The following is a 71,690-nucleotide window of genomic DNA, read 5'->3' on the forward strand; positions in this document are numbered from 1 at the left end:
CAAACAAATGAGCTGTATTCGAGGATGGGTCTGGCAAAAGTTTTGTAAGCTCTGGTAAGTAGTGTGAGATTGCCAGAGCAGAAGCTACGTAGGTTCTTGAAGCCTTCTTGGCTATGTTGTTGCAGTGGGCTTTGGCACTTAAATCTTTTGTTATTAGTACACCAAGGTCTTTAACCGAGTGGGGATTATCTGTGATAATTTGATTATTCAGTTCGTATTTGGAGTTCAGATTCTTCTTCCCAATGTGTAGGACAGAGCATTTGCTAGTTGAGATTTGGAGTTGCCATGTGTTAGACCACTCAGAAACAGCATCAAGGTCTTTTTGGAGAGTAGTTGTGTTATCGGTGGTGTTGAAGAGTTTTACATCGTTGGCGAAGAGGACACAGTTGCTTGTGATGTAATCGCAAAGGTCATTGATGTAGAGAATGAAGAGCGTTGGTCCCAGTACACTACTTTGGGGAACACCGCTTTTAACTGGGACGGGGGTGGATATGGTGCTTCCTATTTTGACCACTTGTTGTCTGTTTGACAGGAATGCTGTAATCCAGTTGTGGAGGGATCCTGAGATGCCATAGGATTTGAGTTTAAGGAGTAGTTTGTCATGGACCACTGAATCAAAGGCTTTGCAGAAGTCAATATAAATTGCATCTGCAGATTTCCCTTGATCTAGATGAGTTGTCCATATATTTTTGCAGTGGAAGAGCTGCAGGTTGCAGGATAGTTTTTTTCTGAAACCAAATTTTTTGTTAGAGAGCAAATTATTAGTTTCTAAATGGAGAGTACAGTGGTCCCCCGATCATTGCGAGGGTTCCGTTCCAGGACCCCTCGCAATGACCGGTTTTTCACAAAGTAGCGCAGCGGAAGTAAAAACACCATCTGCGCATGCGCAGATGGTGTTTTTACTTCCGCCACAGCAGCGAGGAGCCGAAGATTGGGGTTTCCCCACCGCCCACGCAAACTCCTCGCTGCCGCTCGCCCGCCCTTCGCCCGCCCACGCCGTTCGCTTGCGCCGCTTCCCAGCTGAGTCCTGAAGCCAATTCGCTTCAGGACTCAGCTGGGAAGCGGCGCGAGCGAACGGCGTGGGTGGGCGAAGGGCGGGTGGGCGCGCGGGCAGGCAGGCGGCGGACAAGCCGTTCGCCCACGCCGTTCGCTTGCGCCGCTTCCCAGCTGAGTCCTGAAGCCAATTCGCTTCAGGACTCAGCTGGGAAGCGGCACGAGCGAACGGCGTGGGCGGGCAAAGGGCGGGCGAGGAGTTTGCGTGGGCGGTGGGGAAACTCCTCACTGATGCCCGCCGCCAGCAAGAGGGGGAAGACCCAGGGAAGCCGCCCAGCAGCTGATCTGCCCGGCGCCATCTACGCATGCGTGCCCATAGAAAAAAGGGCGCGCATGCGCAGATGGTGTTTTTACTTCCGGGTTCAAAAATCGCCATGTAGCCGTTTCGCAATGATCGGGATCGCAATACCCGGGGGATCACTGTAATTGATTTGTTTATGATTGATTCCATGACTTTGCATGGGACGCAGCATAGTGAAATTGGCCTGTAGTTATCTACAAGAGAGGGGTCTCCTTTTTTGAAGATGGGGATGACCATTGCTTTCGACCATAGCTTAGGAAGTGTGCTGGTTCTGAACCATTTTTCAAAAATTATGCTTAGTGGTTCAGCTATGGCAGAAGAGAGCTTTTTTATGAAGTAAGCACATAGACCATCTGGTCCAACTATCAATAGTAGAGACCTTCAAATTTCTAGGTTCTATCATATCTCAAGACCAAAAATGGTCACCTAACATCAAAATAGTCATCAAAAAAGCACAACAAAGAATCTTCTTTCTGTGCCAATTCAGGAAGCTCAAACTGCCCAAGGAGCTGCTGATACAGTTCTACAGGGGAATGTGTCAGTCTTGTTGGGTTGCAGAACCAAACCAGACAGTTATAGAGGTGCAACCCAACAAGACTGACACAGACTAAACCAGCTCATTACCATATTTTTATAACTGCTTGTTGATATTCAATGCCTGATCCCTACAGGAATAGAGGATGACTTGACTTTAGAACAGCTTTAGGGGGACAGTTTTGAAATATCCTATTTTTTTGTGATGGCTGTACTTTAAAAACTTTTTTTTTTTTGCAGACTGGGTACTGTGCTGATGAAAATTAATTCTGCTATAATTAATAGACTATTTGTAATTCTTATCTGCTTTCCATTTTCTCAACATTTACAAATATTAAATGTTGATGGATGACTGTCATATTTATTGGTTTCAGCCTCAATAATCATGTGTTGATAAAGAGGATGGAATTGGAGAAACGGTATTTCATTACTGCTGTTGATGATGCTTTTATTAACCACAGTATTATTTTTTTTTACACTAGTGAAGCTTATACTTTCAAAGGAATAGAACGCTTTATTTTCACCATTCAAGAGATCAACAAAAATATTCAGTTCCAGAGCAATCTGACACTTGGCTACAATATCCATGACAACTATTTGAGAACACTTGGCACTTCAGAAGTCTTGTTGGACATGCTCTCTACTGGGAAAGCCAATGTTCCTAACTACAGCTGTGGAAGAAAAGATAATATTTTGGCTCTTCTTGATGCAGCTGACAGTGAGATTTCCATCCAGATGTCAACATTAGTAGGAACCTACAAAGTCCCACAGGTTTGTAGAAATAGCAAAAGCACTTAGACTTATATACCACTACAGAGTGCTTTAGAGCACTCTCTAAGCAGTTTACAGAATCAGCATATCGCCTCCAACAATCTGGGTCCACATTTTACCCACCTTGGAAGGATGGAAGGCTGAGTCATCCTTGAGCCTGGTGAGATTCGAACTGTTGAACTACAGCCAGCAGTCAGCAGAAGCAGCTTGCAGTACTGCACTCTAACCACTGTGCCACTCATAAGGTTGCTGTGTGTGTTTCTCTGCTGTATATATTATTATTATTTATTATTATTTATTGGATTTGTATGCCACCCCTCTCTGCAGACTCGGGGCGGCTAACAACAATGATAAAAAACAACATGTAACAATCCAATTTAATAAAACAACTAAAAACCCTTATTATAAAAACCAAACATACACACAAACATACCATGCATAACTTGTAATGGCCTAGGGGAAGGAATATCCTAACTCCCCCATGCCTGGCGACAAAGGTGGGTCTTGAGTAATTTGCGAAAGAAAAGGAGGGTGGGGGCCGTTCTAATCTCTGGGGGGAGTTGGTTCCAGAGGGCCGGGGCCGCCACAGAGAAGGCTCTTCCCCTGGGGCCCGCCAAATGACATTGTTTAGTTGACGGGACCCGGAGAAGGCGAACTCTGTGGGACCTTATCGGCCGCTGGGATTCGTGCGGTAGAAGGTGGTTCCGGATGTATTCTGGCCCAATGCCATGTAGGGCTTTAAAGGTCATTACCAACACTTTGAATTGTGACCGGAAACCGATCGGCAGCCAGTGCAGGCTGCGGAGTGTGGCCGCATTCTGCACGATCTGAAGTTTCCGAACACTTTTCAAAGGTAGCCCCATGTAGAGAGCGTTGCAGTAATCGAACCTCGAGGTGATGTGGTATTGGGTACAGGATTGTTCCATCTATATCTTATCTATGGAATTCAAGAGCAGCTTTTCACTATGTCCATTGTATGGGTCATGGCTGGGAATAGGGATATACTATACATTAGGATGGGAGCATGTATCAAAATAGCCATATTCTCTCATGATAGCAACTCTATTGCTTTGGGGACTTCTGTTGCATACTTGTGAAGGTGAGGAAACACTCAGTGTCCAATCAGTCTTCTGTACAATAGAAAAGTGCAGCACTGATGGAAAGCTTATATTTGGCACATGATCTTAGAAAAATGATGATTTTGCGGAACAAATGCCATATTTAAGAATATAATTTTGAAAGAGAAGATTCTCAACCATCAATAATAATAATAATAATAATAATAATAATAATAATAATAATAATAATAATAATAATAATAATTGTTCTGTTGGGCTCTCTGGTAGAATCCTCCCAAAAATTCACAGGTACAAATTTCAGACACACACACGTTTGAAAATTCAAAACAATGTTCTTTATAATGAAAATTCACTTAAACCAAGCCCTCTTTTGGGATAGCCAAGAGCACTCGTCTCCAAACAGACTGGTAATTTGTACAAGTCCCTTATCAGTTCTGTGATACTTAGATTGCAGCTGTGAGGCAATTCACAGTCCTTCTTCTTTCACAAAGTGAAACACACTTTGCTCTGGTTTAGTTTCAAAGCGGGGAAAAATCAGCACACAAAAGGTCAAACGCAGCAAAATAGTCACAAAACACAACGATCAGATAATCCTCCACAATGGCCAAACCCACAGGCTGCTATTTATAGCAGCCTCACTAATTACCACAGCCCCACCCAACCACAGGTGGCCTCATTTTCTTTGATAATAATCTCTCAGTTGCTGTTGCCTATGCATCGCACTCCGCATGTGTGGCTGTATCATTAACTCTTGTTCTGAATCCAAGGAGGAGCTAGATAATTGATCTCCTTCTGAGCTAATCATAATCATAATCGTAATCGTAATCGTAATCGTAATCGTAATCATAATCATTTATTAGATTTGTATGCCGCTCCTCTCCGAGGACTCGGAGCGGCTCACAACAAAGAAGTGAACTGCCGCACGAATCCCAGAGACCAGTTAGGTCCCACAGAGTGGGCCTTCTTTGAGTCCCATCAACTAAACAACAGGGCCGCCGATAGACCGGTACTACTGGGAGTGCCGTACCAGGCCCGGGCAAATTGGGGCCCGCAGTCAGCGGCTCCTTGCACATGCCCAGTCTGTACCCTCCCTCTTTTGCCGGCTGCCTGCCTTTACCCCACTCACCGGCTTCCATCGCTCCCACTGAAATCCCTGCCGCCGCCAGTGGCAACTTCGCCTAGCAGAACCGCTCTCCGAAGTTGACACATTTGGGGCAGGGCCCCCTAATTGGCTGGCGCTTCCGTCGCTCCGACTTGCCAAGCTCCGCCTTCCTCCGCCTTGATAGACAACCCCACCCCCTCTTCTCGGCTTTCTCCCGCCCCGCCCCCTCCCACCCCCTCCACCGCCGCCGCTTGGAGTACACGTGGGCGCTATTGCGGCTGGGCGCCTTTTTTGGGGCCATGTGCGCTACGCCCGGACGTTCGACCCACGGCCGGCCGGGAAGGGAGAACTTCTGGCAACAGGTGGGTTGAGGTAATGCCGTCAATCAGAGCTTCCCTTCGGTAAAAGAAAAATAACCCGGATGAATGGACGTGAGGGAAACTCGAGGCGCCTTCCCAAAGCAAAAGAAGGGAGGCTTGTTGTCGTGTGGGGCTGGTCTTCAGAACCCGGTTGTAACTTATACAACGATAGAATCCCTGTATTATCAGAGGGTCTCCAACCTTGGCGACTTTAAGACTTGTGGACTTCAACTCCCAGAGTTCCCCAGGCAGCTTCGCTGGCTGAGGAACTCTAGGAGTTGAAGTCCGCAAGTCTTAAAGTCGCCAAGATTGGAGACCTCCTGCTCTATCTACGGTGTAATCTGCCCAACGAGGTCTTTTAACCAGCCCGCCGCAGCTCACGAGATTTGAGGGACCGCTTATCCAGGTGGGCGTGGACCGGCAAGCCGCCCTCCGCTCTCTCTCTTTCTCTCTCTATTGCTGGCGTGGTGTATGAGAGAGAAAGAGAGAGAGCGGAGGGCGGCTTGCCGGTCCACGCCCGCCTGGATAAGCGGTCCCGCATGGCCCCAGCGCCGGACTCCGCCGTTGATCTCCGCCCCCGTTCGGCTCTGCAGCTGAGAAGCAGCAGCCACGTCCACCCCTTCGCCCTCCCCCCGCGTCTCTGGCACCCAGCGTCTGGCCCCACACCGCCTCCACCACCCGGTAACGTGCCCGATCTCTACCTCTCTCTTTCTCTCTTTGCTGCTGGTGTGGTGCATGAGAGAGAAAGAGAGAGAGAGAAAAAATAAGGGAGAGAGAAAGAGAGAGAAAGAAAGAGAGAGAAAGGAAGAGGAGAGATAGAGAAGGAGAGAGAGAAAGAGAGAGAAAGGAAGAGGAGAGATAGAGAAGGAGAGAGAGAAAGAGAGAGATACAAAGAGAGTGAGAGAAGGAGAGATAAGAGAGAGAAAGAAAGAGAGGGGCAGAGAGAAAGAAAGAGGGACAGAGAGAAAGAAATAGAGGGGCAGAGAGAAAGAAAGAGGGACAGAGAGAAAGAAAGAGGGACAGAGAGAAAGAAAGAGATGGACAGAGAGAAAGAAAGAGGGACAGAGAGAAAGAGAGGGACAGAGAGAAAGAAAGAGAGGGACAGAGAGAAAGAGAGAGGGACAGAGAGAAAGAAAGAGAGGGACAGAGAGAAAGAAAGAGAGGGACAGAGAGAAAGAAAGAGGGACAGAGAGAAAGAAAGAGGGACAGAGAGAAAGAAAGAGAGGGACAGAGAGAAAGAAAGAGAGGGACAGAGAGAAAGAAAGAGGGACAGAGAGAAAGAAAGAGAGGGACAGAGAGAAAGAAAGAGAGGGACAGAGAGAAAGAAAGAGGGACAGAGAGAAAGAAAGAGAAGAACAGAGAGAAAGAAAGAGAGGGACAGAGAAAGGGAGAGAGAGAAAGAGAAAGAAAGGTAGAGAGAAAGAGGGAGAGATAGAAAGAGAGTGAGTGAGAGAAAGAGAAGAGAGAGAAAGAAAGAGGGAGGGGGGAGAGAAAGAGGGAAAGACAGAGAGGGAGAGAGAAAGGAAGAAGAGAGATAGAAAGGGAGAGAGAGAGAAAGGAGGAGACAGAGAGGGAGAGAGAAAGAGGGAGAGATACAAAGAGAGTGAGTGAAAGAGAGAAGAGAGAGAAAGAAAGAAAGAGAGAAAGAAAGAGAAAGAGAGGACAGAGAGAAAGAGAGAGAGAGAATTAGAAAGACAGAAGGACAGAGAGAAAGGGAGAGAGAGAGAAAGAGGAAGAATAAATATTAAATATTGTATTTGTTCCCATTTTGTTTTTTACTTTAAATAAGGTATGTGCAGTGTGCATAGGGATTTGTTCACACGTTTTTTTAATAGTCCGGCCCTCCAACAGTCTGAGGGACAGTGAACTGGCCCCCTGTGTAAAAAGTTTGGGGACCCCTATCTACACTGTTCAAAAAAATAAAGGAAACACTTAAACAACACAATATAACTCCAAGTAAATCAAACTTCTGTGAAATCAAACTGTCCACTTAGGAAGCAACGCTGATTGACAACTTGGAGTTTATATTGTGTTGTTTAAGTGTTCCCTTCACTTTTTTTTGAGCAGTGTACTTTGAAATTAACTTGGATACCACGGGCTCGTTCAGACCTGCGTTCACCGATGGGCATAAAAACTAGATCGAAAAGGATATTAAGATGTGAAGCAATATGAAATTGTGTTTGGGTTTTTTTTTAACAGCTCCTATTTTAATACCACTGATAACTACACAACCCCCTGGATAATTAGAATAGAATAACAGTGGGAAAGCACCTTGGAGGTCTTCTAGTCCAACCCCCTGCTTAGACAGGAATCCTACACTACTTCAGACAGATGATTTTTTTTTAAAAAAAGTAGTTATTATGTAAACATTTAAAAAATAAGATAGTACATAATCTATCATTTTACAATATACTTATTTGTTTGTTTAAATTTTGTATTTGCATTTTATAAGACAAGCAACAAAACAACACAACATAACAAACACCACCCCCGTCCCTTTTGAACTGTTATCCTCACAGTTCCTTCTTTATATAGTTATACGGCCTGTAACATCAGCGGTTATTATATGATTATTCTATAGTTCCAGTAAAACTAAGGTCAAGTTGTTGCTATCATAATCTTATGAATAAAGTTAATTCTGTGAGCATTGGGTTTTATTTACAGCTATTTTCAGATGATTATCTAACATCTTCTTAAAAACTTTAAAAAAGTAGTTTTAAAATGGCGGGGGGGGCAGACACTTAGGCTGTATGGGGCCCCAAAATTCCTGATGGCGGCCCTGCTAAACAATGTCATTGGGCGGGACCCAGGGAAAGAGCCTTCTCTGTGGTGGCCCCGGGCCTCTGGAACCAGCTCTCCCGAGAGATTAGAATTGCCCCCACCCTCCTCGCCTTTTGTAAGCTCCTTAAAACCCACCTCTGCCATCAGGCATGGGGGAACTGAGATATTCCTTCCCCCTAGGCCTTTACAATTTATGCATGGTATGTTTGTGTGTATGTTTGGTTTTATAATAAGGGTTTTTAGTTGTTTTAGTATTAGATTGTTACATGCTGTTTTTATCATTGTTGTTAGCTGTCCCGAGTCTACGGAGAGGGGCGGCATACAAATCCAATAAATAATAATAATAAATAATAATAATAAAAATACTTGACATTAAATTCATGGATTTTATGGAGAGGTGTTTAAATTAAATAACGGGGATAGAGAGTTTATTGATTCAGAACACTTTGGTCCATAGCAATCAAAAACTAATAGGGTAATCAGTGTTTGCAACATAGATTTTTGTGTAGGTAAGAATATCAATCTTGCTGCCAAGGAAAATGAAGCTTTTGATAATGTGTGCTACACCATATGCATCAATAAAAAAGATAGTAAGGAAGTAGGGGAACTCAGACCCAAAACAGCTTATGTAGAAAGTAAATGCAGAGACCATTAAAAAAGACTCCAATGTCCATACACTAATACAGAGTATGAGACAATGGGGTGAATTAGAAATTCAAGTAAATGAGGGCAGATATGATATTGCTGCCATTATGGAAATTTAGTGGGATGAAACCCACCAATGGAATACACAACTAGAGGGTTTTAAATTACAGTATTTAAAAGAAACAGACCAAATAAAAGAGGAGGCAGAGTTGCAATATTTATTTATTTATTTCTTAGATTTGTATGCACCCCCTCTCCGTAGACTCAGGGCGGCTAACAACAGTAATAAACAGCATGTAACAAATCGAATGTTTAAAATAATTTAAAAACCCTTATTAAAACCAAACATACACACAAACATACCATGCATAAATTATATAGGCCTAGGGGGAAAAGGGTAGTTCAGTTTCCCCAAGCCTGATGACAGAGGTGAGTTTTGAAGAGCTTACGAAAGGCAAGGAGGGTGGGGGCAATTCTGATCTCCGGGGGGAGCTGGTGCCAGAGTGTCGGGGCCGCCACAGAGAAGGCTTTTCCCCTGGGTCCCACCAGACAACATTGTTTAGTTGACGGGACCCGAAGAAGACCGACTCTGTGGGACCTAACCGGTCGCTGGGATTCGTGTGGCAGAAGGTGGACCCGGATGTATTCTGGTCCGTTGCCACGAAGGGCTTTATAGGTCATAACCAACAGTTTGAATTGTGACCGGAAACTGATAGGCAACCAATGCAGACTGCAGAGTGTTGGTGTAACATGGGCATACCCTAGGGAAGCCCATGATTGCTCTCACAGCTGCAATATATAAAGAAATAACTATATCTTTACCAAAATAGAGCTCAATATAAAAGTGGGTTGGGAGGGAATGATATTGCAATAGATGAATACTATTTTTAAATTTATTTTCATTTCATTTTTTTTATTTGTCAAGCGTATATATGATTATAGACAAAGTATAAACTTTGATTGTGAATAAATAAGATGTATAAACATGTTATGAGTACAAGAGATGGTTATGGATACATGTACATGTCAAACGCTCCAAACTAGACGGCAAAAAATATGACTTCAGCAACAGAGTATAATCAATGCCTGGAATGCACTACTCTGTGGTTTCTACTCCTAACCCCAAAACCTTTTGTTGTATCCTGTTAATGGCTACCTTGTAACTCTGTAAATAGTTTGTTCCTCTTTCAGCGCTGTCTGAGCCCAAGCAGGAAGTCGCTCCTGATTGGCTCAGACGCGGCCGGCTCTGGCTTTGGCGGGAACCGCAAATATATAAAAGGAGCGGTTTCTCCAGCCAGAGTCAGTCGGTACTCGCTGAATTGTCACTTTACCTTGCTGAGCTGTCACTTGTTCTCTGAGCTGAATAAAAGTACCGATTGCTCAAAACCCTGTCTCTGGGTCTACTTCACTGGCGACGAACGGACGGAAGAAACTTCGCGTGCAACATGGACAAAATCCAGATCGGCCAGGCTCCGGAACTCTTCGATCCCGAGAAATCGACATGGGACGAGTACATGGCCACCTTCGAGATCTTCCTCGAGGCGGCGGGAATGCAGGACGCCGAAGCCGATCGCAGACGGGCTATTTTCCTTAACTACTGCGGCGCAGAAATCCGCAGACTAGCCCAAACTCTCACCGAACCAGAACAAGCAAGAGCCACAGCGTGGGACGTCCTACAACAAAAACTGGCGAGCCATTTCAAGCCGACCAAACCAGCCATGGTTTTTCGGCATCAATTCCACATGATGGTTCAGAGGGAAACCGAGTCGATCAGCCAGTTTACAACGCGGCTGCGAACGGTACTTGCTCAATGCAAGTTTAAAGACCCGGAAGCTCGCCTCACCGACGCCCTGGTTTTCGGCATGAAAAGCAACACGGTGAGAAATAAACTCCTCATCGAAGAAGAGCCGACTCTACAAACCGTAATTAAACTGGCGCAAACCGCAGAAGCAGCCGACGCAGCGGCGAGAGAATTGAAAGAGCACGGAAGGCGAGAACTCATTGCAAAAATCGACTCCGCGTCTCCCAGCGCCGTGGAAACAGACAACAGCCAACAAATTCCCAGCGGAGACAACTGCCTCCTGGTGCAAGACCAGCCGAGACACCTGAGAGCTACTCACCCAGCCCCCTGCGCGGGCTGCCGGGGAAATCACCAGCGCCATCGATGCCCCTTCCGAGACGCTACATGCCGCCGTTGCAACCGGAGAGGCCACATCGCCATCGCATGCAGAGCAACAGCGCCAGAGGAAACATTTGCCACACCGCAATACCAGCGACCTCAAAACCAGACCCCCCAAGCGCGAGAAAGGAGACCATTCCGCAACGCGGGTCAAAGGAACTACTCAACCGCTAACCGCGACTACTATAGAGGTAACTCTCAATTTTCCGTGAATAACACGGCAACCAAAAAAGGGGCTAAAATTGTTATATCACTGTTACTCAATAACCAACCTTGCTCAATGGAGCTGGATACGGGCTCTAGATATACCATCATGCCCTGGGAAAAATTTAAACTGTATATGCCTAATGTATCTAAGGCTGACCTAAATCAAACCTCTTTGGTGATTAGAGACTTTCAGGAGGGAGTAATCTCGGTCTTGGGAGCAGCAAACGTACCTATCGCATTCAAGAATGTTAAATGTACCCTTCCCATGCTTATTGTAACAGGGGCCAAGCACTCTCTTCTGGGTCTAGCATGGATGGAACCACTGGGGATCGAGATTTCGGGTGTGTGTAATGTAAACTGTTATGATATGCCTAACTTTGTGAAAGAGTTCCCTGAAGTGTTCAGCCCCACACTGGGATTGTATAAGGGGCCCCCTATATCTTTCTCTATTGACCCCAAGGTCCCACCGATCAGACTAAAACCTCGCAGGGTCCCCCTGCCGCTCCTCCCCAAACTAGACATACAGCTGGACAAACTCATTAGCCAAGGTATTTTGGTCCCTGTGGAGCAGGGGCCATGGGAAACTCCCATAGTTACCCCTCTGAAGCCAGATGGCTCTTTAAGAGTTTGCGCTGATTACAAATCGACCCTAAACAAGGCACTCCAACACCACCCCTACCCCATCCCGGTTGTGCAACAACTGCTACACTCCCTGGGGGAGGGGAAAAGGTTCGCAAAGATCGACCTGGCGCAGGCTTACCAGCAACTTCCGGTCGATGAACAAACAGCAAACGCTCAAACAATTGTAACGCACAGGGGGGCTTTCAAATGCACGAGGTTACAGTTTGGGGTAAGCATAGCCCCAGGAATATTCCAGAGCATTATGGAACGCCTATTGTCAGGGGTAAATGGGGCCATTCCATACTTTGATGACATCTTAATTGCAGGGGAAAACCAGGAACAAGTAAACAAAAGAATAAGGGAAGTACTTAAGAGGTTACAGGACAAAGGTTTAAGAATCAAGCCTGATAAATGTGTCTGGGGAACCAACAGTATAGAATTCCTAGGATATAAAATAGATAAGGAAGGTATCCACCCCACAACAGAGAAGCTGAGAGCAATTAGAGAAGCCCCAGAGCCACGAGATAAGAATGAGTTGCAGGCATTTTTGGGCCTCCTTAATTTTTATTCCGTTTTTTTAAAGCAGAAGGCAACAGTAGCAGAGCCTCTCCATCGTTTACTCCAGAAGGAAGCCCGCTGGACATGGGGGAAAACTGAACGTGAAGCTTTTTCTCAAATAAAAAATTTATTAACTTCTAAAAGTGTAGTAGTCCAATATAGTGCTTCACTACCCATTAGGCTCACGTGCGACGCTTCGCCGTACGGCATAGGAGGAGTCCTAGCTCACGTTCTACCTAATAAGACAGAGGCCCCAATAGCATTTTTTTCAAGAACCATGACCAGCACAGAAAGGAATTATAGCCAGTTAGACAAGGAGGCTCTAGCATTAGTGGCAGGGGTGAAGAAGTTTCACAATTACATTTTTGGAAGAAGCTTTGAGCTAGTCACTGACCACAAACCCCTACTAGGCCTGCTAGCCCCCAACAAGCCCACTCCACCTTTTATGTCTCCAAGACTAATCAGATGGGCTCTTTTCCTCTCAGGGTATCAGTATGAGCTCACCCACAAGGGGGGGAAGGAAATCAATCATGCAGACGGTCTCAGCAGATGCCCCATAACAGACTTAGTGGAAGACCCTGCTCCTTCCACAGATGTGTTAATGATAGAACTCGAGGAAAACCCACTAACCACAGCAAAAGAGGTAGCTGCACACACGCAGCAAGATCAAATCCTTAAACAAGTGGTGAACTGTGTTCTAAAGGGATGGCAAAATGATGTTGTGAAACCTGAATTGTGTGATTTTAAAAACAAGAGACTTGAGTTATCGTATGTAAAAGGTTGTTTGCTGTGGGGGGATAGAGTGATCATCCCCAAAAGCCTAAGGGGAAAGGTACTCAAAATGTTACATGTGGGTCATCCTGGGATTGTCAGGATGAAGAGCCTGGCAAGGGGGCATTTATGGTGGCCAGGGCTGGATGCTGATATTGAGAGTTGGGTTTCAAAGTGTGATCCGTGCCAAGAGTCACGGCCCAGTCCCCCCAAAACAACTCCGGCTGAGTGGGAACAGCCTGCTGGTCCTTGGTCTAGAATCCACATTGATTTTGCTGGCCCAGTGGGGTCTCAGTATTTTTTAATAGTGGTTGATGCTTTCTCCAAATGGTTGGAAATAATAGCAATGAACAACATAACCACAAGTGCCACTATCAAGGTATTGAGCAGACTGTTTGCATCCCATGGTTGCCCAGATCTCTTAGTGTCTGACAATGGGCCACAGCTAACAGCCAGGCAATTCGAATTGTTCCTAGATGGCCTAGGGGTCAGGCATGCCCTCATCTCGCCTTATTCGCCCTGGGCTAACGGATTGGCAGAACGTTACGTACGGGTGGCAAAGGAGGCATTGCGCAGGTCAGGCCCTGGGGATGTGCAACAGAACTTGGACCAATTCTTACTCACCCAACACATTACCCCTAACTCGCACACACATGTAAGCCCTGCAGAGTTATTGATGGGAAGGAAGTTGAGGTCACCACTAGACAGGTTAAACCCAAGGTTCTGTGTTAATAATAACCAAATGTGTACAAAACCTGAAAGAGAAATGTATTTGGGACAAAATGTATATGTAAAAAGTTTTGATGGAAATGTAAACTGGATGAAGGGAATTATTGTTAAGCAAAATGCACCTAAGACCTATGTTGTTAAACTAGAGGATGGTCGTTTGTGGAAACGACACATAGACCACATTCGGAAGCGAACAGAAAATCAATTGCCACAAACCGCTGACATGGACTCTCCCCCTTCAACAGACTTTAGTACATTGCCCGAAATAAGAGACACGCAAAGAGACTTATCGGGCCAGGGGGAACCATCCAGCGACGACGAACCATCCTCGTCCTCCGAAGCCTTCGTTGGGCCCGCCAGGCCAAGTCCGCAACACCGGGAGAACAGCGGCGAGCCATCCTCCACAGTCGGTGGCGAAGGAGAAATTGAACTGCGCAGGTCAGCGCGAGCTCCTCAGAGGCCCCACCGATTGGACGACTTTGTCACATGGCTTTCTTGATGGATGTGTCCAACTATGAGGGGAGGGGTGTTGTATCCTGTTAATGGCTACCTTGTAACTCTGTAAATAGTTTGTTCCTCTTTCAGCGCTGTCTGAGCCCAAGCAGGAAGTCGCTCCTGATTGGCTCAGACGCGGCCGGCTCTGGCTTTGGCGGGAACCGCAAATATATAAAAGGAGCGGTTTCTCCAGCCAGAGTCAGTCGGTACTCGCTGAATTGTCACTTTACCTTGCTGAGCTGTCACTTGTTCTCTGAGCTGAATAAAAGTACCGATTGCTCAAAACCCTGTCTCTGGGTCTACTTCACCTTTAACCTCCAATTATGTACAATTTACTCTCCCTCTTTCTAAGATGTCTGTAAGGGCCATGCATAAGAGCACCATTGTGCTACCATCCCTGTCCTACTATCTTCTACCATTACTTTTTATCATTACTTACCCAATGTTTTACTGTGGTACCTCTAGATTCTATCAGTTCCTAGATAGAAGGGTTCTTTGGTACTGAGATGATAGTAGAGCATTTGCAGCAGGAAGGAACATAGCACAACTCTAGTGATTTGTTGAAGATTTGGGTGAAGATGGGGGCCAATTGGTCAGCACAGACTTTTAAGCAAGAAGGAGTTATCTTGTGTGGGCCTGGTGCTTCTGTCTGTGAAATAGATCTTTCCCTTCCTTTTCTGTGATCACTAAGAGTTGTAAATCCAATGGGATGGGTTCAGTTGTAGAAGATGTGGCTGTTGTTAGTGTGTCAGGGATGGAGGTTGTGCAGATAGGTGGTTGCGGTTTCTTTTCAAACCTGAAGTAGAACACATTCAGGTCATCTGCCAGTCTTCTTAATATTCTTTGTTTAATATTTTAAATAATGGCCAATGGACAAACTATTCTAAGATGTTTATCAAAATGAAGTTGAATTTATTAAAGACTCATATTTTGGAGTTTCCTTCTTCTTTGCTTTTCCAGATCAGTCATACAGTTGTTTCAGAAACTCTGAGTGATAAAAGTAAATTCCCTTTTTTCCACCGGATGCTCCTCAAAGAAGGGTTTCGGTATTCAGCAATTGTCCGAGTGCTTCTACACTTCAGATGGACCTTGATTGGTCTCCTTGCTCCAGACACAGAGGAAGGAGAGAATTTCCTCAGGACTTTTCCTCATTTGCTTGTCAGGAATGGAATTTGTGTTGTTATATCAAAAGAATTCTCACTAACTCTAGCACCCTTGAAGGGTTCCAGCTTTTCTCAGTGGAAACAAGTCAACGTCTTTGTTCACTTCACGGAACACATTATCGCTTTAGTCACATTTAATATTTTTCAACTAACATTTGACACTTTGTCAGGACCCATCAGACAGAAAATCTGGATCACCACAACTTTGGGACACTGTATAATATCTCATCATGGATTTCACAAATACATCCATAGTATTTGGAGCTTTGAATTTATGCAAAAAACAAACCCAAAATATGGTGCTTTTGAACCCTTTTCCTTTGTAGACTCCCAATATAAAGACAAGAATTTTCAGTGCTCTTTTTCAAAGCTTGTTTTTTCTATCAAAGGCCGGAAAAGATGCACCCAAAAAACTCCAGTGGAGACAGAAGATGAACTGAACGGGATGTGGGTTGAAAACAGTGACTCTATTTATGTTATCTTTATGACTCTGGCCCATGTCTTGAAGGCTGCATATTCTTCCAGATCCTGGATGAAAAGGAAGGAGGACCAAGAGACACTGGAGTCTGCAAGGCTGCAGCCATGGCAGGTATGGGATCCCAACAATGATCCAACAAACTAAATCCCTCCAGAGAAGGAATCCATTAGAGAAAGAGGGGAATCATATCAATTTCCTTAAGCTACAAAAAAGCCAACAGATTTGGCAGATCTAGTTGCTGGGAAGCATGATTTACAAGATATAGTTTGATATTAAACACTTCAAATTTAAAAAGAGTGGTTGATTGATTGATTGATTGATTGATTGATTGATTGGTTGGTTGGTTGGTTGGTTGGTTGGTTGGTTGGTTGGTTGGTTGGATTCTATGCCGCCCCTCTCGGAGGACTCGGGGTGGGCTCACAACATATAATACACAGTATACAAAATCTTGAATCCAATTAATGAATAGAATAGAATAGAATAGAATTTTATTGGCCAAGTGTGATTGGACACACAAGGAATTTGTCTTGGTGCATATGCTCTCAGCGTACATAAAAGAAAAAGATACATTTGTCAAGAATCATGTGGTACAACACTTAATGATTGTTATAGGGGTCAAATAAGCAAGGAAGAAACAATCAATATTAATAAAAATCTTAGGATACAAACAACAAGTTACAGTCATACAAGGAAAAGGATGATAGGAATGATGAGAAAAGCTAGTAGAAATAGAAGTGCAGATTTAGTAAAAAGTCTGACAGTGTTGAGGGAATTATTTGTTTAGTAGAGTGATGGCATTCTGGGGGAAAACTATTCTTGTGTCTAGTTGTCTTGGTGTGCAGTGCTCTGCAGCGATGTTTTGAAGGTAGGAGTTGAAACAGTTTATGTCCAGGAAGCGAGGGGTCAGTAAATATTTTCCCCAAATTTAACACACTGTCAGTGAACCAGCTAGCAGCTGAGAAATAAATTCCAATCCACTGCTGTGTAAACACAGAACGTTCCATTTATTATCAGAGCCATGTCTGGATTCTAGCCGTGATATTACCAGAACTGAATTTCACTTCTGTGATTTATTCAGGTTAAAGTTCATTTCCACAACCCCACACCCACAAGTGCAATGCATGTACCAATCTGTGGAAGGGAATGCTTAGCTTCTCCTTGTACAGTCGATCTATGGCTCTGCACAAAGAATGTGCTGTAGTTCCAACGTCTCTCTCTCTCTCTCTCTTACTACTCCCATTTCCCTATCACTGTTATTCTGTCAGGAGGCCTGACACACACACACACCAAAAAAGTATAAAAACAATCATTCCACTCAACATTCTCTCAACACATTCATTGGCCAGGGAGCAAGGATCTAATGGCCCCAGGCCTGGCGGCATAAATGAGTCTTCAGACTCTTACTGAAGGTGAGGAGGGGGGGCAATATCCAGGGGGAGCTGATTCCAGAGGGCCGGGGCCCTCACAGAGAAGGCTCTCCCCCTAGGCCCCACCAAACAACATTGTCTAGTTGACGGAACCTGGAGAAGGCAGACTCTATGGGACCTTACCAGTCACTGGGATTCATGCGGCAGAAGGCGGTCTCGGAGGTATTCTGGTCCCATGCCATGTAGGGCTTTATGGGTCATAACCAACATTTTGGATTGAGTCCAGAAACCAATTGGTAGCCAATGCAGACCGCAGAGTGTTGGAGAGATATGCACATGTCTGGCCAAGCCCTTGACTGCTTTCGTGGCTGCATGTTGCAAATTTGTAGTTTCTGAACACTTTTCAAAGGTATCCCCACTTAGAGAGCATTGTAGCAGTCGAACCTCAAGATGATAAGGGCATGAGTGACCGTGAGCATAGACTCCCTATCTAGGTAGGGCCATACCCAGGGGTGGACTGCTGCCCAGATAGGGGGGAATGCAGTGGGGTAGCAAAAATGGAGCTCCACCCCAGAGCACCGAATTTGCAGTGAAAGATGTTGAAAGAAAATGCAGGGCGTCCTGCATAAGCCACGCCCACAGTGTGGTAATAAAAATTTTGGTAGCCCTTCACTGGCTGCAATTGGTGCACCAGGCAAACCTGGGCAAACGCCCCACTCGCCACAGCCAAAAGATGATGTTCGAAAGTCAGCTGTGGATTGAGAACGCCCAAGTTGTAGACCCTTTCTGATGAGGTCAAAAGTTTTCCCCACCCCAGTTTGATGGATGGACAGATGGAATTGTCCTTGGGAGGCAGTACCCACAACTTTCCTAGAATGGAAAGTGCCTGGAGGCTGTTAGGGTCTGGATGGGTGTCAACAGACTCAAACTCAACCCTGATAAGACAGAGTGGCTGTGGGTCTTGCCTCCCATGGACAATTCCATTTGTCCATCCATCACCCTGGGGAGGGAATTACTGACCCCCTCAGAGAAGGTCCACAACTTGGGCGTCCTCCTCGATCCACAGCTTACATTAGAGAAACATCTTTCAGCTGTGGTGAGGGGAGGCATTTGCCCAGGTTCGCCTGGTGCACCAGTTGCGGCCCTACCTGGACCGGGAGTCACTGCTCACAGTCACTCATGCCCTCATCACCTCAAGGTTCAACTACTGTAATGCTCTCTACATGGGGCTACCTTTGAAGAGTGTTCAGAAACTTCAGATCGTGCAAAACGCAGCTGCGAGAGCAATCATGGGCTTCCCCAGGTATGCCCATGTCACACCAGCACTCCACAGTCTGCATTGGTTGCCGATCAGTTTCCGGTCACAATACAAAGTGTTGGTTATGACCTATAAAGCCTTTCATGGCAGCAGACCAGAATATCTCTGAGACCACCTTCTGCCACACGAATCCCAGCGACCTGTTAGGTCCCAAAGAGTTGGCCTTCTCCGGGTCCCGTCGACGAAACAATGTCATCTGGCGGGACCCAGGGGAAGAGCCTTCTCTGTGGTGGCCCCGACTCTCTGGAACCAACTCCCCCCAGAGATTAGGATTGCCCCCACCCTCCTTGCCTTTCGCAAACTCCTTAAAACCCACCTCTGCCGTCAGGCATGGGGAAATTGATTCCCCTGGGCCCTCCCCGCTTCGTGTATGGTTTGTATGAGATGTATGATTGTTTTTTATATTAAGGGTTTTTAAATTGTCTTTTTTAACTATAGGATTTGTATTGTTTTGTTGTTGTAAGCCACTCCAAGTCTCTGGAGAGGGGCGGCATACAAATCTAATAAATAATAATAATAGTAATAGTAATAATAATAATAATAATAATAACAACAACAACAATAATAATAAATAAATAAATAAATAAATAAATAATAACTGGTCACCGCCATCGTCTGTCCAAAAAGATAGGTGGGATACCAGGTGGGATAGCAAACCAAGGTTTCTGCTTTTAATAGTCCTGGATATTTCTATTGCAGTTCCATCCCTTTCTGGAGAAGAATGAGTTCTACAATCTTTCCCATTGGAATCTTTACATGGACCATAATGGAGAAATAGCTGCAGATATGGACATTGAGTTCTTGGTGATTTCATCCGAAGGGGATTTGATGAAAAGGAAACTGGGGAGTATTGAAAGACAGAGAATTAATATTAACGAAATTGCTCTTTCATGGCTAAATCTGCTCAACAAGGTGGGTCAGTAGACCAGCGTAACACAATATACCTAATATACTTGGACTTCAGTAAAGAGACTATGACCAATTGGGCAACACAATAAAAATATCGGTGTACAGGTTGGGCAACACAATCAAAAATACAAATCTAATATGTTATTGTTATTGTTATTGTTATTGTTTTATTGTTATTGTTATTGGTATGTCAGTACAACACAGCAAACGAGATCACTATGCTGGATTTCGTATTTCATCACCAGTCGGACACTTCCCAAGCACCTAGGACTGCGTGATGTAGCGGCAAATTATGTTTGCCGATCCCAGTAAAGCGGCCTTTTGCAATTGACAGATGGAGATTTTGTCAATTCCGATGGTTCTCAAATGTCCCCTGAGATCCTTTGGCACTGTGCCCAGCGTGCCAAGTAGAAACATAGAAACATAGAAACATAGAAGTCTGACGGCAGAAAAAGACCCCATGGTCCATCTAGTCTGCCCTTATACTATTTTCTGTATTTTATCTTAGGATGGATATATGTTTATCCCAGGCATGTTTAAATTCAGTTACTGTGGATTTATCTACTACGTCTGCTGGAAGTTTGTTCCAAGGATCTAAAATAATATTTTCTCATGTTGCTTTTGATCTTACCCCCAACTAACTTCAGATTGTGTCCCCTTGTTCTTGTGTTCACTTTCCTATTAAAAACACTTCCCTCCTGAACCTTATTTAACCCTTTAACATATTTAAATGTTTCGATCATGACCCCCTTTTCCTTCTGTCCTCCAGACTATACAGATTGAGTTCATTAAGTCTTTCCTGATACGTTTTATACTTAAGACCTTCCACCATTCTTGTAGCCCGTCTTTGGACCCGTTCAATTTTGTCAATATCTTTTTGTAGGTGAGGTCTCCAGAACTGAACACAGTATTACAAATGTGGTCTCACCAGCATTCTATATAGCGGGATCATAATCTCCCTCTTCCTGCTTGAAGTACCACTGGGACCACTTTCACTGGCTTATGCCAGAGTCATTATTATTATTATTATTATTATTATTATTATTATTATTATATTATTTTTCTTCCATTCTACCCACAAGAGAATGACACCCAGCTAGAGTACACAAAATCGCATAAATAAAGACCAAAAGCAACATGAGAAAATATTATTTTACTGAAAGAGTAGTAGATCCTTGGAACAAACTTCCAGCAGACGTGGTCGGTAAATCCACAGTAACTGCATTTAAACATGCCTGGGATAAATATATATCCATCCTAAGATAAAATACAGAAAATAGTATAAGGGCAAACTAGATGGACCATGAGGTCTTTTTCTGCCGTCAGACTTCTATGTTTCTATGGATGCTTCTCTCCCAATATATTTTCTTTAGCATTTCTTTTTTTTCTGCTTAGTCTCTTCCTCAATCCCAATGTGTGGAAAGTTGTCGTGCTGGATTTGTTAAGCAGAAGCGAGAAGGAGAGCCTGCTTGCTGCTATGACTGCATTCCTTGTCCTGAGGGGACTATCTCCATCCATGAAGGTAGGGGAACGCAATGAAAAGGGTCTCAATTCCCCCATGCCTGATGGCAGAGGTGGGTTTTAAGGAGCTTACGAAAGGCCAGGAGGGTGGGGGAAGTTCTAATCTCAGGGGGGAGCTGGTTCCAGAGGGTCGGGGCCGCCACAGAGAAGACTCTTCCCCTGAGCCCTGCCAAATGACATTGTTTAGTCGACGGGACCCGGAGAAGGCCAACTCTGTGGGACATAATCAGTCGCTGGGATTCATGCAGCAGAAGGCGGTCCCGGAGATATTTTGGTCCGATGCCATGAAGGGCTTTATAGGTCATAACCAACACTTTGAATTATGACCGGAAATTGATCGGCAACCAATGCAGACTGCGGAGTGTTGGTGTAACATGGGCATACCTAGGGAAGCCCATGATTGCTCTCGCAGCTGCATTCTGCACGATCTGAAGTTTCCGAACACTTTTCAAAGGTAGCCCCATGTAGAGAGAATTACAGTAGTCGAACCTCGAGGTGATGAGGGCATGAGTGACTGTGAGCAGTGAGTCCCGATCCAGATAGGGCCGCAACTGGTGCACCAGGCGAACCTGGGCAAACGTCCCCCTCGCCAGAGCTGAAAGATGGTTCTCTAATGTGAGCTGTGGATCGAGGAGGACGCCCAGGTTGCGCACCCTCTCCGAGGGTGACTTTAATCTCCTTAGAGAAGACTATAAAGCACATGAAGTAGTAAAGTAAAGTAAAAAAGACTGTAAAGGACAATTACTTATCTAGAAGGAAGAATAGCAGAAAAATCTTGAGGAAAGGCACAGGAAGAGATAGGGCATGATCAGATTGGACAAACTTCTCTACTGCCAGAAAAAATATTTTGCTTTCTAGGTTGGATTGCAAATTATTTGCAGAACTAGCTGCCCCCTCACCTAATTAGATTTCAAAAGACAGGCATTCAGGGTCAAATATATTAAGAAATGCCGTCTGACAGGATCCAAGAAATATATATAGAAAGATTAACTGATACATTATCTATCTCTAATAATGTAGGTTCTGCAAGTTACACAAAATATTCCTGTGCCAGGGCTTCTTGTGATTTCTTAAATTATAAAATAAAGCTGTTTTTTTTAAAGAAAATGATAATATTCTTACAATTTTTTGTAGAGATTTTAAGCAATGCTTCTCGGAAAATGCTGCTAGTAATAAATGTTGTCCCAGGAAAGTATTTTTTAAAAGGTGAAATACAGAATATTTTTTTAAAATATTGCTTTTATGGTTTACTATTCAGATACAGAAAAATGCATCAAGTGTCCAGATGAAAAATATCCAAATGAGGATAGAATCCAATGTATCCACAAAGTTATATCCTTCCTTTCTTACGAAGAATATCTGGGAATCATTCTGGTCTCCTTTGCCCTATTCTTGTTCTTAGACACAGGCCTTGTTTTAATCATATTCATTAAACATCAGGAAACTCCCATTGTCAAAGCCAACAACCGAGACCTCTCTTACATCCTGCTGGTATCTCTCCTGCTTTGCTTCTTGTCTCCTTTTCTCTTCATTGGTCAACCAAGAGAAATCACTTGCCTTCTCCGACAGACAGTTTTCAGCATCATCTTCTCAGTTGCCGTTTCTTCTCTCTTGGCCAAAACAATCACAGTGGTGCTGGCTTTCCTGGCCACAAAACCAGGAAATCGAGTGAAGAGATGGTTGGGGAAGAGCTTGGCCAACTCCATCATCCTTTCTTGTTCTAGTGTCCAAATTATGATCTGCTCCATCTGGTTGGGAGTTTCTCCCCCATTCCGTGACTCAGACTTTCATTCCCAACCTAGGGTGATCATCCTGCAATGCAATGAAGGCTCTGTTTTCATGTTCTACGTTACCCTCAGCTACATGGGCTTCCTGGCTGCCATCTGCTTCACAGTGGCTTTCCTGGCCAGGAATCTCCCTGGAGCCTTCAACGAAGCCAAGCTGATCACCTTCAGCATGCTGGTCTTCTGCAATGTCTGGATCTCCTTCCTGCCCTCTTATCTGAGCACCAAGGGGAAGTACATGGTGGCTGTGCAGGTCTTCTCAATCTTGGCTTCCAGTGTTGGTCTGTTGGTCTGTGTCTTCATCCCAAAGTGCTACATTATCATTCTGAGGCCAGACTTGAATACAAAGGAGCATCTTACGACCAGAAGAAATGAATAAATGTAAATTATAGGAATTTCCAAACTCAACACCTTCCAACAGGCCAAGCATAGAAATTATTATTATTATTATTATTATTATTATTATTATTATTATTATTATTATTATTATTATTATTAATAATAATTATTATTATTATTATTTATTATTTATTTATTATTTATTTATTATTTATTTATTATTTATTTATTATTTATTTATTATTTATTTATTATTTATTTATTATTTATTACTTATTACTTATTACTTATTACTTATTACTTATTACTTATTACTTATTACTTATTACTTATTACTTATTACTTATTACTTATTATTTATTTATTTATTTATTTATTTATTTATTTATTTATTTATTTATTTATTTATTTATTTATTTATTTATTTATTTATTTATTTATTTATTTATTTATTTATTGGATTTGTATGCCGCCCCTCTCCGTAGACTCGGGGCAGCTAACAACAATGATAAAAACAGCATGTGGCAATCCAATTAATAAAACAACTAAAAACCATTATTATAAAACCAAACATACCATGCATAACTTGTAATGGCCTAGGGGGAAGGAATATCTCAACTCCCCCATGCCTGGTGGCATAAGGGAGTCTTGAGTAGTTTACGAAAGACAGGGAGGGTGGGGGCAGTTCTAATCTCTGGGGGGAGTTGGTTCCAGAGGGTCGGGGCTGCCACGGAGAAGGCTCTTCCCCTGGTGTCTGCCAAACGACATTGTTTAGTCGACAGGTCCCGGAGAAGGCCAACTCTGTGGGACCTTATCGGTCGCTGGGATTTGTGCGGTAGCAGGCGGTTCCGGAGATAATCTGGTCCAATGCCATGTAGGGCTTTAAAGGTCATGGCCAACACTTTGAATTGTGACCAGAAACTGATCTATAGCCAATGCAAGCCACGGAGTGTTGAAGAAACATGGACGAATCTTGGAAGCCCCACGACGGCTCTCGCGGCTGGGTTCTGCACGATCTGAAGTTTCCGAACACTTTTCAAAGGTAGCCCCATGTAGAGAGCTTGTTAAAGAGAAATTGTTGCAAACTATCCCCAATACAGATTTTGAGCTGAAATAATCAAAGGGCAATTGGAAGATAGTGTCTTCCATCCTTATACAGTATAATTTCAAATGTGGATAATCTGGATTACCCACCTGGTCAAATTATGTAGAAATAAAATAAGAGGGTGGATGAAATGCATCAGTGTAAATTGTTTTACGAAACTATTCCTAAAGAATTGAGAGTATCCATATTTAAGTATCTCATAAATGTGGTGTAAGAAAGGGAGGTGGGATTGGCATAAATACTCCTTACTAAATTGCAACAATTCATCTATCTCATCATTTTGATTGTTGACACTCAGGAGTTATTTAGAAACATAGAAACATAGAAGACTGACGGCAGAAAAAGACCTCATGGTCCATCTAGTCTTCCCTTATACTATTTCCTGTATTTTATCTTACAATGGATATATGTTTATCCAAGGCATGTTTAAATTCAGTTACTGTGGATTTACCAACCACGTCTGCTGGAAGTTTGTTCCAAGGATCTACTACTCTTTCAGTGAAATAATATTTTCTCACGTTGCTTTTGATCTTTCCCCCAACTAACCTCAGATTGTGCCCCCTTGTTCTTCTGTTCACTTTCCTATTAAAAACACTTCCCTCCTGAACCTTATTTAACCCTTAACATATTTAAATGTTTCGATCATGTCCCCCCTTTTCCTTCTGTCCTCCAGACTATACAGATTGAGTTCATTCAGTCTTTCCTGATACGTTTTATGCTTCAGACTTTCCACCATTCTTGTATCCCCCCCCCCTGTCTTTGGACCTGTTCAATTTTGTCAATATCTTTTTGTAGGTGAGATCTCCAGAACTGAACACAGTATTCCAAATGTGGTCTCACCAGTGCTCTATATAGCGAGACACAATCTCCCTCTTCCTGCTTGTTATACTTGTAATTAGTACTCCGAGGTCCTTAACCGAATGGGGGTTATCTGTGATAATTTGATTATTCGGTTTGTATTTGGAGTTCTGATTCTTTTTGCCGATGTGTAGGACAGAGCATTTGCTGGTTGAGATTTGGAGTTGCCATGTGTCAAACCAATCAGAAACAGAGTCTAGGTCATTTTGGAGAGTAGTTGTGTTATCGGTGGTGTTGAAGAGGTTTTACATCATCTGCGAAGAGAACGCAGTTGCTTGTAATGATGTAGAGAATGAAGAGAGTTCATCCCAGTACACCTTGGGGGACACCACTTTTAACAGGGACAGGGGTAGATATGGTGCTTCCTATTTTAACCACTTGTTGTCTGTTTGACAGGAATGCTATAATCCAGCTGTAGAGGGCTCCTGAGATGCCATAGGATTTGAGTTTTAGGAGTAGTTTGTCATGGACCACTGAGTCAAAGGCTTTGGAGAAGTTAATGACTTAATGAACTCAATCTGTATAGTCTGGAGGACAGAAGGAAAAGGGGGGACAGGATCAAAACATTTAAATATGTTAAAGAGTTAAATAAGGTTCAGGAGGGAAGTGTTTTTAATAGGAAAGTGAACACAAGAACAAGGGGACACGATCTGAGTTTAGTTGGGGGAAAGATCAAAAGCAACATGAGAAAATATTATTTCACTGAAAGAGTAGTAGATCCTTGGAACAAACTTCCAGCAGACGTGGTTGGTAAATCCACAGTAACTGAATTTAAACATGCCTGGGATAAACATATATCCATTGTAAGATAAAATACAGGAAATAGTATAAGGGCAGACTAGATGGACCTTGAGGTCTTTTTCTGCCATCAGTCTTCTATGTTTCTATGTTAATATAAATAGCATCTATAGATTTTCCTTGGTCAAGCGACGCCAGTGAAGCTTCAGCTGGGCGGGGCGCTGCCGGTACTTCCCTCCTGGGGCTCCCGCTCGCAGCTGTCCCCCGGCTTCTGCTCGATGCCACGGTTTTCGGCGCTGTCCTGCTGTGCCCCAAAGACGGAAGGCGGGAAAAAGGCGAGAAGAATGGAGCTCTCCTTCTTCCTGCCTTCCGTCTTTGGGGCCCAGCAGGACAGCGCCGAAAACCGTGGCATCGAGCAGGAGCCAGGGGACAGCTGCGAGCGGGAGCTCAGTGCAAGGAGCCACTGACTGCGGGCCCCAATTTGCCCGGGGCCCGGTAGCGCGCTCCCTGTAGTACCCGTCTATCGGCAGCCCTGAAGATGAGTAGTCCATATGTTTTTGCAGTGGAGGAGCTCAACACAAGCCTGACTCTTACTCGCTGGCAGAACAGATGCAGATTTGGCCATGGGTCTCCTTTCTTGCAAGGATTCATCTCACCTTCTTTGTGTGCTGGCAGTTTATGGATTAATGGAAGAAAGTGCTTTTTCCTAGCCAAACTGCAAGTGGAGACTGTGGCTTGTTCCCTTCTTTTCAAAATCCTGTTGGAATCCTCTCAGAGCAAAAAGTCCAGATCTCTGGGTACTATAATGCAATGATCCACTAGATGGCGACATCTGCAAACACCTTGATTCACATCTCATCTAAAGGCGCCATCAAGCTTTTTTTAAAAAATCGAGATTTTTAATTAGAACAGAATAACAGAGTTGGAAGGAAATTTGTTGTAGGTCATCTAGTCCAACTCTCTGCTCAAGCAGGAGACCCTAAAAAACATCTGGCAGATGGCTATCCAATCTCTTGAAAGCTTCCAGTGATGAAGCACCCACAACTTCTGAAGTCAAACTATTCCTATTGGTTTATTCCTATCACTGTCAGAAATTTTTTCTTTGGTTTCTAGGTTTAATCTCTCCTTATTTAATTTCCACCCATTGCTTCTTGTTCTACCCTCAAGTGAAACATACAAACATAGAAGATTGGTGGCAGAAAAAGACCTTGTGGTCCATCTAGTCTGCCCTTATACTATTTCCTGTATTTTTATCTTAGGATGGATATGTTTATCCCAGACATGTTTAAATTCAGTTACTGTGGATTTACCAACCACGTCTGCTGGAAGTTTGTTCCAAGCATCTACTACTCTTTCAGTCAAATCATATTTTCTCATGTTGCTTTTGATCTTTCCCCCAGCTAACCTCAGATTGTGTCCCCTTGTTCTTGTGTTCAATTTCCTATTAGTGCTTTGGGGAATAGCTTAACTCCCTCTTCTTTGTGGCGTGCATAAGTGCACTAGCGTGCCGTCCGTCCCCTGTCCTATTGTCTCTCCTATATTTCCTATATCTTCTCTTCTATCCCTACATCTTTTCTTCTATTCTCTCATTGATATATTTTATCCCTATATTTTCTCTTCTATTATTTCTTTGATATATTTTACTTCGAGTGTATCCTCTATAACCTTCATTGTGTATTGTATAATAATAATAATAATAATAATAATAATAATAATAATAATAATAATAATGCAAAACTACTGTGAGACTTCCAACTTCAGACTGCCCGACCACACTGCTCACCCATTTTGAGACTGTCAGAAATCACTACCCCTAAACCCTACATCACTTCAGACAAATGGTTATCCAATCTCCTCTTAAAAATTTCCAGTGTTGGAGCATTCACAACTTCTGGAGGCAAGCTGTTCCACTGATTGTTCTAAATGTTAGGAAATTTCTCCTTAGTTCTAAGTTGTTTCTCTTGTTTAGTTTCCACCCATTGCTTCTTGTTCTACCCTCAGGTACTTTGGAAAATAGTTTGACTCCCTCTTCTTTGTGGCAGCCCCCGAGAGATTGGAACCTTGCTATCATGTCTCCCCAGTCCTTGTTCAAACCAGACATACCCAGTTCCTGCAGTCGTTCATATTTTAGCCTCCAGTCCCCTAATCATCTTTGTTGCTCTTCTGTGCACTCTTTCTAGAGTCTCAGGAGGGAAGTGTTTTTAATAGAAAAGTGAACACAAGAACAAGGGGACACAATCTGAAGTTATCTGAGTCTACAGAGAGGGGCGGCATACAAATCTAATAAATAAATATAAATAAATAAATAGTTGAGGGAAAGATCAAAAGCAACATGAGAAAATATTATTTTACTGAAAGAGTAGTAGATGCTTGGAACAAACTTCCAGCAGACGTGGTTGGTAAATTCACAGTAATTGAATTTAAACATGCCTGGGATAAACATATATCCATCCTAAGTTAAAATACAGGAAATAGTATAAGGGCAGACTGGATGGCTCATGAGGTCTTTTTCTGCAGTCAGTCTATTATGTTTCTATGTTTCTCCTCATCTTTTTTACATTGTGGCGACCAAAACTGAATGCAGTATTCCAGGTGTGGCATTACCAAGGCATTATAAAGTGGTATTAACATTTCACGTGATCTTGCTTTTACCTGTGTGCAGCCTAGAACCGTTTTGGGTTTTTTGGAAGCTGCTGCACAATGTTGGCTCATATTTAAATGCTTGTCTCAGACTTCAAGGTCCCTCTCACAGTTACTACTGTTGAGTAAGGAACCACATAAACTATACCTGTGCATTTTGTTTTTCTTGCCTAAATGTAGAACCTTACTTTTCTCATCATGCATTTCATTTTGTGGGATTGCATTCGTATAATTTCTCCCCCATATGGATCTTTATGGGCATCAAGGCTTTGTGCAAAACTGAAGTTCTTTCCACATTCCTTACATTTGTATGCTTTTTCTCCCGTGTGGATCTTTTGGTCCAGTGTTGTGCCTATCCACAAGAAGGGCAGTAGAGAAGAAGCTGGTAACTACAGGCCAGTTAGCTTGACATCAGTTGTAGTTAAAATGATGGAGACTCTACTCAAAAAGAGGATAAATCAGCACCTAAAAACCAATAACTTATTGGACCCAAATCAGCATGGCTTTACTGGAGGCAAATCATGTCAGACTAATTCCATTGATTTCTTTGACTATGTCACAAAGGTGTTGGATCAAGGTGGTGCCGTGGATATTGCCTAACTGGACTTCAGCAAAGCCTTTGATACGGTTCCACATAAAGAGCTGATAGATAAATTAGTGAAGATTGGACTTAATCCCTGGATAGTTCAATGGATTTGCGGCTGGCTGAAGCGTAGACATCAGAGAGTTATTGTTAATGGCGAGTATTCTGAGCAGAGACAGGTTACAAGCGGAGTGCCACAAGGGTCTGTTCTGGGTCCTATTCTTTTTAATATGTTTGTGAGTGACATACGGGAAGGTTTGGTAGGAAGGTTTGCCTATTTGCTGATGTCCCTAAAGTGTGCAATAGGGTTGATATTCCTGGAGGCATCTGTAATATGGTAAATGATTTGGCTTTATTAGATAAATGGTCAAAGCAATGGAAGCCGCAGTTTAATGTTTCCAAAGGTAAAATAATGCACTTGGGGAAAAGAAATCCTCAATCTGAGTATTGTATTGGCAGTTCTGTGTTAGCAAAAACTTCATAAGAAAAGGATTTAGGGGTAGTGATTTCTGACAGTCTCAAAATGGGTGAACAGTGCAGTCAGGCAGTAGGGAAAGTAAGTAGGATGCTTGGCTGCATAGCTAGAGGTATAACAAGCAGGAAGAGGGAGATTATGATCCTGCTATATAGAGTGCTAGTTAGACCACATTTGGAATACTGTGTTCAGTTCTGGAGACCTCACCTAAAAAAAGATATTGACAAAATTGAACAGGTCCAACGATGGGCTACAAGAATGTTAAAAGGTCTTAAGCATAAAACGTATCAGGAAAGACTTAATGAACTCAATCTGTATAGTCTGGAGGACAGAAGGAAAAGGGGGGACATGATCGAAACATTTAAATATGTTAAAGGGTTAAATAAGGTCCAAAAGGGAAGTGTTTTTAATAGGAAAGTGAGCACAAGAACAAGGGGACACAATCTGAAGTTAGTTGGGGGAAAGATCAAAAGCAACATGAGAAAATATTATTTGACTGAAAGAGTAGTAGATGCTTGGAACAAACTTCCAGCAGACGTGGTAGATAAATCCACAGTAACTGAATTTAAACATGCCTGGGATAAACATATATCCATCCTAAGATAAAATACAGAAAATAGTATAAGGGCAGACTAGATGGACCATGAGGTCTTTTTCTGCCGTCAGACTTCTATGTTTCTATGTTTGGTGGGAAATAAGGTAATTCAAATCCCTGAAGCTTTTTCCACATTTTCTTTATTTTTCGCACTATAAAACGCACCTGACCATAAGACACACCTAGGTTTAGAGGAGGAAAACAAGAAAAAAAATATATTCTGAACCAAATGGTGTACTAATATATTTAATAAAATATAGCAGAATAATATTTCAACCATGTAAAGTCAACAGCGATATTCAGAACCATCATCACTGTCATTAATAAATGAGGACAGACTTTAAAAACTCTTCTACTTTTCTGGAAATCCCAAGAACTTATCATCGCTAGTGTCAGAATTTATGATAGTCAGTTGCTAACAATCATCGATATCACTTCCTTCGCTGCCTTCATATGTGATACTATCTTCAGTTCCACCTAAGGCAGAGGTCTTCAAACATGGCCCCTTTAAGACTTGTGGACTTCAACTCCCAGAATTCTCCAGCCAGCTATGCTCCATTCCATTCTCCACCTGATCCATTCAGGTTCCCTGCTGGAGAATTCTGGGAGTCGAAGTCCACAAGTCTTAAAGGGGCCAAGTTTGAAGACCTCTGACCTAAGGTATTGCTAATGCCACATTTTTTGAATGACTGTGCAACGATTTTGTCCTTCACTGAGTGTCATGATATTTTAGCCCATTCACAAACTTAAGTGGGCCTCTTCATTCATTCAGTAGGTGTCAGATAATGATTATAATCCATTTGTTCCATTCTTCTCCTATAAATACTTTAAATGGTTTGTTGATAGAAACATCAAGATGTTACAATTGGCTGGTAAGGCCTCCAGGAATCAGTTAGATAAGTCTTCACCTCTTTAAAACTTGTTTTTGTAGTTTCGCTAGTATGTGCTCTATATTGATCGAGCACTAACAAAGCAGGGTTTTTTCAGAAGCCCTCCAGAGTGTTTGAACCACACTTTTTCCAACCCATACGCTCATTCCATTTTCATCCATCCATCCTTTCTCATGAACATGCACAACTCTTTGTGGAATAACTTCTTTTGGAAAGTTTTTCCTCTTGAAAATTAATGCCAGTGGCAATTTAGTGTCATCTGCACAGCAGGACAAGCACAACCATTTTGTGTGTTTTCGGCATGTCCTGAGGTTTTCACGGTTATGATTTTGGCAGGTTTCAGTTCAACAGTCTTATTAGGTGGCACATCAAAGGTTAGCTGGACTTTATCCATTATCTGGACCAATTTCAAAATCGTTTTTTCTTCCCAGCATCAATTACAAATTTATGAGAAGAAGACAGGATCTTAGATTCATATGAATTTGGCATTTTTAAGCAATGCTAGTTCTGGGGTGCAAAATAAGGCCACATCGTTTCATAAATCTGTAGCACCACGATGGCGATCCGGTAAAATCCTGAATGCCTCTCTCTACGGCAATGCGTTTGGCTTTAGATATGATCATTTTTGTAGAAACGGAGAAGCCATTATCCCGGAAACATGCGATCCATTCTTTCATGTCCATCTCTAACTGTGGCCACTTTGCAGGGAGCCCACGAAAATTGTGCTTATTTTTATCTTTCACTTTTTCCAACTGATCCACCTGTTTCCTCCATTCTCTTATCATTTTTTCAGTTGGAGGTGGCCCATAATGTCTTGCCGCTGCTCTGTTTCCATGTTCCTCAGCATATCTTACTACTTCCAGTTTAAAAGGAATTTTATAGGCTATTCTTCTTCTGCAAGAAAATACAATAGTAAAAAAATTGTCAGTAATGTGTCCATTCATTCATTCATTCATTAGATTTGTATGCCGCCCCTCTCCGTAGACTCGGGACGGCTCACAACAGCAATAGAACAATTCATAACAAATCTAATAAATTAAAAACATTTTAAAAACCCCATTATTAATCAGACATGCATACAAACATACCATACATAAATTGTATAGGCCAGGGGGAGATATCTCAATTCCCCCATGCCTGGCGGCAAAGGTGGGTTTTAAGGAGTTTACGGAAGGCGAGAAGGGTGGGGACAGTTCTAATCTCCGGGGGGAGCTGGTTCCAAAGAGTCGGCACCGCCACAGAGAAGGCTCTTCCCCTGGGACTCGCCAAACGACATTGTTTAGTCGACGGGACCCAGAGAAGACCAACTCTGTGGGACCTAATCGGTCGCTGGGATTCATGCGGCAGAAAGCGGTCCTGGAGATATTCTGGTCCGATGCCATGAAGGGCTTTATAGGTTATAACCAACACTTTGAATTGTGACTGGAAATTGATCGGCAATCAATGCAGACTGCGGAGTGTTGGTGTAACATGGGCGTACTTAGGGAAGCCCATGATTGCTCTCGCAGCTGCATTCTGCACAATCTGAAGTTTTCGAACACTTTTCAAAGGTAGCCCCATGTAGAGAGCATTACAGTAGTCAAATCTTGAGGTGATGAGGGCATGAGTGACTGTGAGCAGTGAGTCCCGGTCCAGATAGGGCCGCAACTGGTGCACCAGGCGAACCTGGGCAAACGCCCCCCTCGCCACAGCTGAAAGATGGTTCTCTAATGTAAGCTATGGATCGAGGAGGACGCCAAAGTTGCGGACCCTCTCTGAGGGGGTCAATAATTCCCTCCCCAGGGTTATGGATGGACAGATGGGATTGTCCTTGGGAGGCAGAACCCACAGCCACTCCATCTTATCCGGGTTGAGTTTGAGTCTGTTGACACCCATCCAGACCCCAACAGCCTCCAGGCACCGGCACATCACTTCCACTGCTTCGTTGACTGAGAGCACTATAGCTGGGAACAACAAAGAATGATACACTGTTATAGGGGATCTGCTGCGGACATACTGTTATGCGGGTGGAACTGCTGCTGATGCACTGTTATGGGGGACATGTTTAATGCTTTACCTTTAAAGGGGTCAATTTATAAAGAGGATATTTTATTAGAAGATAGCTTCTTAGGTACTATTGATATGACCGTATTTTGTTTCCACAGTACACCTTTACAGCCCCATCCCCATCAAAATGCCCCCTTATATTAGTTGTCCCCATCAGCGCAGAATATGGAGCAGCAATATAATGAGGGCAGGAGGCAGAGACTGGGAGGACCACAGATAGCCATCCGCTCAAGTGCCAGCTCTGCCTATTGACTTCCACACTGTGGAAAAGAGAGAGAGGGCAATGACAAATTATGCAATGACAAGAATGCAGCTGTGAGAGCAATCATGGGCTTCTCTAGGTATGCCCATGTTACACCAACACTCCGCAGTCTGCCTTGGTTGCCGATCAGTTTCCGGTCACAATTCAAAGAGTTGGTTATGACCTATAAAGCCCTTCATGGCACCGGACCAGAATATCTCCGGGACCGCCTTCTGCCGCACGAATCCCAGCGACCAGTTAGGTCCCATCGACTAAACAATGTTGTTTGGCAGGACCCAGGGGAAGAGCCTTCTCTGTGGCGGCCCCGACCCTCTGGAACCAGCTCCCCCCAGAGATCAGAATTGCCCCCACCCTCCTTGCCTTTCGTAAACTTCTTAAAACCCACCTCTGTCATCAGGCATGGGGGAATTGAGATATCCCCTCCCCCCAGGTCTATACAATTTATGCATGGTATGTTTGTGTGTATGTTTTGCTTTTTAATAATGGGTTTTTAGTTACTTAAATATTAGATTTGTCATACATTGTTTTATTATTGTTGTGAGCCGCCCCGAGTCTGCGGAGAAAGAAAGAAAGAAAATAAATAAATAAATAAATAAATAAATATTGTTGTTATTATTATTGATTAAACTATCATATAGGAATATTATTATTATTATTATTATTATTATTATTATTATTATTATTATTATTATTATTATTTAGATTTGTATGTCACCCCTCTCTGGAGACTCGGAGCGGCTCACAGCAACAAACTAAGTACAAATCTAATGATTAAAAAACAGTTTAAAACCCATTAATATAAAAACAACAACAATCATATGTCCCAAAAAAACCATATATAAAATGGAACAGCCCAGGGAAATCAATTTCCCCATGCCTGATGGCAGAAGTGGGTTTTAAGGAGTTTGCGAAAGGTGAGGAGGGTGGGGGCAGTCCTGATCTCTGGGGGAAGTTGATTCCAGAGGGTCGGGGCCACCACAGAGAAGGCTCTTCCCCTGGGGCCCGCCAGACGAACCTCGTCCCGGAACCAATTGAGTTTGTAAGACAAGATATCACTGTATTTGCTCCATAAAACTCACAGACATTCCCACCCACATTTGTTGGGGTGGGGAGCATGAAATGAAAAAATACGGTATATAGTTTTCCTTCAACTTGTACTGTCTTATTTAAGGTGAGAGAAAAGGGCCTTCCAGAGTGTTACCTGATCTCCCTTTGTTTCTCTAAAGGGTTGTTTTTGCAGCAGTCACATAATCCCAAGTTATCTCGTAATTTTCCGCACCATGTACAGATTTCTTTTACTTGGGTATCATCTCTGGTCAAGAAGATATTGGTATCTGCATACTGAAAAGGAGAACAATTCGCCAGCCCCCATCCTAACTGGTTTTCCTGAAGGCTTTGCTTTCCAAACATCCTTCCTGCATCTTCGTTTCCAGCTGTTGACAAAGATGCTTCTTCTTGCCTAGAATTTCCTGTTTCCCATTCATCAGCTGCTTAGAAGAGAAACAAAGAAAAGTTGATAGAAATGATTTAGCATTGTATCCCTTATTTTAATATGACCAAAACTCTGGCCACCTCCCTCCAGCTCTTTTTTTTTAAAAAAAAACCTTTTTGTGGATCTTCTTTCTTCTTCTGTCAGGATGTGTTCAAAACATTTGGTATAAAGTTGATGTTAAGATTTATTTATTCATTCATTCATTCATTCATTCATTCAATTTTTATGCCGCCCTTCTCCTTACACTCAGGGCGGCTTACAACATGTTAGCAATAGCACTTTTTTTAACAGAGCCACAGCTTATTGCCCCCACAATCTGGGTCCCCGTTTTACCTATCTTGGAAGGATGGAAGTCTGAGTCAACCTTGAGCCGGTGATGAGATTTGAATTGCTGACCTTCAGATCTACATTCAGCTTCAGTGGCCTGAAGTATAGCACTCTACCTGCTGCACCACCCCGGCTCTATCTATCTATCCATCTATCCATCTATCTATCTATCTATCATCTATCCATCTATCATCTATCTATCTATCATCTATCTATCTATCTATCTATCTATCTATCATCTATCTATCTATCTATCATCTATCTATCTATCTATCATCTATCTATCTATCTATCTATCAATCATCTATCTATCTATCATCTATCTATCTATCTCTATCTAACTATCTATCTATCTCTCTATCTACTCTATCTATCTATCTCTATCTATCTATCTATCTATCATCTATCTATCTCTCTAGCTACTCTATCTCTCTTTATATATATATATATATATATGACGGTCTTGGTATATTCGGGTTTCTTCCCGTGTAGGATTTGGAAATTTCTGGCGACGTTTCGATGAGGTCTCACTCATCATCTTCAGGCTGGTGTTTCTGTCCTTTTTCTCAGGCGAAGACTGCGAGACCTGAGCTGCATTCCTTCTATAGATACTGGTGGCTGGGTGTGGTTTGATGGCTCAGTAATTGCCTGCTGTGTAGAAACTTCCTGGTGAGTCAGAGGGGTAACAATTGGGGTCGTTGATGTAGCTGAGGTATGCTGGTTAGTTAATGGTTGTAGATTAGGCGTGATGTCCTGTGTAGTTAGAACTTGTAGGCTGCTTGATTGCTTTACAATGTGTGTCCTGAGTGCTGCTTGATTGCTTTACAATGTGTGTCCTGAGTCTGGTTTCTGTGGCTGGGATATGTTTGAGGGCTGGTTTCCAGATGTCTGGTAAGCGAGAGGTATCATCCCGCTTGTTCATATTTTGGGGATGTTTTTCTATCTCGATCGCTTCCATGATTATTCTTTTGCTGTAGTGTTCTGTTTTGGAAATTAATTTGGTACTGTCAAAATCAATTTCATGTCCTGTGGTTTTGAAGTGTTGGAAAAGGGAGGAGGTTTTTTCTTTTTTCTTTAATGCATTCTTATGTTCTGCAACACGTGCATTAACTCTCCTGTTTGTTTGTCCAATATATGTGGCTGGGCAGATTTTACATGGTATTTGATAAACTCCCTGGTTTTCAAGTTGGATATTGTCTTTTGGGTTTCTTAGGATGTTGGCTATTTTTTTATCTGTACCAAAGGCTGTCTTTATGTTGTGTCTGCGGAGAATTTTACTGATTTTATCTGTGGTGCCCTTGATGTAAGGGAGGAGGGCGATGCCATTGTCCTGTTCTGTGTCTTGGTTCTTGGGGGGTGTCTCTTTTTGGATTAAGTTGTTGATTGCCTCTCTTTGGAATCCATTGGAAATTAATACATTTGTGAGACTGTGTAATTCAGGTTCCAGGTGGTCTTTGTCGGCTAGGCGTTGGGTTCTGGAAATGAGGGTCTTGGCTACGGAATTGATCTGTGCGGGGTGGTGGTGGGATTTTGCGTTCAAGTAGCGGTTGGTGTGTGTCTTCTTCTGGTAGACGGTGTGTCCTAGGGAGCCATCGGGTTTTTTGTAGATTAGGACATCCAGGAAGGGAAGTTTGTTGTTGGTTTCTATTTCCATGGTGAATTGTATTTTGGGGTGTAGGCTGTTGAGATGTGTGAGAAAGCTGTCCAGTTTTTCTTTCCCATGTGGCCAAATTACGAAGGTGTCATCTACATATCTAAGCCAGAGTTTGGGTTTGTATTCAGATTTGTCCAAGGCATTGGTTTCAAAATATTCCATGTATAAGTTTGCGATGACGGGGGACAGGGGTGATCCCATGGGGGCTCCTTCTATCTGTTTGTATCTTTGTCCATTGTGGATGAAGTATGTATTCATCAGGCAATGGTTGGTCAGATCTAAGATGTGCTTCGGGGGGTTGTATTTGTTTTGGATGGCTGTCAGGGCTTCTTTGATAGGCACTTGGGTGAAGAGAGATATGACATCAAAGCTTACGAGAAGGTCACTGGGTTGTAGGTTTTGTTCCTTTATGATTTCTATGAAGTGGAATGAGTTTTGTACATGAGACATGATGGATTCTGCATAGGGCTGGAGTTGTTTGGCGAGAAATTTGGCAAGATTCTGTAGGGGTGAGCCTATGGAGCTGACTATGGGTCTGAGTGGTGTTCCTTCTTTGTGTATCTTGGGGAGGCCATAGAGCTTGGGGCATCTGGATGATTTTTCTCTGGGGATGATTCTTTGCTGGATTTCTTGACTGATGGGAGAAGCTTTTATTTTGGATTTGGTGGTTTTTTCCAGGTAGGTGGTAGGATCTGTGCTTAGAGGTTTGTAGGCGGGGTCTTGGAGTAGGTTGGATAGCTTGTCTTGGTAGTCAGATGTGTTCATCACCACAGTGGCATTGCCTTTGTCTGCTGGGAGGATGATTATGTTATTGTCTTTCCTCAAGTTGGTGAGTGCTTTTTGTTCATCTTTATGTAAGTTGCTTCTGGGTGGAATGCTGGAGCAGAGGACATTGGTGACTTCGAGTCTGATTTTGTTGGCTTCATCTTGGTTGATTTTGGTTAGGCTGGCTTCAACTCCGCATATGATGTTTTCAGTGGGGATGCGTTTGGGGGCGACTGCAAAGTTGAATCCTTTGGAGAGGACGTTGGTTTCTGCTGTGGTGAGGGTCCTGTCCGATATATTGTGTACTGTATTCTTCATGAGTTGCTGTGGAAAAGGTTTTGGCTTCTGGTGTTTTTCCAAATTATGGAGTTTCCTGGTGTGTATATCTGTATTGAGGGAGGTTTCTGTTTCAGCTCTCCAGAGGGCTAGTTGTTTGGATTTGTCCCAGAGTATTGGGTGGATTCTGTTGCTGAGTTTGAGGTGAAGACTGAGTAGGTCTTTGTTGGTTTGGTCTAGTAGGAATCTTTTTCTGTGGAGTTCCAAAACAGAACACTACAGCAAAAGAATAATCATGGAAGCGATCGAGATAGAAAAACATCCCCAAAATATGAACAAGCGGGATGATACCTCTCGCTTACCAGACATCTGGAAACCAGCCCTCAAACATATCCCAGCCACAGAAACCAGACTCAGGACACACATTGTAAAGCAATCAAGCAGCCTACAAGTTCTAACTACACAGGACATCACGCCTAATCTACAACCATTAACTAACCAGCATACCTCAGCTACATCAACGACCCCAATTGTTACCCCTCTGACTCACCAGGAAGTTTCTACACAGCAGGCAATTACTGAGCCATCAAACCACACCCAGCCACCAGTATCTATAGAAGGAATGCAGCTCAGGTCTCGCAGTCTTCGCCTGAGAAAAAGGACAGAAACACCAGCCTGAAGATGATGAGTGAGACCTCATCGAAACGTCGCCAGAAATTTCCAAATCCTACACGGGAAGAAACCCGAATATACCAAGACCGTCATACCTGTACCCGTGAAAATCTACGAAAACAAATATCTTACCTCTACGGGGAGGATACCTTCTTGCTGACCAGGACCTATGAGAAACTCGAGGTCCAAAGAGCTACCATCCTATGTGACCTCAAATTTCTACGCAACTGCCGAGACCGAAACCTGATCCCCAAATGCTGCCAACTAAAATTCCATTCTAAAACCCCATCCACTGAACGGATCCTGAAAAGAACTGAATTAGCCCTAATCAGAAACGAACTCCACAGAAAAAGATTCCTACTAGACCAAACCAACAAAGACCTACTCAGTCTTCACCTCAAACTCAGCAACAGAATCCACCCAATACTCTGGGACAAATCCAAACAACTAGCCCTCTGGAGAGCTGAAACAGAAACCTCCCTCAATACAGATATACACACCAGGAAACTCCATAATTTGGAAAAACACCAGAAGCCAAAACCTTTTCCACAGCAACTCATGAAGAATACAGTACACAATATATCGGACAGGACCCTCACCACAGCAGAAACCAACGTCCTCTCCAAAGGATTCAACTTTGCAGTCGCCCCCAAACGCATCCCCACTGAAAACATCATATGCGGAGTTGAAGCCAGCCTAACCAAAATCAACCAAGATGAAGCCAACAAAAATCAGACTCGAAGTCACCAATGTCCTCTGCTCCAGCATTCCACCCAGAAGCAACTTACATAAAGATGAACAAAAGCACTCACCAACTTGAGGAAAGACAATAACATAATCATCCTCCCAGCAGACAAAGGCAATGCCACTGTGGTGATGAACACATCTGACTACCAAGACAAGCTATCCAACCTACTCCAAGACCCCGCCTACAAACCTCTAAGCACAGATCCTACCACCTACCTGGAAAAAACCACCAAATCCAAAATAAAAGCTTCTCCCATCAGTCAAGAAATCCAGCAAAGAATCATCCCCAGAGAAAAATCATCCAGATGCCCCAAGCTCTATGGCCTCCCCAAGATACACAAAGAAGGAACACCACTCAGACCCATAGTCAGCTCCATAGGCTCACCCCTACAGAATCTTGCCAAATTTCTCGCCAAACAACTCCAGCCCTATGCAGAATCCATCATGTCTCATGTACAAAACTCATTCCACTTCATAGAAATCATAAAGGAACAAAACCTACAACCCAGTGACCTTCTCGTAAGCTTTGATGTCATATCTCTCTTCACCCAAGTGCCTATCAAAGAAGCCCTGACAGCCATCCAAAACAAATACAACCCCCCGAAGCACATCTTAGATCTGACCAACCATTGCCTGATGAATACATACTTCATCCACAATGGACAAAGATACAAACAGATAGAAGGAGCCCCCATGGGATCACCCCTGTCCCCCGTCATCGCAAACTTATACATGGAATATTTGAAACCAATGCCTTGGACAAATCTGAATACAAACCCAAACTCTGGCTTAGATATGTAGATGACACCTTCGTAATTTGGCCACATGGGAAAGAAAAACTGGACAGCTTTCTCACACATCTCAACAGCCTACACCCCAAAATACAATTCACCATGGAAATAGAAACCAACAACAAACTTCCCTTCCTGGATGTCCTAATCTACAAAAAACCCGATGGCTCCCTAGGACACACCGTTCTACCAGAAGAAGACACACACCAACCGCTACTTGAACGCAAAATCCCACCACCACCCCGCACAGATCAATTCCGTAGCCAAGACCCTCATTTCCAGAACCCAACGCCTAGCCGACAAAGACCACCTGGAACCTGAATTACACAGTCTCACAAATGTATTAATTTCCAATGGATTCCAAAGAGAGGCAATCAACAACTTAATCCAAAAAGAGACACCCCCCAAGAACCAAGACACAGAACAGGACAATGGCATCGCCCTCCTCCCTTACATCAAGGGCACCACAGATAAAATCAGTAAAATTCTCCGCAGACACAACATAAAGACAGCCTTTGGTACAGATAAAAAAATAGCCAACATCCTAAGAAACCCAAAAGACAATATCCAACTTGAAAACCAGGGAGTTTATCAAATACCATGTAAAATCTGCCCAGCCACATATATTGGACAAACAAACAGGAGAGTTAATGCACGTGTTGCAGAACATAAGAATGCATTAAAGAAAAAAGAAAAAACCTCCTCCCTTTTCCAACACTTCAAAACCACAGGACATGAAATTGATTTTGACAGTACCAAATTAATTTCCAAAACAGAACACTACAGCAAAAGAATAATCATGGAAGCGATCGAGATAGAAAAACATCCCCAAAATATGAACAAGCGGGATGATACCTCTCGCTTACCAGACATCTGGAAACCAGCCCTCAAACATATCCCAGCCACAGAAACCAGACTCAGGACACACATTGTAAAGCAATCAAGCAGCCTACAAGTTCTAACTACACAGGACATCACGCCTAATCTACAACCATTAACTAACCAGCATACCTCAGCTACATCAACGACCCCAATTGTTACCCCTCTGACTCACCAGGAAGTTTCTACACAGCAGGCAATTACTGAGCCATCAAACCACACCCAGCCACCAGTATCTATAGAAGGAATGCAGCTCAGGTCTCGCAGTCTTCGCCTGAGAAAAAGGACAGAAACACCAGCCTGAAGATGATGAGTGAGACCTCATCGAAACGTCGCCAGAAATTTCCAAATCCTACACGGGAAGAAACCCGAATATACCAAGACCGTCATACCTGTACCCGTGAAAATCTACGAAAACATATATATATATATATATATATATATATATATATATATATATATATATATAACTATCTATCATCTATCTATCTATCTATCTCTATCTATCTATCTATCATTTATCTATCTATCTATCTATCTATCTATCTATCATCTATCTATCTATCTATTTATTAGATTTGTATGCCGCCCCTCTCCATAGACTCGGGGCGGATCACAACAATAATAAAACAGTATATAATAAACAAATCTAATATTTAAAAAGTATCTAAAAACTCATTAATTTAAAACCATTCAACGCAAGCATACCATACATAAAACTATATAAGCCGGGGGAAATATCTCAATTCCTCCCATGCCCGACGGCAGAGGACAGTTTAAAGAGATTTGCGAAAGATAAGGAGTGTGGGGGCAATTCTAATCTCCAGGGGGAGCTGGTTCCAGAGTGTCGGGGCTGCCACAGAGAAGGCTCTTCTCCTGGGTCCCGCGAAACGACATTGCTTAGTCGACGGGACCCAGAGAAGGCCCACTCTGTGGGACCTAACCGGTCGCTGGGATTCGTGTGGCAGAAGGCGGTCTTGGAGATATTCTGGTCCGATGCCATAAAGGGCTTTATAGGTCATAACCAACACTTTGAATTGTGACCGGCAATTGATCGGCAACCAATGCAGACTGCGGAGTGTTGGTGTGACATGGACATACCTAGGGAAGCCCATGATTGCTCTCGCAGCTGCATTCTGCACGATCTGAAGTTTCCGAACACTTTTCAAAGGAAGCCCCATGTAGAGAAATGGGAGGGAGAGTCACTTTGATGGAAGATCCCATCTCTTGAGAACTCAGTGCATCGGGCAACCCAATTCTCTAGCAATTATTTTCTTGTGATGCTCTCTGTGGGCCTCCGTCATTACAGCCAGAAAACACAAAGAGGAATCAAACACTTAAAATTATGTACAAAATGGAAATGTTGTTTGTGCCTCACTAAAAAAATACCTTCCACCAGAATTTCATCCCAAAAATAGAGCCCCTTACTTAGGGAGGCCAAGTTCCTTGCAGTTTCCAGCATGACCTCTTGACATAGAATTTTTTGCTCCAAATCCAGTAGGGCCCATTCCTCCACAGAGAAAACCACAGCTACATCCTCAAAAGAGATGGAATTCTGAAACAGAAACAAAATATACTATGAATGCCTCTTCATAAAGATATCTTGAATAATCTAAATGCAAAAATTCTTTTCAAAGGAAGAACAAATCCTGCTTTCCAAATTGGTTAAAATAATAATAATAATAATAATAATAATAATAATAATAATAATAATAATAATTTATTAGATTTGTATGCCGCCCCTCTCCGAAGACTCGGGGCGGCTCACAACAATAATAAAAACAATATAACAGTGATACAAATCTAATATTAAAAGAAAAGATATATAAAACCCCAGCAATTAAAACCATACAGCACATACATACCAAACATAAAATATAAAAGCCTGGGGGAGATGTCTCAGTTCCCCATGCCTGGCGATATAAGTGGGTCTTGAGTAATTTACAAAAGACAAGGAGGGTGGAGGCTGTTCTAATCTCCGGGGGGAGTTGATTCCAGAGGGCCAGGGCCGCCACAGAGAAGGCTCTTCCCCTGCGTCCTGCCAAACGACATTGTTTAGTTGACGGGACCCGGAGAAGGTCAACTCTGTGGGACCTTATCGGCCGCTGGGATTTGTGTGGTAGAAGGCGGTTCCGGAGGTATTCTGGTCCAATGCCATGTAGGGCTTTAAAGGTCATAACAACACTTTGAATTGAGACCGGAAACTGATCGGCAGCCAGTACAGGCCACAGAGTGTTGTAGAAACATGGGCGAATCTGGGAAGCCCCACGATGGCTCTCGCGGCCGCATTCTGCACGATCTGAAGTTTCCGAACACTTTTTAAAGGTAGCCCCATGTAGAGAGCATTGCAGTAATCGAACCTCGAGGTGATGAGGGCATGAGCGACTGTGAGCAATGACTCCTTGTCCAAGTAGGGCCGCAACTGGTGCACCAGGCGAACCTGGGCAAACGCCCTCCTCGCCACAGCTGAAAGATGGTGTTCCAATGTTAGCTGTGGGTTGAGGAGGACGCCCAAGTTGCAGACCCTCTCTGAGGGGGTCAGTAATTCCCCCCCCCCAAGGTAATGGACGGACAGATGGAATTGTCCTTGGGAGGCAAAACCCACAGCCACTCCATCTTGTCTGGGTTGAGTTTGAGCTTGTTGACACCCATCCAGACCCCAACAGTCTCCGGGCACCGGCACATCACTTCCACTGCTTCGTTGACTGGACATGGGGTGGAGATGTATAACTGGGTATCATCGGCATACTGATGATACCTCACCCCATGCCCAATGTCTCAACATTAATCGCTTTTCCATTGATTCCTATGGGAAACATCCCCCTTCCCCATCTATTTAGGACAGAGCTGGACCATGTTGAATGTTATTTGCAGTTTGAAGAAGTCAAAGAATTTTCCTACCTCCCTCGGAAGTACAAGCATTGCTATTGTTCCACCAAAGACAACAGATGTTCCAGAAGATACCATGGATGTTGCTCTGGTTCCTGAGAGTGAGGGGGAAAATGCAGAGGGACAGTTTGTTATACAGACTGATGAGGTTGTATAAAAGCTGAGAGGTAATGGATTTATTGGCTTGGTACCAATAAAGGAGAATATTTGTAGCTCAGGACTGAAATTTATTGATTTATTAGATTTGTATGCCGCCCCTCTCCGAAGACTCGGGGCGGCTCACAGCAACAGAACAATACAAATCCAATACAGTAGTACCTCTAGATACGAGCTGCTCCACATGCGAGCATTCCAAGTTACAAGCCGCGACGCGAGCGAAATTTCTGTTCGACACCCGAGCTCAAATTTGGGATACGAGCCGAGCTTCCACTAGGTGGCAAGAGAATCTCCTTGCTTCCAGTTATCTCGGCGCGAAAAACAAAGTCTAAAGGCATTCGTTCGAGATGCAAGTTGATCGACTTACGAGCTCGGGTCTGGAATGAATTAAACTCGTATGTCGAGGTACCACTGTAGTTAAACAATTTAAAACCCTTAATATAAAAAACAATCATACGTCTCATACAAACCATACCTAAAGCGGGAATGGCCCAGGGGAATCAAATTTCCCCATGCCCGACGGCAGAGGTGCATTTTAAAGAGTTTGCGAAAGGCAAGGAGGGTGGGGGCAATCCTAATCTCTGGGAAGAGTTGGTTCCAGAGGGTCGGGGCCGCCACAGAGAAGGCTCTTCTGATATGAAATGATAGGTCCTTGGTGCTCTCTGCGCTTGCTTGTTTTCTTAAGACATTTCATGACCTAAACTAGGTACCGTAACTTCATCTGTGCTAGTCAGGAGTGCTGTTTGTTGTCAGTTCATATTCTGGTGGTTTTACCTGTCTATATGGGTGGGTGGGAGGTCTTAGAGATTCTTTGGTTGTGCTGTTTACTGGTGGCTCTTAGGCGGTTTCTAGATTGGGGTATTGATTGTCGATCTGATGTTAACCTTGGAGTTAATCTATGGTGATCTGGGTGCTGATTACTGTGGAGAGTCTTGTTTTCTTTCGGGCTGGTTGGTTGCCTCTTTTGGATAGTCTATACATGGCTGATTTGTCAGAATACCAGGCTTCTAGAAATTCCCTGGCATTTTTAGACTTGTCCTGATCTAGGATGGTCAAATGTTCACAATTGAAACTATGGTTAAATTATCATAGAAATATAGAAGACGGACGGCAGAAAAAGACCTCATGGTCCATCTAGTCTGCCCTTATACTATTTTCTGTGTTTTATCTTAGGATGGATCTATGTTTATCCCAGGCATGTTTAAATTCAGTGACTGTGGATTTACCAACCACGTCTGCTGGAAGTTTGTTCCAAGCATCTACTACTCTTTCAGTCAAATAATATTTTCTCATGTTGCTTCTGATCTTTCCCCCAACTAACTTCAGATTGTGTCCCCTTGTTCTTGTGTTCACTTTCCTATTAAAAACACTTCCCTCCTGGACCTTATTTAACCCTTTAGCATATTTAAATGTTTCGATCATGTCCCTCCCCTTTGCCTTCTGTCCTCCAGACTATACAGATTGAGTTCATGAAGTCTTTGCTGATACGTTTTATGCTTAAGACCTTCCACCATTCTTGTAGCCCGTCTTTGGACCCGTTCAATTTTGTCAGTGTCTTTTTGTAGGTGAGGTCTCCAGAACTGAACACAGTCTTCCAAATATGGTCTCACCAGCACTCTATATAGCGTCAATATCTGTCAATATTGTGAAATTAAAGATTTTTTTTGTCATGTTGGCCTTCTCCGGGTCCCGTCAACTAAACAATGTCGTTTGGCGGGACCCAGGGGAAGAGCCTTCTCTGTTGCGGCCCCGACCCTTTGGAACCAACTCCCCCCAGATATCAGAGTTTCCCCCACCCTCCTTGCCTTTCGTAAGCTCCTTAAAACCCACCTCTGTCGTCAGGCATGGGGGAATTGAGACTTTCCCTCCCCCTAGGCTTATAAAATTTATGCATGGTATGTTAGTCTGTATGATTGTAGACCATATTTAGGCAAGGAATTCTGTGTACCCCTATGATAAGTTGAGGAATTCTATGTACCTTTGTGATTTGTAAAACCTATATAACTTGCTCTTTAGCTTCTGTGCAAGTGTCTCTTCCCTTATGAAGAGTACCTGCTTTGCAAACCATTTTTGGTATATACCCAGAGAGAATAAACATTTCTGTTCTCTTTGTCCAAACGTCTCGTGTGAACTTTTTCATAAAAATTCAGCGCACAAGGAACAAGGTAAAAAATAACTCTAATATTGGATGAGATGTCCATTTGGGTTCAGTTCCAAGTGGGGAGAAAGACACTGGAAACCTGTAGACTGTTTGGAAGGAAGGTAAAATAGGGAGGTAATAATGCACTTGGGGAACAGGAATCCTCAATCTGAGTACAGTATTGCATTGGCAGTTCTGTGTTAGCAAAAACTTCAGAAGAGAAGGATTTAGGGGTCGTGATTTCTGACAGTCTCAAAATGGGTGAGCAGTGTGGTCGGGCAGTAGGAAAAGCAAGTAGGATGCTTGGCTGCATAGCTAGAGGTATAACAAGCAGGAAGAGAGAGATTGTGATTCCTTTATATAGAGCGCTGGTGAGACCCCATTTGGAATACAAAAAGATATGGACAAAATTGAACGGGTCCAAAGACGGGCTACAAGAATGGTGGAAGGTCTTAAGCATAAAACATATCAGGAAAGACTTCATGAACTCAATCTGTATAGTCTGGAGGACAGAAGGAAAAGGGGGGACATGATCGAAACATTTAAATATGTTAAAGGGTTAAATAATGTTCAGGAGGGAAGTATTTTTAATAGGAAAGTGAACACAAGAACAAGGCACAATCTGAGGTTAGATCAGAAGCAACGTGAGAAAATATTATTTTACTGAAAGAGTAGTAGATGCTTGGAACAAACTTCCAGCAGATGTGGTTGGTAAATACAAAGGAACTGAATTGAAACATGCCTGGGATAAACATATATCCATCCTAAGATAAAATATAGGAAATAGTATCAGGGCAGACTAGATGGACCATGAGGTCTTTTTCTGCAGTCAGTCTTCTATGTTTCTATGTAAGAGGAACCCACCCCTGCTGGGCAAGGGAGGGGCCTCCTGCTCCTGTGAAAGAAATGTACTGATTGGTTGTCAGACTCCCATTGAGCCATGCAGGAGCAACTCTGCAGGCTGTGTTTTTGAGTTCTAGTTTAGCTGAGCCTTACTGAGTGATGGTGTAATTGAAGGGCTTTGAGCAATTCCTAATATGGCTGTTATTTGTTTGTTATGTACAATAGATTGGTCCCCCTGTAAACAAAGGAATGAATGAGCTGAGCCATTCCTTGATGGCCCATTGACAAAGGTGAGGGCTACTAAGAGTGAGTCTTTTTTTTCTGCCTAAAAGCATGTTTCTGGGGATATTCCATAAGGAGTTGGGCACCCTTTATAGAAACATAGAAGACCGACAGCAGAAAAATACCTCATGATCCATCTAGTCTGCCCTTATACTATTTCCTGTACTTTTATCTTAGGATGGATATATGTTTATCCCAGGCATTTTTAAATCCAGTTACTGTGGATTTACCAACCACATCTGCTGGAAGTTTGTTCCAAGGATCTACTACTCTTTCAGTAAAATAATATTTTCTCATGTTGCTTCTGATCTTTCCCCCAACTAACTTCAGATTGTGTCCCCTTGTTCTTGTGTTCACTTTCCTATTAAAAACACTTCCCTCCTGGACTTTATTTAACCCTTTAACATATTTAAATGTTTCAAAGTAGAATAGAATAGAATTCTTTATTGGCCAAGTGTGATTGGACACACAAGGAATTTATCTTGGTGCATATGCTCTCAGTGTACATAAAAGAAAAGATACATTTGTCAAGAATCATGTGGTACAACGCTTAATGATTGTCATAGGAGTCAAATAAGCAATGAAGAAAAAAAAATCAATATTAATAAAAATCTTAGGATACATAATAATAATAAATAATATATATTCCCTGGTGCAGAGCTGAAGGGATTGGATACTGTAGCCTAGAGCAGCGTTTCCCAACCGGTTTGCCGCGGCACACTAGTGTGCCGCGAGACACGGGCAGGTGTGCCGCGAAGCTCCTAGGGAAGCTCCAGCTGGGCGGGGCGCTGCCGGTGCCTCGGACCTGGAGCTTCCACTCGCAGCTGTCCCATGGCTCCTGCTTCCGGCACAAACCTGCTGGGCCCCAAAGAAGGAAGGCAGGAAAAAGGAGAGCTTAATTCTTCCGCGTAAGCAGCTGGTTTTGGAGTTTGGGGTGGGGAGCGATGAAAGTGCGGAGGCCGGCTCCGCGGCTGCCCCCACCCCCAGTGCCTCCGCTCCCCTCGCGCCACTGGCTTCTCGCCGCTGACACCCGCCCGCCCAATCTGCCCCTTTCTCCAGCTCCTCCCGCAGTGGTGGCTGCAACGGCGGCGAGCGCTCGGAGAAAACCTTCTCACAGCGGAGGTCGGAGAAGGTTCTTTGGAACGTCGGGGGTGCGTGTGCGCGCGCGCGCCCTATCCCCCAGCCAGCCTACCCGGAAAAAGCTTTGCCGGCCTCCGCAGAGAAGAAAGGAAGAGAGAGAACAAGAGAGAGAAAGAAAGAGATAGGGGGGAAGGAGGGAGAGAGAAAGAGCAAGAGAGAAAGAGGAAGGGAGAAACAAAGGGATGGAGAGAGAGAAAGAGGAAGGGAGAGAAAGAGGGAGGGAGAGAGAAATAGAGCGAAGGGGAGGAAGAGATTTTTTTGTCCAAACGTTTTTGCGCCCCCCACGCCCCCCCCCCCCCCACTCAATGTTCCCCAGGATTTTGAAAATGTGAATAATGTGCCGCGGCTCAAAAAAGGTTGGGAAACACTGGCCTAGAGGATAATTCTCTGCCTTACAAGGCAAAGGTTGCAGGTTCAGGTCCTAGTGGGTATGCTAGCTGATGAGGCCAAAATAAGGCCGAAATAGATCTATCCTAGTCTCCCTTAATTTTCAAATTCAGCAAAAAAACATGTGACATATCTATATATATATATATAAATTCTATATAATATCCTGCCTTTTTAATATTTCCTAGGATATTACATTTTTCTAGGAGAGAGGTGGGTGCTACCTTCCTACAAAATAAATATAAATATAAATAAATGTATAAATATGTACATGCTGGTGCCTTTTCTCTTTCTTTGCTTTTTTTTGTGTGTATTTTTTGCTTTTTGTTTGTTTTTCTTATCTTTTTTGTATTATTATTTCTTTTTCTATGCTTCATTAATGTAACTATGTATTCTGTATATTTGTTTTAATGAATTACAATTAAATTTACATTAAAACAATAAAACATAAATAAATATAAACACACACAGAGAGAGAGAGAGTAGGACTTGCCCTTTGCCCCAAAGATGATTTTTTTTTTCAAGGGGAAATCTGAATTGCCTCTTGAGTCAAAGGATCTTTGGGATAACTATGATCTGGGTCGGTGTTTCCCAACCTTGGCAACTTGAAGATATCTGGACTTCAACTCCCAGAATTCCCCAGCCAGCGATCTGGATGACTGAGAGTCTCCATAGACCAGTGTTTCCCAACCTTGGCAACTTGAAGATATTTGGACTTCAACTTCCAGAATTCCCCAGCCAGCATTTGCTGGCTGGGGAATTCTGGGAGTTGAAGTCCAAATATCTTCAAGTTGCCAAGGTTGGGAAACACTACCATAGACGACTGGCTCTTTTGAAACATCCAAGGAGAAAGCCTGATTCCTTTTAAATCGCACGCCACCAGGAGACTTTGGTGATATTTTTTTTAAAAGAGCAATAAATATTTAACATGCCTGGGATAAACATAGATCCATCCTAAGATAAAAATACAGGAAATAGTATAAGGGCAGACTAGATGGATCACGAGGTCTTTTTCTGCCGTCAATCTTCTATGTTCTAAGAGAAGATTTCAATCCTGGGCCTAGAAAGCCTAGAACTAAGATGCCTTAAACAAGATCTAAGTATTGCCCACAAGATCATATGCTGCAACGTCCTTCTGTCAGCAACTACTTCAGCTTCAACCACAACCACAACAACACAAGAGTACACAACAGATTTAAACTTAATATTAACCGCTCCAAACTTGACTGTAAAAAATATGACTTCAGTAACCGAGTTGTCGAAGCGTGGAACTCATTACCGGACTCCATAGTGTCATCCCCAAACCCCCAGCACTTTACCCTTAGATTATCTACGGTTGACCTCTCCAGATTCCTAAGAGGTCAGTAAGGGGCGAGTACAAGTGCACTAGAGTGCCTTCTGTCCCCTGTCCTATTGCTCTCCTGTATCTCCTATATACCTTTCTTCTATTCCTATATCTCTTCTTCTATTGGGAATACAGTCCAAGACCAGGGAAGTCTTAATACCACTCTACTATGCCCTGGTCACACCTGGAGTACTGTGTTCAGTTCTGGTCACCACACTTCAAGAAAGACATTGAAACTCTGGAGAAGGTGCAGAAAAGAGCAACCAAAATGATCAGGGGTCTAGAAACCAAGACTTACGAAGAGAGACTGAGGGAACTGGGCAAGGATAGCCTAGAGAAAAGGAGGGCCAGAGCGGACATGATAGCAGTCTACAGGTATACGAGGGGTTGCCACAGAGAGGAGGGGATCACTTTATTCTCCAGGGCACTGGAGGGCCGGATGAGGAACAAAGGCTGGAAGCTGACCAAGGAGAGATTCAACATGGAGAACTTCCTGACGGTCAGAACGATCAACCAGTGGAACAACCTACCAGCGGACGTTGTGAACTCCAATAATCTGGACATTTTTAAGAGGAAATTGGGCTGCCATTTGGCTAGGATGCTATAGGGTTCCTGCTTAGGCAGGGGGTTGGACTTGATGGCCCGCATGGTCCCTTCCAACTCTAACAATCAATCAATCAATCAATCAATCAATCAATCAATAAATAAATAAATAAATAAATAAATAAATAAATTCATAGTTCTATTCCTATATCTTCTTTTCTATTCTTTCTTAGATATATTTTACTATGAGTATCTCCTCTATAACCTTCATCATGTATTTTACATACCCACTTATATATACCCACTAAAACCCTCATTGTGTATTGGACAAAATAAATAAATAATAAATAAATAAACTATATAGGAACAGAACAAATCAATGAAATAATAGAAGAGATTATGGGAATAGAAGAAAGGGATAGGAGATATAGGACAGGGTCGTTCAAGGAGCCATTTAAACTCTTGTCCTGAAACAACACCCCCACCCCACCTCACAAAGAAACAAACCCAAACGGTCCAGGGAAGCGACCAGCAAGGGCCAGCAAAGTAATCTGCACCAAGACAAAGTGATGGTCGTGGGAACCATCGGAGGAGCGACTCGAGAAGAAAGCAATGGAAAGGCTCACGTTTCCGAGAAGTCGTACCCAGGAGAGGAGGAGAGAACTTGTCGCCCGGCACCCGCAGGGAAGAGGCTCGGCTGCCCCTCGTCTTCGAAAGGCTCCGTTCTTCAAAAGCAGCGCGCAGGGCAGCTCCCAGGATCCGCCTTCCTCGCAGCACCGCCGGCGACGCTTTTTTTTTTTTTTAACTCCGGCCTCTGCGCGCAGCTGCAGTTGCGCGCAGGCGCCTCCTTCTCCGGAAGGACCTCTGCTAGGGCTTTAGAGATTGGTGGCACGGAATGATTCCCCCTAGAGAGGCCCCTCGGACACCTCCGGTCTTTCTCCCCCCACCCCCCTTGCAAGTTTGTTTGTTTTTGGATGTCCTGTAGAATCTGGGGAAAGCAGGAAGCTCCTGAGCGAAAAGATGCCCCGAGGCGGATGCTGCTTTTTAATCCTGGAAAGCTGAAAGGGGAAGGGGCCGCCCAAGGTGGTCATTTGGGTTGAACAACAGAGTTGGAAGTGAAGTCCAACCCTTTGCTCCAGCAGGAGATCCTTTTTTTAATGTATTTATTTTTATTTATTTTGTCCAAGACACAATAATACACATTGAAGAGGATAGACAAGTAGTAATATATCTGAAGAAAAGGATAGAAGAAAAGATATAAAAATAGAGAAACATAGAAACATATGATATACAGTATTACTGAAGATTTATTTATTTATTTATTTATTTATTTATTTGGTTGTTTGTTTGTTTATTTTGTCCAAGACACAATAATACACATTGAGGAGTTTAGACAAGTAGTAATATATATATGAAGAAAAGGATAGAAGAAAAGACCTAAAAATAGAGAAGATATATTTATTATTTATTTATTTATTTATTTTGTACAAGATACAATAATACACATTGAAGAGGATAGACAAGTAGTAATATGTGTATAAAGAAAAGGATAGAAGAAAAGATCTAAAAATAGAGAAGATACATTTATTTATTATTTATTTAGTTATTTATTTTGTCCAATACACAATAATTACACATTGGATAGACAAGTAGTAATATATATAAAGAAAAGGATAGAAGAAAAGATATAAAAATAGAGAAGAAATTTTTATTTATTTTGTCCAATAAACAATGAGGGGTTTAGTGGGTATATTTATATATATATACACACATATTAAAATACATGATGATGGTTATAGAGGAGATATTCATAGTAAAATATATCTAAGAAAGTATAGAAAAGAAGATATAGGAATAGAACATATCAATGAAAGAATAGAAGAAGAGATATAGGAATAGAAGAAAGGTATAGGAGATATAGGAGAGCAATAGGACAGGGGACGGAAAGCACTCTAGTGCACTTGTACTCGCCACTTACTGACCTCTTAGGAATCTGGAGAGGTCAACTGTAGATAATCTAAGGGTAAAGTGTTGAGGGTTTGGGGATGACACTATGGAGTCCGGCAATGAGTTCTCCGCTTCGACAATTCGGTTACTGAAGTCATATTTTTTACAGTCAAGTTTGGAGCGGTTAATATTAAGTTTAAATCTGTTGTGTACTCTTGTGTTGTTGTGGTTGAAGCTGAAGTAGTCGCCGACAGGCAGGACGCTGCAGCATATGATCTTGTGGGCAATTGTGTGCTCTTGTGTTGTTGCGATTGAAGCTGAAGTAGTCATTGACAGGTAGTACGTTGCAGTATATGATCTCGTGGGCAATACTCAAATCGTGTTTTAGGCGTCGTAGTTCTAAGCTTTCTAGACCCAGGATAGTGAGTCTATTTTCGTAGAGTATTCTGTTTTGAGTGGAGGAGTGAAGGGCTCTTCTGGTGAAGTATCTTTAGACATTTTCGAGGGTGTTGATGTCCGAGATGTGGTATGGGTTCCAGACAGGTGAACTGTATTCAAGGATGGGTCTGGCAAAAGTTTTGTAGGCTCTGGTGAGTAGTGTGAGATTGCCGGAGCAGAAACTGCGTAGGATCAGGTTCACAACTCTAGAAGCCTTTTTGGAGATATTGTTGCAGTGGGCTTTGGCACTTAGGTCATTTGATATTCGTATTCTAAGGTCTTTTACTGAGTGGAGGTTGGCTGTGAGATTTTGTTTATTCAGTTTATATATTATACTATCCTATTTCTGATCAGTGGCTTGTCCAGTTTCTTCTTTGAAAGGCCTCCAGTGATGAAGCGCCCGCCACTTCTGAAGGCAAGCTGCTCTGAAGTCCGATAGTTCTCCCTATCGGAAAATTTCTCTTTATTTCTAGGTTGACCCGTTTCTTGGTCAATTTCCATCCATTGTTCCCTGTCTGGCTTTTAGGTCCTTTGGAAAATAGGTTAACCCTTCCTCTCTGTGACAGGTATTGGAACATTGCTATCCTGCTGTATAGAGCGCTGGTGAGACGTTTGGAATACTGTGTTCAGTTCTGGAGACCTCACCTACAAAAAGAGATTGACAAAATTGAATGGATCCAAAGATGAGCTACAAGAATGGTGGAAGGTCTTAAGCATAAAACTTATCAGGAAAGACTTCATGAACTCAATCTGTATAGTCTGGAGGACAGAAGAAAAAGGGGGGACATGATCAAAACATTTAAATATGTTAAAGGGTTAAATGAGTCTTCGGAGAGGGGCGGCATACAAATCTAATAAATAAATAAGGTTCAGGAGTGACGTATTTTTAATAGGAAAGTGAACACAAGAACAAGGCACAATCTGAGGTTAGATCAGAAGCAACGTGAGAAAATATAATTTTACTGAAAGAGTAGTAGATGCTTGGAACAAACTTCCATTAGATGTGGTTGGTAAATCCACAGTAACTGAATTTAAACATGCCTGGGATAAACATATATCCTTCCTAAGATAAAATACAGGAAATAGTATAAAGGCAGACTAGATGGACCATGAGGTCTTTTTCTGCCATCAGTCTTCAATGTTTCTATGCTATCACATCACCCCTGATCCTTCTCTTCACCAGACTAGACTAGACTAGGAAGGGTGGGGAGGGTTACGAATTTGAGAGACTACAGTTTGAGCTTAATATCTCCGGGACCGCCTTCTGCCGCGGAGTTGGCCTTCTTCGGGTCCCGTCGACTAAACAATGCCATCTTGCGGGACCCAGCGGAAGCGCCTTCTCTGTGGGACCTAACTGGTCGCTGGGATTCATGTGGCAGAAGACGGTCCCGGAGATATTCTGGTCCGATGCCATGAAGGGCTTTATAGGTCATAACCAACAATTTTGTTTCTTTTTTTTCTTCTTTTTCTTTTTGTATTTTGTAAATGTATGTTTGTTTATTTTTTGTTATGTTTTTAAAGAATTTAAATAAAAACTTTAAAAAAACACAAAGCAGTATCTCTTCCATATCTAAATTATGGACTGTTATATTTTCAGAAAAGGAATTGGCCCATAATTTTGATGTGGGCATCTATTACACACGTGCAAATCTGTAGCTCTGCATATGTAGTATAATCAAAAAACATACTCCAAATAAGACAGACCCTAAACAAAAAAAATGTAAATAAAATTTAATATAATACAATTTCATTGTCATTAAAATAAGGAGACAAATTAATTTCCATTTACACACACCATTGCATCTTACACCCAAACATGCCCTTCAAATGAAGCAACAAAGATACCAGATATTGGGAAAGTGTAATTTTGCTGGAAATACAGAAGGGAAAAATACCGGTTAAGAACCAAAGGTGTTATGTCTCAGAAGAGTGAATTGAGGAAGGGAGAAAAGGCCCACCTCAGACCTTAACAAAATAGTTAAATTTTTTGCAGGTAAGCAAGGATAAACCACAATCCTCCAAACCCAGAATTAGAATCATGATGAAGGGCTGGCTAATGCTCATTCACAGCTCTGCCTATAATCATTTATATCTCTAGTCCAGTCGTATTCAATATAGATGATTGCTCCCAAATACACTATAAGTCAGCATTCCCAACTCAACTCAGATAATAATTAAGTTGAAAAACATAGAAACATAGAAGATTGACGGCAGAAAAAGACCTCATGGTCCATCTAGTCTGCCCTTATACTATTTCCTGTATTTTATCTTACAATGGATCTATGTTTATCCCAGGCATGTTTAAATTCAGTTACTGTGTATTTACCAACCACGTCTGCTGGAAGTTTGTTCCAAGGATCTACTACTCTTTCAGTAAAATAATATTTTCTCATGTTGCTTTTGATCTTTCCCCCAACTAACTTCAGATTGTGTCCCCTTGTTCTTGTGTTCACTTTCCTATTAAAAACACTTGCCTCCTGAACCTTATTTAACCCTTTAACATATTTAAATGTTTCGATCATGTCCCCCCTCTTCCTTCTGTCCTTCAGACTATACAGATTGAGTTCATTAAGTCTTTCCTGATACGTTTTATGTTTAAGACCTTCCAACATTCTTGTAGCACGTCTTTGGACCCCTTCAATTTTGTCAATATGTTTTTGTAGGTGAGGTCTCCAGAACTGAACACAGGATTCCAAATGTGGTCTCACCAGCGCTCTATATAGCGGGATCACAATCTCCCTCTTCCTGCTTGTTATACCTCTAGCTATGCAGCCAACTTGCTTTTCCTACCGCCCGACCACACTGCTCACCCATTTTGAGACTGTCAGAAATCACTACCCCTAAATCCTTCTCTTCTGAAGTTTTTGCAAACACAGAACTGCCAAAAAAGGGGGGGAAGTTTGGATAATCTACTAAAAATCTCATAAATTTTAACTGGGTGAACAGGGCTACCAAGACGAACCAATATATTTCAAAGCTATTTATTTATTTATTTATAAATGTATAGGCTGCCCATCTTACCTCACAGTTGTGCTGGGTGGCGTAAGGGCTAATTTACAGAATGTGTTCATTCTGGGACCAATGACAGTGAAATTTGGGGAAATTATGATTGTCTCATTGCTGCTGGCTGCTGGTATATTGCTGAGACAGTTTATATATTTATTTATTCATTGATTGATTTTTTTATTTGATTTGATTTAGACTCGGGCAGCTAACAACAATAATGAAACAACATATAATAAATCTAATATTTAAAATAATTAAAAGACCCTTATTTAAAAAACCGAACATACACACGAACATACCATGCATAAATTGTATAGGCCTAGGGGGAAGGGAATATCTCAGTTCACCCATGCCTGATGACAGAGGTGGGTTTTAAGAAGCTTACAAAAGGCAAGGAGGGTGGGGGCAATTCTGATCTCTGGGGGGAGTTGGTTCCAGAGGGTCGGGGCCGCCACAGAGAAGGCTCTTCCCCTGGGTCCCGCCAAACGACATTGTTTAGTCGACGGGACCCGGAGAAGGCCAACTCTGTGGGACCTAACTGGTCGCTGGGATTCGTGCGGCAGAAGGCGGTCCTGGAGATATTTTGGTCCGATGCCATGAAGGGCATTATAGTTCATTACCAACACTTTGAATTGTGACCGGAAACTGATCGGCAACCAATGCAGACTGCGGAGTGTTGGTGTAACATGGGCATACTTAAGGAAGCCCATGATTGCTCTCGCAGCTGCATTCTGCACGATCTGGAATATCCGAACACTTTTCAAAGGTAGCCCCATGTAGAGAGCATTACAGTAGTCGAGCCTCGAGGTGATGAGGGCATGAGTGACTGTGAGCAGTGACTCCCGGTCCAGATAGGGCCGCAACTGGTGCACCAGGCAAACCTGGGCAAACGCCCCCCTCGCCACAGCTGAAAGATGTTTCTCTAATGAGAGCTATGGATCGAGGAGGACGCCCAAGTTGCAGACCCTCTCCGAGGGGGTTACTGATCCCCCCCCAGGGTGATAGACGGACAGATGGAATTGTCCTTGGGAGGCAAAACCCACAGCCACTCCGTCTTATCAGGGTTGAGTTTGAGTCTGTTGACACCCATCCAGAGAGTTTCCCATCTACTCTCACAACCCCTTGCATTCTCCCCTACTCAGGAGCAAGCACTTACCTGCCTGTTGGGAAGAGAAGGGAAAGGGGAGATTTCCAATGCTCCCTACCAGATTCCCAGGAGGAAATTCAATGGAGAGGCTAGCAAGAACGTAGAGTTTACTCCTGTTCCTGCAGCATTTTTGCTCATCACTAGTCATTCTGTTCCTCTGTTTAGGTAAGGAAATAGCAATAGCACTTAAGACTTATATACCACTTCACTGTGCTTTACATAGTTTACAGTCAGCATATTGCCCCCAACAATCTGGATACTCATTTTACCGACCTCAGAATGAAAGGCTGCATCATTTGAAAACTGGTAAGGATCGAACTGCTGGCAGTTGGCAAAATTAGCCTGCAATGCTGCATTCTAACCACTGCACTACCACAGCTCTGAAATGATGTCCCCATGGGACATAGATTGTCAAATGATGTAATAAAAAATTAGGTATCCCCAATATTTAATTGCAGATTTGACGGAATATAGTTGATTTATATTGTATCCACAACAAAGACAAGATCTTGGCCTTCCTCTTGTAGTAACTTCCAGCTCTTCCAAAGCTTTCCTATCATCTTTTTCATCTGGCCCATCCACTCTGTTTTTTCTCTTAACCGTCTTTCACTTTACATCATTTTCTCTAATTAAATAATATATATATATACAGTAGTACCTCTAGATACGAACTGCTCTACATGCGAGCATTTCCAGATACAAGATAGGAGGGGAGAGACATTTCTGTTCAAGTTCCGAGCTGAAATTCGGGATACGAGCCGAGCGTCCACTAGATGGCGTAAGAATCCTTGCTTTTGGTTATCTCGGAGGGGAAAAACAAAGTCTAAAGCTATTTGTTCCAGATACCAGTTTGCTCAAGATACAAGCTCCCTTCTGGAACCAATTATGCTCGTATCTAGGGGTACTACTGTATATATATTATATTTATTGGATTTGTATGCCGCCCCTCTCCGCAGACTCGGGGGCGGCTAACAACAATGATAAAAACAGCATGTAGAAATCCAATTAATAAAACAACTAAAAACCCTTATAATAAAACCAAACATACATACAAACATACCATGCATAACCTGTAATGGCCTAGGGGGAAGGAATATCTTAACTCCCCCATGCCTGGCGGCATAAATGAGTCTTGAGTAGTTTACGAAAGACAGGGAGGGTGGGGGCAGTTCTGGTCTCCGGGGGGAGTTGGTTCCAGAGGGCCAGGGCTGCCACAGAGAAGGCTCTTCCCCTGGGGCCCGCCAAACGACATTGTTTAGTCGACGGGACCCGGAGAAGGCCAACTGATCAGAAATGGAATCTCTTAAGTTCTTTCCATGTTTCCTCCATGTAACTTCTTTTATCGGAACTTCACAACTCTGAAAGAAGTTCCTCACTTATTATATGCAGGCAGGTAGGTTCTTTGGTGTGGGATCAATTATAGAAGAGAGAAGGCCGGCTCCAATGGTATAGACATGTCCAGAGAGCAGCACCTTCCACCATTGGCAAGACTGCCTACCAACCAGAAGTCAATGACCAGCAACTTTGCAGGCATCTAAAACAGAGATGGCAAGACACCATCAACAAAGATATGAAAGCCAGATAATATATGCGCAAAATTGGAAAGGGGAAAATATCCCCAAAGAAGAGGAAGTTATTAAGAAAATATTAGACTGCGCTGAAATGGATATGACGACAAGACGGTTAAAAGATCAAGAAGAAACAGAATTTTATGAGATATGGAACAAAGTGTGTATATGGATAAACAAGAATATTAAAAGTAAAAAAAAAAGAGAACTGTATTAGCAGAGATATGATTTAAGAGTTATGTTAGAATTAGCAGGGATATGATTTAAGAGTTATGTTAGAATTAGTTTATGTATGAAGATTTATTACATAAGGTAAAACAAATTTCTTCTTTTCATTTAAAGTAATAAGTCAATTTTAAGTATTTTTTGAAGGTATTCTTTTTTCTGTATTGAAATTTTATTTCTAGAATAAGCGGAGAGATACAACCCCATTTCTATGTTAAATGTATGTTTGTCAGTTTTGTCTATTTTAAGAAAATTAATAAAATATATTGGGGGGGGGAAAGATATGAAAGCCATAGGTTTGGAGACACAATTGACCATAAAAAGTGGCATTCAATGGTCCGAAAAGTGAACCCTACAGGAATAAACTAGGAAGAAGGTGATGAGTTCTTCTTTGTGTGGATCTTTTTGTGAAAAGAGAGGGAAGTGTTGTGACTGAAACTCTTTCCACACTCCTGGCACTCGTACGGTTTCTCTCCCGTGTGGATCCTCCTATGAGAATTAAGGGAACTGCTTGTATTGAAACTTTTCCCACAGTCCGTGCAATGATATGGTTTCTCACCAGAGTGGATCCTCTTATGTGATATCAGGGAACTGCTGGTATAAAAGCTCTTTTCGCAATCTGTGCATTTATATAGCTTCTCCCCCGAGTGGATCTTCTTATGAGAACTAAGGTGGCTGCTTTTACTGAATTTCTTCCCACAATCCGGGCATTGATAGGGTTTCATCCCAGTGTGGATCCTTTCGTGGGAACTAAGGGAAGCACTTTGGCTGAAAGTCTTCCCACATTCCATGCACTTATACGGTTTCTCCCCCGAGTGGATCCTTTTATGCGCAGTGAGGGAACCGCTGGTGGTGAAACTCTTTCCACAGTCGGTGCATTTGTAGGGCTTCTCCCCCGTGTGGATCCTTTTATGGCAGGACAGGTTCCTGTGTTGGCTGAAGCACTTCCCACACTCTGCACATCTATACGGCTTCTCTCCTGTGTGGATCCTTTCGTGCGAAATAAGATCAGTGCTCTTGCGGAAGCTCTTCCCACATTCCGTGCATTGATATGGTTTCTCTCCTGTGTGGATCCTTTTATGGGAGATGAGTTCACTGCTCGTACTGAATCTCTTCCCACACTCCATGCATTGATATGGTTTCATCCCTGTGTGGATCCTTTCGTGGGAAGTCAGGGAAGTGCTCTGGCTGAAACTCTTCCCACATTCCATGCATTTATATGGTTTTTCACCCGTGTGGATCCTTTGATGACTAGTAAGGTTGTTGCTCCAACTGAAGCTTTTTCCGCACTCCATGCATTGATAGGGTTTCTCCCCTGTGTGGATCCTTTGATGGGAAGTAAGGTCACTCCTGCTTATAAAGCACTTCCCACAGTCTGTGCATTGATAGGGTTTCTCCCCCGTGTGGATCTTTTCATGGGAAGTAAGACCACGTCTCATGGTAAAGCTTTTTCCGCACTCCAGACATTTAAATGGTTTCTCTCCTGTATGGATCCTTTCATGGGAAATGAGATCACTCCTTTGACTGAACTTTTTCCCACAATCCTTGCATTGATATGGTTTAATCCCGGTGTGCATCCTTTCATGGGATGTACATTTATATGGTTTCTCTTCTTTGTGGGTCCTTTTATGAGAAGTGAAATCAAGACTCATATTGATCCCCCTTCCACATTCCAACCTTTTATATTTCTTTCCTGCGTGGGACTTTTTGTGCAAAGTAAGATCACTGCTTGTATGGAAACTCTTTCTGCGCTCTCTACATTTATAAGATTTCTCCGCTCTCTGGTTTGTTTTATGGATATTAAAAGTACTGCCGTCACTAAAGTCTGAATATTTATTTGATTTTGGTGTCTCAACGCTTTGATGTAAAGGAATACAGAGATTCCAATCTTTTTTTCCCTGTTCCCTGCATTCAACCTGCTTCTCTTTAGAGTGGATTCTGCTCCATTCAGAGATGGCTGGTTTATTGTTGAATGTTTCCCCATCCTTTAAACAGCTTCTTTTTCCTTTGCGAGGTTGGATATTGAAGTTGCCATTTTCTCTATACAATTCTCCCTTCCAGTTTTCTTCACATACATTTGGTTTCCTCCAATTTCGAAATATCCCTTTTGTGGCCTCAGTCCTTTCCAGCGGATTCATACCTGGTTCTTTATAATTTTCAGGCTCTTCTGGGTCATCTGGAAAGAAAATAGAAAAGGAAATTAAACATGAGATGTTTAAGAAGTAAAATGAAGTACCGTCACATCATATTAGCCTCCTTTTTAATTTCAACATTTCTGTACCAAGATTTTTCCCTCTAAGCCAGTGTTTCCCAACCTTGGCAACTTGGAGATATTTGGACTTCAACTCCCAGAATCCCCCAGCCAGCGAATGCTGGCTGGGGAATTCTGGGAGTTGAAGTCCAAATATCTCCAAGTTGCCAAGGTTGGGAAACACTGCTCTAAGCTACATGCTGGTGGGAAAAAGTTTGGGCTTTTTCTTTATTGCATTTCCGATCCTTTCTGTAATCTCCCGTTATCTATGTTGGACTGCTAGGAGCCACCTAAGATATGAGGTCCCATAGAGCTCAATTATTTTTACACCTTGTTCTGGTTTCTGGTAGAACTTTAGCTATTAAAAATAACTCTTACTAAAATGCAGTATTTCAAAAACAAAGAAACTCCATTTTTATTTTCTTCACTTCCATATTCAAAATACAATTCAGACTAGCACATTGCTTTTCTCCCATTATCTCTCTTAATTACATTCCATAGAAACATAGAAGACTGACAGCAGAAAAAGACCTCATGGTCCATCTAGTCCAGGGGTCCCCAAACTTTTTACACAAGGGGCCAGTTCACTGTCCCTCAGACTGTTGGAGGGCCGGACTATAAAAAAAACTATGAACAAATCCCTATGCACACTGCACATACCTTATTTTAACATTAAAAAACAAAATGGGAATGTACTATTTAGAGGGGGGGAAGAAGTCTGAAATTCATACATGTTTATGTTTTGTTTTTAATTTTCTTTTGTTAACATCTGATTGGCTAAACAAGGTTTTCTTGGTTTATAGAAAAATGTATAAAATATTTATAGAAAAATATATAAAGAAGGAAGCACTTTGGCATAATGATTAATAAGTTGGAAATATAATTGGTGTTGTACTTTTTGAAGGAACATTAAGGAGGGAATTTAATTAAAAGAAAAGTATGTACCTGGATGACAACATTAGAAAAAAAAACTTTTGCAACTTTTTTGATGATTGATATTAGTTACTGACAAAATACCGCATTTTATTCAGGGAAAATTAGATGGTACATTGTATTGGTTGAATGTATGTTGAGAAAAATTTTAAAAAATTTACACACACACCCAAAAAAAAGTCCTTCCTTCCTCCGCCCCCTCCATTCATTTCATTCTTCCTTCCTTCTTTGTTCCCTCCATTTCTTCTTCCTCCCTCCCTCCTTTTCTTCCTTCCTTTTCCTGCCATTTCTCCTTCTTTCCCTCCCTCCCTCCTTCCCACTTCTCTCTTCCCTCTCCCTTTTTTCCCTTCTTTCTCATTTGTTTTTTCCCTCTCCCTCGTTCCTTCCCTCCATCATTTTCTCATTTTTCTCTCTCACATTCCCTCCCCCCTCACTTGTTTTCTCTCCTTCTCTCTCTTGCTTTCTTTCTCTCTCTCCTTTTCTTCTCTCTTCCTTCCTCTCTTCTTTCTTTTTCTGCCCTGCAACACGCCGCGGGGCAGTCGGCTGCAAGCAGAAGCTCCCAAGACGGTGGCACCGATGTCGGGTCGCAGTACATTGCTGGCGCTGGCCCGCTGGCTGGCCCAAGACGGAGGTGCCAGCCCCATGCCCAGCGCAGCGCCAGCAATGTACGGCATCCTGCAACACATCAAGCCGCCGCCGGCGGTGCCTTGCAGCCAACCGCCCCACCGCCGCCTTACGACTACTGCTGTGCCCTCCCGCTTGACCCACGCTGCGCCACCTTCGTGGCTTGCCCTGCTGCCCCGCGCCCACCAGAGCTCCCGGTGCAGCCGAAGCGCGGGGCGGAGTAGGCGGCGGCGGCGGCTGCTTCAGGCCCGCCCCCGAGCTGAGCTTCCTTCGAGGCAAAACTGCAAAGCTCACCTGCCACCTCGAAGGAAGCCGAAGGAAGCTCAACTCAACGAGGACCGGCTGTTGGTCCCTTGAAGCTGCCGCTGCCCACTGCAGAGATCCCTTCGCCCGAACGGAGGCGGCGGGCTCAAGGGACCAAGAGCCAGTCTTTCTCGGCGCTGAATTGTTGCAGCCTCTGAGTCCGCCTCCGGGTGAAGGGATCTCCTCAGGGAGAAAGGAAGGAAGCCAAAGGAAGCTCAGCTGAAGGAGGGCTGGCTGTTGGTCCCTTGAAGCTGCCATCGCCACCAACGCCCACTGCGGAGATCCCTTCGCCCGAACGTAGGCGGCGGCGGGTTCAAGGGACCAACAGCTGGTCCTCATTGAGCTGAGCTTCCTTTGGCTTCCTTCCTTTCTTCCCGAGGAGATCCCTTCGCCCGGAGGCGGACTCAGAGGCTGCAACAATTCAGCGCCGAGAAAGACCGGCTGTTGGTCCCTTGAGCCCGCCATCGCCGCCTCCGTTCGGGCGAAGGGATCTCTGCAGTGAGCAGCGGCAGCTTCAAGGGACCAACAGCCGGTCCTCGTTGAGCTGAGCTTCCTTTGGCTTCCTTCGAGGTGGCAGGTAAGCTTTGCAGCTTTGCCTCGAAGGAAGCCAAAGGAAGCTCAGCTCGGGGGCGGGCCTGAAGCAGCCGCCGCCGCCTACTCCGCCCCGTGCTTCGGCCGCGCCGGGGCCAAGTAAGCCGAGGCTAGGCCTGTCGCCCCCGGCTCCAAGCGTGGGGCCTGGGCGGCGGGCAAGCATCGGGAGCGCCTCCCCGTCGCCTGGCCGGGACGGTGTGGCCGTTAACAAATTAGTGCGCGGGGGGTCCTGATAAATTGTTTACTGCCCCCTCCAGACACTCTTGCAGGGCTTCCAGGCTCCCTGCGGGGCAGCGAAGAAGCAAAAAAGCAGCACTCTCCCGCTCTCTCTCTCCCTCTCTTTCTTGCTTTATTTTTCTCTCTCACTCCCTTTCTATGTCTCCCTCTTTCTCTCTCTCTCTCTCCCTCTCCGCAGCAGACCCCCCCAACACCAAAAGTGCCCAAACGTGCGCAAACTTCACCAATGCAAAAAAAAAAAAAAGCAGGAGGGACCAAGACCGTCTGCAGCTGAGTGTCTGGAGAGGAGGCGGAAAGCCAGGGGGCGGGGAGGAAAGAAATTGGCTAATTTCTTTCTCGCCTTTAGGGAGAGGAACTGTTGCTGCTCTGCCATAGGGTGCTTTCCTCCCCGCCCCCTGGCTTTCCTCTTCCTTGCCGCCGCCAGACGCTCAGCAGCAGAGTGGAGGGGAGATTCGGGAACTTAGTATATTATATGGTAAAATCTTGCACGCTGCTGCGGGCTGGGTAAATAGCCTCAGCGGGCCGCATCCGGCCCGCGGGCCGTAGTTTGGGGACCGATGATCTAGTCTGCCCTTATACTATTTCCTGTATTTTATCTTAGGATGGATATATGTTTATCCCAGGCATGTTTAAATTCAGTTACTGTGGATTTACTGACCACGTCTGCTGGAAGTTTGTTCCAAGGATCTACTACTCTTTCAGTAAAATAATATTTTCTCATGTTGCTTTTGATCTTTCCCCCAAATAACTTCAGATTGTGTCCCCTTGTTCTTGTGTTCACTTTCCTATTAAAAACACTTCCCTCCTGTACCTTATTTAACCCTTTGACATATTTAAATGTTTCAATCATGTCCCCCCTTTTCCTTCTGTCCTGCAGACTATACAGATTGAATCCATTAAGTCTTTCCTGATACGTTTTATGCTTAAGACCTTCCACCATTCTTGTAGCCCGTCTTTGGACCCGTTCAATTTTGTCAATATCTTTTTGTAGGTGAGGTCTCCAGAACTGAACACAGTATTCCAAATGTGGTCTCACCAGCACTCTATATAGCGGGATCATAATCTCCCTGTTCCTGCTTGTTATACCTCTAACTATGCAACCAAGCATACTACTTGCTTTCCCTACTGCCTGACTGCACTGTTCACCCATTTTGAGACTGTCACAAATCACTACCCCTAAATCCTTTTCTTCTGAAGTTTTTGCTAACACAGAACTGCCAATACAATACTCAGACTGAGGATTCCTTTTCCCCAAGTGCATTATTTTACATTTGGAAACATTAAACTGCAGTTTCCATTGCTTTGACCATTTATCTAGTAAAGCTAAATCATTTACCATATTACAGACGCCTCCAGGAATATCAACCTTATTGCACACTTAGAGTAATTGGCAAATAGGCAAACCTTCCCTACCAAACCTTCCCCTATGTCACTCACAAACATATTTGTGGTAGAACTTTAACTATTAAAAATAACACTTACTAAATGCAGTATTTCATAAACAAAGAAACTCCATTTTTATTCTCTTCACTTCCGTATTCAAAATACAGTTCAGACTAGCACATTCCTTTTCTCCCGTTATCTCTCTTAATTGCATTCCACATACAATCCTCCCAGCCTCCGCAGTCTCCCAAGATTTATGTACTCACAGCGTGATTCAAAAGCAGCAGGAATGACTGTAAAATAACACAGAATGAACTTGCTCGTTCGGGAGCTGGACAGAAACACATTTCATTTTAGCACTCAACATTGAAACTCCATCCTTCTTCCCCACTGGCCCCCTGATGTACCAAATACAACACTCCAGTATTTAACCCATTCCTCCCCTTAATATCTTTTTCCGAACACCTGTTCCTTGCGTTTTTGGACCCTTCTGAATTGAGGATTGACCCAGCAAACGTCTGTTTCTTCCTCACTAGATTCTGGACTCATAGCAACATCCTGTGGCTGGCCTCCCACCTGTTCTAATACATGTAACCCAGGGCCTACCGCTAATTCATAAACACTATCTGTATCAGAGTCCTCAAGCTCTTCATCATCCTCCAACTGCATCCTGAAACTGCAGTTTAATGTCTCCAAATGTAAAATAATGCACTTGGGGAAAAGGAATCCTCAATCTGAGTATTGTATTGCCAGTTCTGTGTTAGCAAAACTTCAGAAGAGAAGGATTTAGGGGTCGTGATTTCTGACAGTCTCAAAATGGGTGAGCAGTGTGGTCGGGCAGTAGGAAAAGCAAGTAGGATGCTTGGCTGCATAGCTAGAGGTATAACAAGCAGGAAGAGGGAGATTGTGATCCCCTTATATAGAGCGCTGGTGAGACCACATTTGGAATACAGTGATCCCCCGATCATTGCGAGGGTTCCGTTCCAGGACCCCTAGCAATGATCGGGTTTTCGCGAAGTAGCGCTGCGAAAGTAAAAACACCATCTGGGCATGCGCAGATGGTGTTTTTACTTCCACAGCGCTAGCGAGGAGCCGAAGATTGGGGTTCCTGGGAAGGGGACTCAGCTGGGAAGCGGCGCAGCTGTTTTAAAACGTCGCCGCCGGCATGGGGGGCTTGCCAGCACCCCCCCGGACCCCCAACCTGGGTTTGGGGGGCTGCTAGGAAGCCCCCCATGCCGGCGGCGACGTTTTAAAACAGCCGCGCGGCTTCCCAATGAGTCCCGAAGACAAACGCGGAAGTTCGCCTTTGACGTTTGTCTTCAGGACTCAGTTGCGAAGCCGCGCGGCTGTTTTAAAACATCGCCATCTACGGCGCCATCTACGCATGCGTGGCCATAAAAAAAGGGCGCGCATGCGCAGATGGTGTTTTGACTTCCGGGTTTAAAAATCGCGATTTAGCCCGTTCGCAATGATCGGGGTCGCAATACCCGGGGGATCACTGTACTGTGTTCAGTTCTGGAGACCTCACCTACAAAAAGATATTGACAAAATTGAATGGGTCCAAAGACGGGCTACCAGAATGGTGGAAGGTCGTAAGCATAAAACGTATCAGAAAAGACTTCATGAACTCAATCTGTATAGTCTGGAGGACAGAAGGAAAAGGGGGGACATGATCAAAACATTTAAATTTGTTAAAGGGTTAAATAAGGTCAAGGAGGGAAGTGTTTTTAATAGGAAAGTGAACACAAGAACAAGGGGACACAATCTGAAGTTAGTTGGGGGAAAGATCAAAAGCAACGTGAGAAAATATTATTTCACTGAAAGAGTAGTAGATCCTTGGAACAAACTTCCAGCAGACGTGGTTGGTAAATCCACAGTAACTGAATTTAAACATGCCTGGGATAAACATATATCCATTGTAAAATACAGGAAATAGTATAAGGGCAGACTAGATGGACCATGAGGTCTTTTTCTGCCATCAGTCTTCTATGTTTCTATGTTTCTAACTGACCAGGAGTATGTACCACACACCTTAGGAAAAGTAAATTGAGGTCAATTTGGGGAGTGGCATCTAGAGTTCTGGAGTGGAATATGATTAAATTCAATTTCAAATATGGAAGAAGACAGGTTGAAATTAAATCAAGAGAAAATGGAGGTGTTGTTGCTACAAGTAAACTGTACATAAATGCTGGGATTTAGCATGTTTGAGATGAGTTGCCCCCTCTTGAAAAAATAGGTCTGCACTCCAGGTGTGTTTTTTCACCCTCAGCTTTCCCTGCACAGGTCAACAGCCACACAGGTAACTTACTTTATTCAAATTAATATCGGTGATAAAAACAGAGTGAGACTATCAGGATATCTTGTGCCTGATAATAATAATTAATAATAATTTATTAGATTTGTTTGCTGCCCCTCTCCGAAGACTCGGGGCGGCTCACAACAATAAGAAAAACAATATTATAGCGAAACAAATCTAATATTAAAAAAGAAGCATATACAGTGTTCCCTCGATTTTCACGGGGGATGTGTTCCGAGACTGCCCGCGAAAGTCGAATTTTCGCAAAATAGAGATGCGGAAATAAATACACTATTTTTGGCTATGAACAGTATCCCAAGCTTTCCCTTAACACTTTAAAGCCCTAAATTACAATTTCCCATTCCCTTAGCAACCATTTAGATTATTACTCACCATGTTTATTTATTAAAGTTTATTTTAAAAAATGTTTTTTAAAGGCAGATGAAAGTTTGGCAATGACATATGACGTCATCGGGCGGGAAAAACCGTGGTATAGGGGGGGAAACTGCGAAGTATTTTTTAATTAATATTTTTTAAAAAACGTGGTATAGATGTTCCGCGAAGTTTGAACCCGCGAAAATCGAGGGAACACTATAAAAGCCTATCGTATTTAAAAACCAAACAACACATACATACCAAACATAAAATATAAAGAGCCTGGGGGAAAGGTGTCTCAACTCCCCCATGCCTGGCGGTATAGGTGGGTCTTGAGTAGTTTACAAAAGACAAGGAGGGTGAGGGCCATAGTTCCCTCTCAGCTGAGCAGTGAGCAATCGCTCACTTAAAAATCATCATCAACTCAGAGTTTTTCAAACCTGCCCAGAAGCCGAGAGGAAAAGAGTGAGAGGGAAGGAGAGAGAGAGGAAGAGAGGAAGAGAGAGAAACAGATAGAAAAAAGAGAGGAAGGAAAAGAGAAAGAAAAAGAATGGGAGTAAGGAAGAGAGAAAGAAAATCAAAATCTAGTTTGAAACTAGCTTAACTATTTAAGTGGCATTTTGATATTGATAGAGTTGCCCTATTATGAGCTCACTGTTATAGACACACAGTACAGTATTTTATTTTGAAATTCTCTGAGGTAAAACAGGGTGGGTTTTTTATTTGTTTGTTTGTTTGTTTAATATTTCTGTGCCGCCCAGTCCCAAAGGGACTGCCTCTCAGACACTATACTTTTCCGCCCACCCTCCAAAAAAATTAGAGGGAACACTGGTGAGGGCAGTTCTAATCTCCCTTTTCCTTCTGTCCTCCAGACTATACAGATTGAGTTCATGAAGTCTTTACTGATATGTTTTATGCTTGAGACCTTCCACCATTCTTGTAGCCCATCTTTGGACCCGTTCAATTTTGTCAATCTCTTTTTGTAGGTGAGGTCTCCAGAACTGAATACAGTATTCCAAATGTGGTCTCACCAGCACTCTATATAGCAGGATCATTTCATTACTTTTTCTATTTCATGCTCCCACCCGTTCTTCCTTGCAGAAAAATGGCAATTTTTGCAGATACACATTACCAATGCACCATTGTTGCTACTTCAACATGGCATTGTTTGTAGTCAGTCTGTACAGTCTTCTTGCAGCAGTTAACTATGGGGTTGGGGTTGGTTTTTTTTGGTAAAGGTGGCTTTATTTATTTATTTATTTATTTATTTATTTATTTATATGTTTGTATGTTTGTTTGTTTATATGTTTGTATGTTTGTTTATTTATTTATTTCTTTATTTACTTACTTGTTTGTTTGTTTGTTTGTTTGTTTGTTTGTTTGTTTTGTATGCCGCCCCTCTCCGCAGACTCGGGGTGGCTCACAGCAGTGATAGAAACAATGTACAATACAAATCTAATAATACGAAGTTAAAAACCCATAATTTAAAAAAATATGCACACAACACACCATACATAAATTATATAGGCCTGGGGAAGATATTTTAATTAATAATAATAATAACAATAATATTAATAATAATAATAATAATATTAATAATAATTTATTAGATTTGTATGCCGCCCCTTTCCGAAGACTCGGGATGGCTCACAACAACGATAAAAACAATATTATACTGGCACAAATCTAATATTTTAAAAAAAAACTAAAAACCCTATCATAATTAAAAACCAAACAGCACATACATACCAAACATAAATTTTAATAAGCCTGGGGGAAAGGTGTCTCAAATCCCCCATGCCTGGAGGTATAGGTGGGTCTTAAGTAGTTTACGGAAGACAAGGAGGGTGGGAGCAGTTCTAATCTCCGGGGGGAGTTGATTCCAGAGGGCCGGGGCTGCCGCAGAGAAGGCTCTTCCCCTGGGGCCCGCCAGACGACATTGTTTATTCGACGGGACCCGGAGAAGGCCAACTCTGTGGGACCTTATCGGCCGCTGGGATTCGTGCGGTAGCAGGCGGCAGAGGTGGGTTTTAAGAAGTTTATGAAAGACAAGGGGGGTGCGGGTAATTCTAATCTCTGGGGGGAGCTGGTTCCAGAGGGTTGGGGCTGCCTCAGAGAAGGCTCTTCCCCTGGGTCCCGCCAGACGACATTGTTTAGTCGACGGGACCTGGAGAAGCCAACTCTGTGGGACCTAACTGGTTGCTGGGATTCGTGCGGCAAAAGGCAGTCCTGGAGATATTCTGGTCCGATGCCATGAAGGGCTTTATAGGTCATAACCAACACTTTGAATTGTGACCGGAAACTAATCAGCAACCAATGCAGACTATGGAGTGTTGGTGTGACATGGGCATACCTGGGGAAGCCCATGATTGCTCTCGCAGCTACATTCTACACGATCTGAAGTTTCCAAACATTCTTCAGAGGTAGCCCCATGTAGAGAGTGTTACAGTAGTCGAGCCTCGAGGTGATGAGGGCATGAGTGACTGTGAGCAGTGAATCCCGGTCCAGGTAGGGCCGCAACTGGTGCACCAGGCGAACCTAGGCAAACCCCCTCGCCACAGCTGAAAGATGGTCTCAAATGTAAGCTGTGGATCGAGGAGGATGCCCAAGTTGCGAACCCTCTCTGAGGGGGTCAATAATTCCCCCCCACAGGGTTATGGACTGACAGATGAAATTGTCCTTGGGAGGCAGAACCCACAGCCACTCCATCTTATCAGGGTTGAGTTTGAGTCTGTTGACACCCATATAAGCTGCTCACATCTCATCAGTATACAGTGATCCCCCGATTATCGCGAGGGTTCCGTTCCAAGACCCCTCGCGATAATCGATTTTTCGGGATGTAGTGGTGCGGAAGTAAAAACACCATCTGCGCATGCGCGCCCCTTTTTCCATGGCCGCACATGCGCAGATGGTGGAGTTTGCGTGTGGGCGGCGGGGAAGACCCAGGGAAGGTTCCTTCGGCCGCCCAACAGCTGATCTGCTCCGCAGCGCGGCAGCAGCGAGGAGCCGAAGATGGGGTTTCCCCGTTGCCCAGGCAAAGGGGAAACCCCAAGATCGCTTGCCGCTTGCCCGTTCACCCGCCCGCCCGGCTGCTCGCTTGCCGCTTGAGAGCAAGAGGGGGAGAGATAGAGAAAGAGAGAGAAGGAAAGAAAGAGATGAGAGAGGGAGGAAGAGAGTGTGAGAGAGGAAGAAGCAAGATAGAGAAAGAGAGAGAGAAAGAAAGATGAGAAAGGAAGGGAGTGACGTCATCGGGTGGAAAAATCGCGATATAGCGTTTCGCAAAGATCGAGATCGCGGAACTCGGGGGATCACTGTATTTGAACCCAGAGTAAAACAAATCTCTTACCCAAGGATGCCACATTCTTAGCATTTTCCAGCATGACCTCTCTGTACTGGCATTTTTGGTCAAAATCCAGCAGAGCCCACTCCTCCTCAGAGAAAAACAGAGTTACATCTTCAAAGAACACAGGGATCTGTAGTACAAAAACACTCCTTGTTAATGTACAATTCCAGAAAATATTAGGAAATTCCTTATTCTAATGGAAAATATTCCACTCATTGGAAGCAAAACTTATACCAGTGATGGCGAACCTATGGCGCGGGTGCCACAGGTGGCATGCGGAGCCATATTTGCTGTCACGCGAGCCGTTAACCCAATTCAGCTCCAATGTGCGTGCCAGCCAGCTGATTTTCGGTTCACCTGGAGGCTCTGGGAGGGCATTTTCGGCTTCCGGAGAGTCTCCGGGGGGGTGGGGGAGGGCATTTTTGCCTTTGGATCCTGG

General features: G+C 43.3%; 3 protein-coding genes across 3 annotated transcripts; 1 reads left to right on the forward strand and 2 right to left on the reverse strand.

Annotated features, from left to right (window-relative positions):
• Positions 1-2,521: 2,521 nt before the first annotated feature.
• LOC139159104 (vomeronasal type-2 receptor 26-like) lies at positions 2,522-23,104 on the forward strand. Its single transcript, XM_070736465.1, has 7 exons — positions 2,522-2,659; positions 5,025-5,202; positions 5,793-5,880; positions 15,874-15,937; positions 19,211-19,423; positions 20,816-20,942; positions 22,344-23,104. Exons 1-7 carry the CDS (start codon positions 2,522-2,524, stop codon positions 23,102-23,104), a joined length of 1,569 nt encoding a protein of 522 aa, XP_070592566.1.
• Positions 23,105-30,288: 7,184 nt separating this feature from the next.
• LOC139159674 (uncharacterized) lies at positions 30,289-51,366 on the reverse strand. Its single transcript, XM_070736997.1, has 5 exons — positions 51,211-51,366; positions 43,761-43,843; positions 42,288-42,414; positions 34,458-34,743; positions 30,289-31,842 (listed from the first exon to the last, which is right to left on the reverse strand). Exons 2-5 carry the CDS (start codon positions 43,824-43,826, stop codon positions 31,440-31,442), a joined length of 882 nt encoding a protein of 293 aa, XP_070593098.1. The 5' UTR covers positions 43,827-43,843; positions 51,211-51,366; the 3' UTR covers positions 30,289-31,439.
• A 7,806-nt stretch (positions 51,367-59,172) lies between these two features.
• Positions 59,173-71,368, reverse strand: LOC139159670 (zinc finger protein 420-like). The gene is made up of 2 exons (XM_070736992.1): positions 71,255-71,368; positions 59,173-61,091 (listed from the first exon to the last, which is right to left on the reverse strand). Exons 1-2 carry the CDS (start codon positions 71,286-71,288, stop codon positions 59,281-59,283), a joined length of 1,845 nt encoding a protein of 614 aa, XP_070593093.1. The 5' UTR covers positions 71,289-71,368; the 3' UTR covers positions 59,173-59,280.
• Positions 71,369-71,690: the final 322 nt, after the last annotated feature.

The sequence above is a fragment of the Erythrolamprus reginae genome, chromosome 2 (genome assembly GCF_031021105.1).
Source record: "Erythrolamprus reginae isolate rEryReg1 chromosome 2, rEryReg1.hap1, whole genome shotgun sequence".
Lineage (NCBI taxonomy): Eukaryota > Metazoa > Chordata > Lepidosauria > Squamata > Dipsadidae > Erythrolamprus > Erythrolamprus reginae.

Excerpts from the sequence above, each read along its gene's own strand:
- LOC139159674 (XM_070736997.1), bottom strand. The coding sequence starts at position 43,826 with ATGGTATCTTCTGGAACATCTGTTGTCTTTGGTGGAACAATAGCAATG. Across the intron at positions 42,415-43,760 it reads TGCTTGTACTTCCGAGGGAG|AATTCCATCTCTTTTGAGGA; the intron begins GTAGGAAAATTC and ends TTTCTGTTTCAG. Across the intron at positions 34,744-42,287 it reads AAGGAACTTGGCCTCCCTAA|CTGATGAATGGGAAACAGGA; the intron begins GTAAGGGGCTCT and ends TCTTCTAAGCAG.
- LOC139159104 (XM_070736465.1), top strand. The coding sequence starts at position 2,522 with ATGCTCTCTACTGGGAAAGCCAATGTTCCTAACTACAGCTGTGGAAGA. Across the intron at positions 15,938-19,210 it reads CAAGGCTGCAGCCATGGCAG|TTCCATCCCTTTCTGGAGAA; the intron begins GTATGGGATCCC and ends TTTCTATTGCAG. Across the intron at positions 19,424-20,815 it reads GGCTAAATCTGCTCAACAAG|TCTCTTCCTCAATCCCAATG; the intron begins GTGGGTCAGTAG and ends TTTTCTGCTTAG.
- LOC139159670 (XM_070736992.1), bottom strand. The coding sequence starts at position 71,288 with ATGCTGGAAAATGCTAAGAATGTGGCATCCTTGG. Across the intron at positions 61,092-71,254 it reads TAAGAATGTGGCATCCTTGG|ATGACCCAGAAGAGCCTGAA; the intron begins GTAAGAGATTTG and ends TTTTCTTTCCAG.